The following is a 69,600-nucleotide window of genomic DNA, read 5'->3' as shown; positions in this document are numbered from 1 at the left end:
ACGCACGCACGCACGCACGCAGGCAGGCACGCACGCACACGCACACACACGCACGCACACGCACGCGCACGCACGCACGCACGCACGCACACACACACACACACACACACACACACACACACACACACACACACACACACACACACTTACACGCACACACACACTTACACGCACACACACACTTTTACCCTGCGTGAATAGCGCTCTCTCAATTGTGGGCGTGAAGTTGTAGGCGCCCGTATGTCTCTATTGGGCAGCAGCGTGGGTGAGTCATCTAAAGGGGCGGGTATGTGGGTGTGTCTTAGGTTGACAGACAGGAACACAGAGGGAGGGGGGGGGCGTTCGGATGGGTTCGGATATAACTAACAGTACGTTTTAACAGCGGGCGACTCTCGGGCGATCACCGGCGACATCGTCCAAAAGATAAAGAAAATCCATCTTTTCATCGCCCATCGCCCTATCGCCAGTAGTCGCCGGCTCTCATAGACTTTCTTTATCTTTTGGACGATGTCGCCGGTGATCGCCCGAGAGTCGCCCGCTGTTAAAAACGTACCGTGAGGAGGAGCCCACTGGTCCAATACGTGAGTCAACCCTATCCGAACGCACCTTCAGTTGGGGCAGAGAGAGAGACAGAGAGAGAACGAAGTATCGAATAATGTAAGTGTTGCCTTTATAAAAATGTATAAAAATGTGAAACGCATTTGAAGCAGTGGTGGAAAGTAACTAAGTACATTTACTCAAGTACTGCACTTAAGTCCAATTTTTAGATATGTTTTACTTTGCTGGAGTATTTCCAATTTTCTGTACTTTTACTTCTACTCCACTACGTCTCAATATTGTAGCCTACTTTTACTCCACTACAATTATTTGAAAACTTTAATTACTAGTTACATTGTAGATTTTTATTATTATTACAAAACATACATTAACCACGCAGATCTACAAGTCGCAATGCCTGCTTGTAGATCTGCTATTTTCAAAAGATTTTTTATATACAGTTTGAAAACTTGAAATGGGACATTTCTGCATAATGAGTACTTACTTTTGGTACTTAAGTACTTTAAGTATATTTTGTAAGTATAAGTATATTTACATCGTGGTATTGATACTTTCATTTAAGTAAAAAAATGTGTGTACTTTTTCCACCACTGATTTGAAGAATGAAATGCCACATTGAATGATGAATGCGTTGTAATGGCATTACAGGAGCTTTTTTATTGTCAATTTGTGTGCAGTTGCTGGCTTGTGTCATTTGATTAAACTTCGTTGCCATGTTATGCCATTATTTTTGCATTTGTGCACAATATCATGTTTTCATAGTTTGTGAAACATTAATAACTGATCCACAAAACAGAAAACAGAAATAAGTTTAATAAGGGAAAATTGACTCTCTCTCTCTCTCTCTCTCTCTCTCTCTCTCTCTCTCTCTCTCTCTCTCTCTCTCTCTCTCTCGCTCCCTGGAACTAAATATCTTCAGATGGGGGTCCGCAGATATAGAAGACATTTTTAGAATCGGCCTCAGGTCTTAATGGGTTAAATGAATAGAATGGTGCAGTATAGAGTGATGTTTCTCATCTGAAGAAGAGGTATAGTCTCTGTGGAGGATGAAGCTGTCACTTACAAAATTTGAGTACAGGACTTTTGTATCTTGTAACAGAGTATATTTCTACATTGCTACTTTTACTCAAGTAAAAACAAATATGAGTACTTTTCCATTGCTGGCTACTGATGTCTCTTTCAGTGAGTGCATGTGCATCTTTGTGGTCTTAGACTGCCATCTACTGGATACAATTGGTCTGTTGTCTGTAGATGACGTTCTTTCAATATTACATTTGATTACATTACAATGTGGATATATCTTATATAAGTTGAAAGAAACCCACGACCCAGTCGACAGATGATGTACGTGTTATTATTGCTGTCCGAGCAGCATGTAGTTTGGAATATATTTCATTTTCTGGATGATTGTTTTCCCTTGATTTATTTTTGCCAGGGTTTCTTTGGTAATATGGGATTTGATCTTGATCTTTGTTTCTAGAAACCACTCATAACTCATCTCACCTGTTAAATAGATGGTTGGATGAAATGGAAACCTTTGTCTGGACATTGTACTTTCATTCAGCAACAAAAGCCAGCAAGCTCTAGCTCAGATTGCTCTTATTTCCCTCTACACCTATACCTCTCTAAACATACATTACCCACTTCAGCCCTATATACATTTCGGCCATTTGAAAATAGCCGATCTACAAGCTCACAATGTCTCATCTGCTATTTTCAAAAGATCTGTATACATTTGAACTTGTGAAATGGGACATTCTGCATAATGAGTACTTTCTACCTTTGTTACTTTAAGTAGTACATTTTGTACTTTTTACTTACTTGTAATAGAGTATTTCTACATTGCAGTATTGATACTTTTACTTAAAGGGATATTTCACTTTCAAAACTTTGGGTCATTTTATCGTCTACTCAGGCTTTTGTGAGCCCCCCATACCGTTTTTAAGTTTAAGAGAGAGAGAGAGAGAGAGAGTACAGAATATACTGTATCATGGTAATGTAGGTAATGTACTCCACTCCACACACTCTCTAGTGCTGTGGTCCTCAAACTTTTCTACTTTCAACGATGCCCAATATTCTTTCTTCTCCCAAAAGGACCCTTTACGGTTTGGCATATCTGACTTTTGGTGGGCATTCTGGGCAAACAATGTATTTGTTTAGTTTGTTACCTGGCTGGTTGTTTTTTGTATTGATTGATTGAATTATTTATTAAATTTTGCAATTGCATTTTTTGCAAAAAAAGCACAGAGATACAGTTTTATACAAAGGATGCTAAAATGATAAACCTAAGAAAGCACTATGGCTTATTGCTGTCAGTGTATAATAATCAAAGTGTTCATGTAATTTCAGATGGCTCTTCACCTCATCCTCGTTATGATGCTTGGCTTGTCTATTACTACGTGCAGTCCACGCAACGTGAAACATCCGACTGTTGTCAGTTGTTTGAACCAATGCCTCAAGTAAGTTTATTCATATTATTACACCAGATTCTCCTGTGGGCTTTAAGCCCCAAGACATTAGGCCAACCAACAGGGGGGGCACAGAGAGAGAGAGAGAGAGAGGAGAGAGAGATGAGAGAGAGAGAGAGAGGAGAGAGAGAGAGAGAGAGAGAGAGAGAGAGAGAGAGAGAGAGATGAGAGAGAGAGAGAGAGAGAGAGAGAGAGAGAGAGAGAGCGAGAGCGAGAGAGAGAGAGACCACAGAGAGACAGAGAGAGAGAGAGACCACAGAGAGACAGAGAGACAGAGAGAGAGAGAGAGAGAGAGAGAGAGAGAGAGAGAGAGAGAGAGAGAGAGAGAGAGAGGGGGGAGGGATAGACGAGGGGGGAGAGAGAGAGAGAGAGAGAGAGAGAGAGAGAGAGAGAGAGAGGAGAGAGAGAGAGAGAGAGAGAGGAGGGGCAGAGAGAGAGAGAGGGAGAGAGAGAGAGAGAGAGAGAGAGAGAGAGAGAGAGAGAGAGGGGGGGGGAGAGAGAGTTTGTGTAGGTGTCCCCATTTGGAATCACCAGGTCTACGTAGATACTTTGGAGCTGTAATCTGAGATCCAATGGACCCATCAGATCCTTCTGATCACATTGCTCACGTTGTAGGGTGGTGCATACATTAAGACAAGGAATATTACATATCACTAAATGGAATATTTATATTTCTCTCTTCCAGAAACATCGTTGGATGTTTGTCCCTGGATGAGGAGGGCGATGTGGAGGGCTTTGTGGAGGGCCGTGAAGAGGGCGATGTGGAGGGCGGTGTGAAGGGCGGTGAGACAATGAAATATATATGTGTAAGGGGTTAAATAATGTAACAGAACTTTTTCATACAACTGTAAAACTGTTTCTCTCCCCCATGTCTTGTTCTCAATGATTGACATTCCGACCCCAGAACCCACTGTCGAGATCACTGCAGACCACGTCAGCCGTCAGAGAGATGGTAAATAATTCAGTTCACTGGGTTCTGGGGGCTTGAGTTAAACCCATCAAAACCGGAAAAAAACGGTCATTTTATATTTTAGCGTTGGCTATTGAAAAATAGCAGATCTACAAGCTCACAGCGTGTGACTTCGTGCCGAGCTGCGAGCTTGTACATCTGCTATTTTTTTTTTACATTTTTGATCAATCTTGAAAGTTATAGATATATAGACATTTATAGATTTATAGATGGAAAAAGGGAAAAGGGAAGGGGCCATGTACAGACTCCTGGGGGACCCTGGTCAATGAGATATATAGTGTGTAAGGGGTTAAATAATGTAACAAAACTTTTTCACACAACCGTAAAACTGTTTCTCTCCCCATGTCTTGTTCTTAGTGATTGACCCCGGCTGGATTGACTACGACTATCCGACCCTGGAACCATGGGAGGAGGAGGTAACATTTTGCTGTTTGGCTCCATTTGTACACTCTGATTTACAGTGCACATTCCATCCCAGCACGCACGCGCACACACGCGCACACACACACACACACACACACACACACACACACACACACACACACACACACACACACACACACGCGCGCGCGCTGCGCGCGCACACACACACACACACACACACACACACACACCACACACACACACACACACACACACACACACACACACACACACACACACACACACACACACACACATACCACATCACACACACACACACACACACACACACACACACACACACACACACACACACACACACACACACACACACACACACACACAGCAGGGTCCATGACCTAATAGCTAATACATATACATTTGGGGGTCCTTGACATGAAAATGTTTGAGAAACCACTGTTATACAGTGCAGGTAGTGCCCGGCAGCAAAATGTTTTGGAACTCTGCTAATGCCAGGTCATTATTTACTTATAGCTTAACTCGAAAACCATGTTGTGTTTGTGTCAGATCTCTCTTCAGGCTCTTCTAAATGATTACGGACTAATAAACTATGATCTATTGGATTATTACATATTGCCTTTCTCTTGTTCATCTGTTTTCAGACCACATACTAAGGAGGAGAAGAATCAGATCACAAAAACCAGCTCGACTTCTGCAACTCCATTATTTTCAGAACTCAGATATCACATCAAAACAGTCATTCAAGACCTTAAATTGGCTTCAAATAATCAAAGTCACAATACTACACCTATAAAGCCCTCAATAACCTACAGTAGCTCCCCGTACCTATCCCACCTACTCCTCAAGCATGTCCCTCTCTGCCCACTCACTCAGGTGCGGTGAATGCCAGCCAACCAACTGGAAATTCCAAGGACCGAGATGATGAGACATTTTCAGTTGCTGTTTGTACACTCCCTAACCACAAAAGAGGCCCCCACCTCAAAACTGCCCCCAAAAGCCAACTATATTACACATTCTAGCTGTTGCAAGAGTTAAATGCTTGTACATCTGCTACTTTTGAACATTTTTGAAAAATCTTGAAAGTGTTTGAAAACATTTTTTAATAATTTTGATTTTTTTTTACACAAACCTTCTCTTCTGGGGGGTCCCTGGCACAAACCATTTTGAGATGGGGGGTCCGCAGCCGAACACATATAATTTTAGGGGTCCTTGGCACGAAAAAGTTTGAGAACTACTGATTTAGAAGGCATTTTTAGAATGGGCCTCAGGTCTTAAGGGGTTAAACCCTGGTCTACCTGTTTTCATTTAATTAACCACTTAAACCCTGGTCTTATTTTGGTCATAATTACAGAAGTGTAAAGCTGATGAGACACAGAATGGGAGTTAATAGTAGTAAACAGTAGTGGAAGCTGGTGAAATCTTTTTCTTTTTTCAACCATACCTTTATCATTGTGTGAATAATACACTACACACAGAAAAATAATAGTGCTTAAATGGTTCTTCTTCTTTATTTGGTGAATGGTCCCTCATGTTCCTCATATGGTTCTAGAGAACCTTTTCTTCTCTAATTATTTGAGGGACCTTAAGGGTTCTTTATAGAACCCTTCATTTAAATGGTTCTTTAAATAACCTTGATCTGAAAGGTCCTTCATGGTACCAGTTTTGGTTCTAGTTGACACCTTTATTTTTCTGTGTGTGTATAAACTAAACAAGTGTGATTTACATAGCTGTAGTAATTACACAGGTGTAAAGCTGATAAGACACAGTCATGTAACAAGACAGCTGTGCTGATTGTATACCTGTGTGATTGTGTGCAAATACTAAACTAAACTAAAGTGAGGGAGAGGAAGGGTAACTGGAACACTGGGCCCCTGACAACACTGGGCACCATTTTATTTTTAATATTTGTTTACAAATGTGGGGCAAAATATACATTTAATATACATTTAAGGCCCAATATTTCTACAAATGCTAGAAAACCTGTGATAGCCACTAGCCAGTCATAAACAAGAAGTTGAAGAGTAAATCTAGGTCTGATAATGATGTACCGTGCACGTTAAAATTATTTGTGACCATTTTACATTACATTTATTCTTTATTTTATAAATTTAAGGAAAAAAACTGCCAATTTAATAACCAGTGTATCAGTATCTGTCCTGAGTTTGAACTGAATTTCAATAAATCTCTCTCTCTTTATGTACTTTGTACGTGTGTATTTTGAAGATTTTACCATGACATAAAAAACTAAGACTTTTTAAGTGTAACATCTTAATTATGGGTTGGTACGCTATCTATGGAAGTGATTCCTGTCAGAGAGTCCTTTATACCAGAGGCTTATTTCATAAATGAAATGAGTCCAGCATACAGGAGTTAAAGGGGGTGATAATAGGTGTTTGTGTATGTACTGTATGTGGTCTGAAATAAATAACACAAATAAAAGGACTTTGAGTTTAAGATAAATCAAACATGTATGTGGCAGTTGTAGTTATATCTGTGGGCACAGATCAAAGAACAAATTGTCGACATGGGGAATAAAACTTGATTGATTGATTGATTGAAAACTTTATTTATAAGTTTGCAGAAAAAAGAATCTAGTTGTATAAAAATATCCTGTTATATTTTTATACAACTAGATTCTGCCAAGTCCCAGAAAAGACGCTCTGTGATCGGCTAGTAGTCAGGAAGCTTGCCTTCTCCAAAATGGCGCCCGATACAGACGCCTCAGAGCCGGAGGAGGCGTATGGGAGACACCCCCCCCCCCCCCCGCCCCTTCTAATATGAAATGTAGTTGCCTCTCATCGTTCATATACACCAACCCATGTGTCTGTCCAGAAGTTCCTTTACAATTTCCACTTTCCTTCCTGTCTTTGCTGCCCCACAATGGGGCATCAATAGCATGAAAAAAAACCCTCCTTCATAATGTACTACATAGGCTCCAGTCACTCAACAGAAAACAAACCAACATACAGTTTAAGTGTATATTACAGGGTATCTGCACATTTCTAAAGTTACAACTTAATGACCTTTTTAACACCAAATTGGCCAAATTGTCGAATAGTGCGTAAGAAAGAGGCAAACATTGTGAAAATAGCCGATCTACAAGCTGTTGTGAGCTTGTAGATCTGCTATACTAGCGTGCAACTAAGTATAAATCAGGTCCCCCCTCTCCATTCCTAATGGGGACTTATGGGACTTATGTCAACCGAAAATGGGTTATATACTTCACCATATGATGGTGATGATGATGCACACTGAAAATAGCACATTTAAAAGCTTCAATCTGCCATTTTCAGTATGCATGAGAAATGAGAATAAATTAAGCACTAAGTAACAAGTCAAATACATCATGGGCCCATAATATAAAATGTTATTATAGAGGTGTTAAATCATGGCTAAAACAGAAAACCAGTCCTTCTACTCAACACACACATACACACACACACACACACACACACACACACACACACACACACACATGCACGCACGCACGCAGGCGCACGCACAGGCGTGCATGCACACACACGCGCACACACACACACACACACACACACACACACACACACACACACACACACACACACACACACACAAAGCATAATTTCAACCTGTCGCATCGGTATTCTGAATATTTTAATATAGTGCTTAAGCACCCCTCCAGGGCGTTAAGTTAAGAGACAGGCCGCGCAGCTGCAGCCCGTTAAGACTAAATTATGCTCCGTCCCGCGAAGGTGTCGCGCGCAGAGAACGGCCGAGAATAGCAGATCTCCAAGCTCACAGCGGTCGCCTCCGTGACGCGGTTGTGAGCTTGTAGGTCAGCTGTTCTCGGTGCGCAATACCGTTGCGTGATGAAGTATATGTGTCGCCAGGGCGCACCCCACTAGCCTACACACAGAGGAGGTTGAATGAACTGAAACAAGCTCACCCCAAAACAGCAGGTTTGGGGATCTGTTGGGAATTGTTTACATGAAACAGTCACCTGTGCGTCCAGTCTCAATGTTTGTAAACAAATAATTGGTCAATTACCCTCTCTATTATTTTTTACTCGACATTACTGATTCCCCTACTGGTCAAATGTTGAATTGCATCTTCTAATGCATAATATTATGGAACCGGCTGAGGAGAGAAGCTATTTAAAGGGGTAGTTCACCCCCAAAATATTTTTTTTTCTATTGATTACTGACCATCTGGAGCCTTGAATTCATAGATATTTTTTTGTTTTTGTCACATTCCTAAGCCAATAATTTGATTATAATAAATGTGTCCCCATTGATTCCGGTAGGAGACACAAATGCATTTGTGTCTCCTACCGGAATCAATGGGGCTAAATTTATTATAATCAAATAATAAAGGAAGGAATGCGACAAAAACAAATAAATATCCATGAATTCAAGGCTCCATGGGGTTAGTAATCAATAGAAAAAAAGTTATTTGGGGGGTGAACTACCCCTTTAAACGTTTTTTTCAACTCGTTGGATATATTTTATTTCGCGCTAGAAGTTAAAACATATGAGAGCATTTCAGAAAACCTTTACTTTTTGGATACGATGTGCAGAAAGGGGTAAGAAACATGTAAAGTGGAAAATATTCGAAAATGACCTGCTCAAACGTCACAGCAGGGCCACGTTTGATTGATTGATGTACTTTATTTAGTAAGACATGAGAACATCAGTACATGGAAGTACAAATTCACAATACAAGGTCTACTAAACTGGGAGACTCATTAAGCACTGAGCTTGTTTAAGATGAGATCCCCATGCACACAAATCATGATGACATATAAGAGACAGACAGATATACACACTACTATACAGAATGTCATAGAATCAGCTTAAATGGGGCTAAATCTAAATGCCTTGCATGACAGGCATCACATGAGTTACAGTGTCATCACAGTGTTACCAGTAAGTGAAGTATAATAAAGTTTTGGTTTGTTTTTTGACAAATTGAATCTCAAATGTACAACGACGTCACTGACCAATCCTTCCATCTTCACAGTCACCGTCATTTTTGGGACACCAGGAAGTGAATCAGTGACGTCAGCGGCCACACCTTGATATGTTTACTGTAGTTTCCACACCAGGAAGTTGTGAAACACAACGAACGGATCGATCAGTTCATTTCTGAATGATTCCACAGTCAGACAGAGAGAGAGAGAGAGAGAGAGAGAAGAGGAAGAAAACAAGAAAACAAGAAGGAGAGAGTCTTCTCTTAGTGTTAAAGCGGTAAAACACGGTATAGAGATGTCGCTGGGAGACTGTTGGAAGCAGCTCTCGTGGTTTTATTACCAGTACCTGTTGGTCACAGCTCTGTACATGTTGGAGCCCTGGGAGAGGACGGTGTTCAGTATCCTTTCATTAATAACATGCTAACACTTAGCCTGGCATGCTAATCCTAATGAAGAACAGGACAAATGTATTAGAGAGGACCAAACTATGTTGTTATAACCTTAGCCTAGGATGCTAACGTGTAGCCTAGCCTCAAGGTGCTTAGGTTAGCAGGCTAACATTTTGATGTGTGTGGAAAACAGAATGATTGAAGGTGCTTTTGTTTAAAACAAAGTGTTTTGTTAAAAAGTTAAAGCTCTATCTACTGTATATTCTCATAGTAATCATTGCTATGAGAGTGTTTGTTCAGTAACAGTCTGATCTCTCTGGCTCTTTAGTAACTAAACAGAAAGTACATTTTCAGTTGGGTCACTAATTTCATCCAATCAGGAGTGAGTAGTACATGAGCTTCAATATTTTCTGCTCATTTGTATTTTATTTAAATTTCCGTATGCTGTACTATGAGTTCTCTCTCTTTGGTTTAAATTGGTATCCTTGCCTGAAAATGCACATGGAGAGATTGGGAGATCACTGATACTGAACAAACACTCTAGCAATGATTACTATAGAGAGCTATTTAACACTTATTTTTACATTTTAAACCTCATTTAATGTGTGTACACTTAATTTAAGATGTAATCTTATAGAATTGGTGATATCATGGGCTGTACTACTGACTGTAGTTGAAGACAAACAGTTAAATGGTTTAATAATTCACTTTAGATATCGTTGCTGTCGGGCAGAATCTCAGATCTCCATATTTCAACTTTTTGTTTGCTGAAACCTTGCCCAAATTTGGAGTCCTATCATAGATATGTCATAAATGACTGTTGTCATAGATGACTGATGTAACAGGCTGGTCACAAGACAGTCTGAGATCCACACATTGGAGCCACGCCGTTCAAAATACAATATTGTTGTTGTCAGGCAGAAACCTCTAAACCATATTTTAACTATATAATATTTTAATATATTCATTCATACTAACTACAGCGTCACACAAAAGCATCAACAGATCAGCAAGCTCGAAACACGTTTTTTGAGCTTGCAGATCTGCTACTTTTGAATTTGAATCCTGAAAGTAGCAGTTTTGGAAATAGGAGTTTTCCACCGACAGCAACGATATGTAAAAGCTTACTTTGAATATGATCAATCTCAAATTTAGCCTTGGCGTTGTGTGTAAATGTAACCACACACTTTTGAAGTCACACTTATCCCAGTGACATCAAATCCTGTTTCATGCACATCTGCTTTCCTGCTGAATGAGATTTAACAGTTGAAATCAAATATCAGTGTTAAGTAGTTTGTTTGTATACTCTCATACTCTGTGTTAAAAGTAGGGATGCACCGAATGGGAAATTCTTGGCCGAAACCGAATGCCGAAAATAGAAAACAGTTGGCCGAATACCGAAAGGCCGAATATGATAAATATATATACATATATATAATGAATTTATTTGTTTACCAATGTTGATCAGCTACCTGATTATGGCAAAAGACATGATTATTGCAAAACTTAAATAATAATCACTATTATGGGTCCATAAAACATTTATTCAGCACTTTTGAATCCATACATTAATTCCAGACTGACTGCTGAAAGATTGTAAAATGTAAACATTTATATAATTATATAATAATAATATTCCACATTTTATTCCAAGATTTTTTGAAAATAGCATTGTTTCGGTGTCTTTCGGTGATATCGGCCGATATGTTTCGGTGTCTTTCGGCCGATATGTTTCGGTGTCTTTCGGTGATATTTTTTCGGCGTTAAAACCCTTTCGGCCGAAAATGCATTTTTCAACCATTTTCGGCCGATATGTTTCGGTGGCCGAATATTCGGTGCATCCCTAGTTAAAAGTGTTTTATATGCGGTCAGGTGGATGTTGTTGACGGATTATAATAACTCTTGTGTATGACTCTTAATCACTTAAACCCCAGCATCCATATTGTGGGGAAAGCTTTAACATATAATAGCAGATCGATAAGCTCCCCACAATAACAGAAAACAGAAACGACAGTAGTATAGAGCCCTGGTCCTGCAGCATAAACTACAACCTAAGGCTCGGCATTTCACTGGAAATATACCAAAACCTATATTCTATCAATGAATTGACGCAATTTTTTTTTTTACTAAATTAATTAGTCTGAATACATTAATTCAATATTTGTTTTGATAATGATTCATTAATCGGGACCACTGCTGGAGCCTAAAAAAAGAGTTTGTCGCAGCCTTAATTATTAAGACAAATCTATACATGACTGAACACATTTAGCTCTTTAGGGGAAGTGTTGCTCTTCCTGTCTGCCTCTTCTCTCTCTGTGTAAATATTGTTCTTTAACAGTGTTCTTCAGACTCTCTGCTGGTGTCGGTAGCGGGTATGGCTGTTTACACAGGCTATGTGTTCATGCCTCAACACATCATGGCTATCCTGCGGTACTTCCAACTGGCCCAGTGACCCCGCCCCCCCACACCTCCTGGACCAATGACTCCGCCCACACATCCCCCCCCCGCCTCCTGGACCGATGACCCCACCCACACTACTGTACCTGACCTCCTCCTGGACAGACACCACCACCTGACCCCCCCCCCCCCCCCGTCTGCCTGGCTAGACCAGCGGTTCTCCTCTTAATGGGGTCTTTTGAGAGGGTTCCAGGACGTCCCCAGCTAAAATGAGTTATTATAACATCATAAATCACTTCAACCACTTTAACACCCTACCTTGTAGATTGGCTATTTTTCAACAAATCTTGGAAGACAAAAACTGTTGAATATTTTTTTAAACGACACACATCTTGTATAGGCCTACCCCCATACAAGATTTGTGTTTGCGTGTTCAACATTTTCTGGCACAAAATATTTTCAGATGTGGGTCCGTGGCCAAATACATGTTAATTTGGGGGTCCTTGAAAACATGAAAACATTTGGGAACCACTGGGCTAGACCGCTAGGTGTCTGTTATGAATATGGTTGGGGTGGTGGAGGTTTCCCCTCAAAGCTACTCCCTCTATAACTACTGTACTGTCTGGACCTCTTCCAACGTTATGCTGCTTTTGTGAGGATATGGAGGTGTGGAGTGGACCAGGTCACATCACTTGACTTCCTTAAGGGTTATTTGCTGGATTCGGGTGGCACGCAGCATCTTTTATTTTGTGTTTCCTCCCGCTGTGCACACAAAAATGTCTCCAAATGACATGAAACATTCAAGCGTTGATGTTGGCGTATGTGACGAGTGAATGGAATGGATCCAATATCGGCTGAAGTTGTTTCGCTGATTGATGGCTCATTTGAACTTCTCCACGATTATGAAAATATATTTTTATGATATGTAATTCCACTGCTTCTGAAATATCTTTTTATGATATGTAATGCCACTGCTTAACACCAGGAAATCTCCCCTTCAAAATGGCATATCTCTCTCACGAGGTGTGTTTATAATCGTGCCTACATATTTGTAAAGTTTTGTAGTTGGACTCATGACTTAATATACTGTATATATTATATTATTACTATCTGGCAATAACTGTAATGATTAAATATTTTCTCATTACCTTTTAAAAAAAAGAGTTCACTATCTCAGAACAGTATAAGAAGTTATCAACAATGTTAAGTAGATAGGGGCTATCACTGATGAGTTAACATGAATGTATAGCATCAGAATGATTTTTGTATTGCCAGGTATGATTTGCACATAATGAGGACTTTGTTTCTGTGAGGTTGGTGCATTAACACTGAAAGACTATATTAAACAAGACAGACTCTAATGATGGCCTGGCCTCACTGTCCCATCTTTTTCTGTCAATGCGTTACCTTGCTTTTTAAAACGTTTTCAGAAAACAAAACAAAAATGAACCAAAAGAAACAATCATTTCATCCAAAAGGTTAATAACAATATATGACTATTGTTATACAATGGGTGCGTTCGAAAATACAGCACTGAGCGCACTGGCCAATACAAACTAATGGGTGAGTACAATTTTGAGGTATCTTAACTTTACTGGAGTATTTCCAATTTTCTGTACTTTTACTTCTACTCTACTACATCTCAGAGGATAATACTTTTACTCCACTACAATTATATGAAAACTTAAGTTACTAGTTAGTTTTTGATTATTATTACAAAACACACTAACCACTTCAGCCCTATATATATTCAGCCATTTGAAAATAGCAAATCTACAAGCTCACAATGCGAGCTTGTAGATCGGCAAATCTACAAGCTCACAATGCGAGCTTGTAGATCGGCTATTTTCAATTTGAAATTGAAAATAGCAAATCTACAAGCTCACAATGCGTCGCGAATCTCACAATGCGACGCATTGTGATCTTGTGATCTTCTACATTGCAGTATTGATACTTTTACTTAAGTAAAGAATGTGAGTACTTCTACCACCACTGATTATACTGGGGTGGGAACAGCGTGATCTTTTCAATAAGGATGCAGGCGATTTTAGGTGGCCAGTGTCATGAAAATATCATTGTCCTCAGAAAATGACTAGGCCGTTATTTTAGGAAGGTGAGATAACTTATTACGTGTGAACTTTATGAATCACCGCGTGGTGAAGCTTATAGGATAGGATGAACCCTGATTGATCCCTCGAGGGAAATTCAATTCAGCTGCCTTGGAGTTACAGCATTCATCATAGGGAAAGAAAAAACACAAAACAACTAAAATAACAGGTTAGGAAATGGAAAGATAGCCAGCATCGCCAAAAGAAGAAAAATAAAAGGATGCCATGTACTTGTGCTTATATACTGATCTAGACAATATATGGAGATTAATACAAAGACATTCATGTAATCCATATGATACAGAACAGTAGTGCAATTAAAGACAGCATTGATCTAGTAGTCTATAGAGAACAGTAGATTAAAAACAACATCGATCTATAGTCTAGTATATAGAGACAACAGTAGATCAGATTAATTAAAGACGCCATTGATCTAGTCTATATAGAGACAACAGTAGATTAAAGATAATATTGATCTAGTCTATAGAGACAACCGTAGATTAAAAACATTGATCTAGTCTATATAGAGACAACAGTAGATTAAAGATAATATTGATCTAGTCTAGAGACAACTGCAGATTAAAGACAACATTGATCTAGACAACAGTAGATTAATTAAAGACACCATTGATCTAGTCTAAATAGAGACAACAGTAGATTAATTAAAGACACCATTGATCTAGTCTAAATAGAGACAACAGTAGATTAATTAAAGACAACATTGATCTAGTCTAAATAGAGACAACAGTAGATTAATTAAAGACAACATTGATCTAGTCTAAATGGAGACAACAGTAGATTCATTAAAGACACCATTGATCTAGTCTATATAGAGACAACAGTAGATTAATTAAAGACACCATTGATCTAGTCTAAATAGAGACAACAGTAGATTAATTAAAGACACCATTGATTTAGTCTAAATAGAGACAACAGTAGATTCATTAAAGACAACATTGATCTAGTCTAAATAGAGACAACAGTAGATTAATTAAAGACACCATTGATCTAGTCTAAATAGAGACAACAGTAGATTCATTAAAGACAACATTGATCTAGTCTAAATAGAGACAACAGTATATTAATTAAAGACACCATTGATCTAGTCTAAATAGAGACAACAGTATATTAATTAAAGACACCATTGATCTAGTCTAAATAGAGACAACAGTAGATTCATTGAAGACAACATTGAGTTTTTTTTAAAAACACTTTTTAAAACTGGAAGTCGAGAGGCAAATATGAGGCTGTGTGGACCTTCATATTTGGACGTCACAGCGAGGTCTAGAGTAGACTAGACCAATGTAGATCGCAGGGGTCCCAGGGATATAACTTCATTTCTGTTGGGCAGAAATCTCCCATCTCCATATTCTTTAAGTTGATTCCCTGTCCTCCATCAAGAGTGTATTGAATAGCAGTTGGACCTAATTATAACCATCAGTTGAGTTGCAATAGGTTACATTTACAGTACCATGTTGTTCTTTGCTATTTTTGTTGTCTAGTGTGTTAGGGAATGTATAATAAATGTATTTATTGTTGATTATATTTTTCTGTATGTTTCAGTTTTTATTATAATACTGACTTACAGTATGTGCATTAGGACATACCATCTGATCTGACTTTAAATGTACTACCTGGTTGATTTAAAGAATGTAACTTTCCTCTTCTACCGCGGATTGAAATGTTTACCATGGAGCTAATAGAGCCTGTCTGCTTGTTCAGCTCAGGGGATACATTGAATCTTGACCTTCAGGTGTCAAACCAGAAACAGGATGGTGTCATGTCTCACCTAGATACATGGATCTAAATGTCTCAATAGAAGAGCAGGGAAACAAAATTACAATATTAACATACAGATTGGACAAAATTACATTTTATTTATACCAAAAAAAAGTAACATAGACAGTGCTGCTGCTGCTTTGAATATGACTTGAACTGTGAATAGAAATGTGCCTGAGCCTTTATTTGTTTCTCAATACCGCCATCTTGTGGGTGATGGATGGCTGTGCTTCTTGTTCATGCTTTGTAAGCATATTTGGCCGATTTAGATACATAAATAAAGATAACATTAAATGATAGAAAACTGAGTTATTGGTTTCAGCTCTCTCACATTCACATCACATAGCGTCACATCAGTTTATTATATTAACCTCGCGTCACCAGTCTTTCCACCGCGGAGGAAAGCCTGGTATTCGTTCTATAACTAGCCGTGTGATCCGGTTTAGAAAAAAGGAAAAAAAGAATCATGGTTCCGGTGGTGGGTTCCAGTTGGCGTCACATTGTTTTTGTTCAACACATAATGCGAATCAATTAGTTTAGTCTCGCTAGTCACGCTACGAGTTAGAATAAAAGATGGACGTACCAAACAATTATTGTTATTATACCAAAAGAAACGAGACGATTATACCAAACTAAACAAGTTTTAAACTAGGGGAATCATTTTGGAGGTGCACGGCACCAGTGGTTCCGGTTATTGTTTGATGACGTAAAGTTATTTCCGCTCCCAAGCTAAGTTTACACACAACCCGATGACGTCACGTCACGTCACATCGGAGAGTTTCCCGTCCCGTCGTGCAACGCGTCGCATCATGAAAAGTGTTGCCACGTCCGCTTATTATAAGCGACTTTGGGCTTGTTTTTCTGTAAAGTCGCTTGTGAAATATTGTTAGTTGCGGGCTGCGTTTTTTTGGGCTTGTTTCTAAAGTGTTGTTGGTTATTTGTGCTTGTTTCCTAATCCTAATGTTGATTAAACCAGTCGTTCTCAAACATTTGCATGTCAAGGAAAGGACCTAGCTGTACTCTCGTAGACGTATTTATGATTCTGACGTTTTCAATCTACGAGAGTTGTGGGGTTCACCCCCCATGGACACAGGGACTTTCTGCACTTTGCCCAGTAGACACTCCAAACATGTACAAATAAAATAATACAATACAAATAAGGGTGCTTACCCCCACGCCCCAAATGTTAACTGTCTCTACGTTGGTAGTAGTTTAAAGTAATAATCCATATCTTTCAATAAAGAAGTGTTTTAATGCCGTCTGTGGCCGATTCTGTCGGAAGTTCCCAATGGGCGGTAGTGACGGGGCGCATCCGGTGAAACCCGGAATTACACTAAATGTAAACAGGAAGTAAACGAGGGTGAAAAAATGGCGTTCGGCCACAGATGGCATTAAAACACTTCTTTATTGAAAGATATGTATCATTACATTAAACTACTACCACGTAGAGACAGTTAACATTTGGGGGTTGGGGGTAAGCACCTTTATTTTCAATTTGTACATGTTTGGAGTGTCTACGGGGCATAGTGCAGAAAGTCCCTGTCTCCATGGGGCGTGAACCCTACAACTCTCGTATATTGAAAACGTCAGAATCATAAATACGTCTACGAGAGTTGTATTCTACAGCTAGAAAGGACCACCAAATTAATATGTATTTGTGCCTGGGAGTCAGGGATCCCCGGCCCATACAAGATTTGTGTTGTTAAAATGTTTCGAAAATATTCCACATTTTAGCAGATGATGCGACGCGTTGTTGTGAGCTTGTAGATCTGCTATTTTCAATTAAATCCTCTTAGCTGACCTTGTATGGAACTGTACTTTCATGTGCTTTTTTTCTGCAAACTGCTAATAAAGTATTCAATCAATAAAAAAAAAGCCTAGTTGCTTCTATTCGGCTTGTTTTCATAGACCTGGTTGCTTGTTTCTCTCACAGAATCTGGCAACGATGAACATGAAGATGATGTCCCGTCATGCACCGCGGTAGCAGCAGCAGCAGCAGCAGAGCCAAAATGGCGACGGGCTGAATCCACTAAACTCTTCTTGTAACAGACAGTAAAAAAAAACAACAACCAAGCACAGCCTTCCCTCAAACACCTCCCCAGCTAGGGGGAAAAAGAAAAGAAAACACCGCTTAGGGAGGGGGAGAAAAAAAACAACACACAGAAAAGGGAAAGAAACTCAGAAAGAAGAATAAAGAAGAGGAAAATAGGAGGAATAAATACAAATTTTTCCCCAACTACTTCTCCTGAAAGAAAAATGGAAGAACACCCCGGCGACGGAGGAGGAGGAGGAGGAGGAGGAGGGATGGCCGGGAAGCAGCAGCAGGCAGGCCGGGAGCAGCACACCGCCACCCCGGCGCCCAGCCCGGTGCCTCCGGGTCCGGGGGGGAGCTCCGGCTTCGGCTCCGGCGGAGGGAGCGGACACGGGCAGCAGCAGCAGCAGCAGCCGGAGGAGATGCACCCTCCTCGGCCGCAGCAGTACACCATCCCCGGCATCCTGCACTACATCCAGCACGAGTGGGCCCGCTTCGAGATGGAGAGAGCCCACTGGGAGGTGGAGCGGGCCGAGCTGCAGGTCAGTTAGAACCCCCTCAGAGAGAGAACTGATAGAATAGATCAGAACCCTCCAGAGAGAGAACTACCATACTGATAGAATAGAACAGATCAGAATCCCCAAGACGGAGAACTACCATACTGACAGAAGAGATCAGAATCTCCCAGAGAGAGAACTGCCATACTGACTGACAGGATCGAACAGAACCTCCAGAGAGAGAACTACCATACTGACAGGATAGAACAGAACCTCCAGAGAGAGAACTACCATACTGACAGGATAGAACAGAACCTCCAGAGAGAGAACTACCATACTGACAGGATAGAAGTTCTATCCTGTCTCTCTGGGGGGGTTCTGATCTGTTCTATTCTATCATAGAACAGATCAGAACCTCCCAGAGAGAGAATTACCATACCGACAGAATAGATCAGAATCTCCCAGAGAACTACCATACTGTCAGGATAGAATGGAACAGAACATAACATAACAGTGATTCTTAAACTTTTTTTTTATTTCAAGGAACCCCCATGTTTTATTATGCTAGTCTGACGGCCATGGACACCATAACTCTTGAGAGTGTACAAATGGAACCAAATGGACCCTTTAAGGGTCCATTTGGATCCATTTGTACACTCTCAGAGTTAGAGATCTGTAAGAACAGAACAGAATAAAAACTTAACGAGAACAAAGGCTTAAGTTATTCTGACTGCCAGCTGCTAACCATCTTTCTCTGAGAGTACAAATGGAACCAAATGGACTCTTTCGGGGTACATTTGGTTCCATGTGTACACACTGTCAGAGTAACGGATCTGTAAAAAAATAGAATAGAAAAACACAAGAATAGTTAAACTAACAACAATAGCAAACCCTCAAGTTCTTCTGACCATCAGGCGCTAACTAAACAGCAAAATCCTCAGTGTTATTTTAACCCTGTTTAACCAAATAGACCCTTTTTTTGTTGTTGTTTGTTTGATATTGAAGTGTCATAACTTACTAATAACAGATGTGTTGACTAAATTCCACGTACAAGCCATTAATGGATACAATCATAACACTGACTATGGTAGTAGTGCTAGGTTTGAGAGGATTATTACATACTTAACTACATTGTATTGTGTTTGTTATCTCAATCATAGAAGTGATTTGTTATAAATAACAGAGTAGCCATATTGGATTGGTCCACAGACACTCACTACTACTGTCATGCTAGCTTTAGCCATAGTGTTAGCTAAGGCATTGGTTCTCAAACATTTTCAGGTCAAGGACCCCCAAAATGACATCTATTTGGCTGCGGATCCCCTAAAAAACATGTTTTGTGCCAGGGATTTTTCCACAAATAGCAGATCTACAAGCGCGGCACTCTGTGGGGACCCCTGGGGGTCCCCGGGGTCCACTTTGAGAACCATTGAGCTAAGGTGTTGATTTGTTGTTGTTGTCATTGTGTGGACAGACACACAGCAGTAAAGAGACGCTAATAAGAAGAACCATGAATGGTTGTTACGCTAGCAGCTAACTGAAGCCACGCTGTTGTAGTTGAGAACGATCCTCTGATCAACCGATCAACAGCATTGATCACCTCTCTGTCAACCGTCCAGCCTGGGTGCACATCAATTTATAGTATCATGACGTGTGTGTGAGAGAGAGAAGATAGAATGAGAGAGTGACAGAGAGAGAGAGGGAGAGAAAAGGCAGAATGAGAGAGAGATATAGTGGGTCAGAGAGAGGGAAGACAGAATGAGAGAGAGACAGTGGGTCAGAGAGAGAGAGAGCGAGAAGACAGAATGAGAGAGAGAGAGGTGAAGTGACAGTCCATGTATTTGTCCTAACACACCCTCAAGTAGGTTAACTGAACTGGAGGCGCGAGCGTGAGTGTTTGTTTGTGTGTGTGTGCACGCGCGCGCCTGAATAGTAGAAACGGGTCGATTTGGTACCATTTACACTCCTGGGAGTTACATTAACACGGAGGATTTTACTCTGTGTGCGTTCATGGCCCTGTACAGACTTGTTGGTGTGTGTGTGTGACTGTGTGTGTGTGACTGTGTGTGTGTGTGTGTGTGTGACTGTGTGAGTGCTGCATGCCTTTACCGTGACTGCATCTGACGTCAGAAATAAGAGCTGCTCGCTGTCACCACCGCTGTGGCTCACAAACATGATTCAACCTAATATGGAATTATATACAGTACAGTATGAACACCTACTGTACAATATACACAGTACTGTATACATTAAATACCTGCTGTACAATATACACAGTACTGTATACATTAAATACTTACTGTACAATATACAGTACAGTTATAAACATAAAGAATGTGTCCTCATGTACAATGAGATCCTCTGCCTGTGGTTCATGGGATCTGGTAACCAGGCTATTTAATACACACGATATTACTCTACAACTATTGCTTTATTATTATTATTACACTATTATTATTAATTTGCTACACTTAAGTTACTATACTAGATTTTCTCTATTACGCTAACAATACTATTACTCTTACTCCATTACTCTTACGATATTATTGATATACTCTGTTACACTTACCAAACGAATACTCTATTCTTATGTTGTAATACTATTACTCAATACTATAATAATATGGTAATGTGACAGTGTATTAAAATTATGTAGTTGTGTGTATATGTGACAGTGTGTATTAGAATGATGTAGTTGTGTGTATATGTGACAGTGTGTATTAGAATGATGTAGTTGTGTGTATATGTGACGGTGTGTATTAGAATGATGTAGTTGTGTGTATATGTGACAGTGTGTATGCAACAGTGTGTATTAGAGGTAGACAGAGAGCAGACCCGTGTCCTATGATGACCTCAGAGATGGTTCATGATATCGGCACAAGATCAGACATTTATTTCGGCCCTAAAGCTTTCACTGCTTTATAAATCAACAGTAGTCATTTGAAAATAAATCCGTTGACAGACAAGTGAGCCAGTGTAAAGCTCTGAACTGCAGTGAGATGATCCACTTTCTTGGTATTAATCCATTAGGACCGGTGTCATTTTTTAGATTTCTTAAGGCTATTCAAAAATAGCAGATCTACAAGCTCATAGCTATGTGCTTGTAGACCTGCTATTTTTGAAATATCGTGAAAATGTGTGCACATTTGTAACTCAAATCTTTGCTTCTCGGGGGGGTCCCTGGAACAAAATGTTTTCAGATGGGGGTCCGCTGCAAAATGCATATCATTTTGGGAGGTCCTTGACATGAAAAAGTTTGAGCACCACTGATATATAGAAACATTTTTTTAGGATTTAGAAGACATTTGTAGAATCTCCAGAAGCAATAAGATTTGAGTTACAAATGTTCGATTTTTCCAAAATAGCAGATCTACAAGCTTGTATATCTGCTAATCTTTTAATAGCCAAAGAAATCTACTGAATCAACTGTAGTCGTGTGATTGTTGTCGTTTCGTAGGGAGATCTGTAGACGCTGATACAGTAACAAGTCTACTTGAAGATGAATGCACTGACACGTTTTTCTGCTGAAACATAAGTCCTTCAATATCTGGTTAAGCTGATAGAAGGCTGACTACTGTATGTGGTACCATTCTTGTGCCTTTGTATATCTTCATCCTTTGTTACTCTTATTTAACTATGTATAATAACTGCAATATGTAGGAAGCTTGCACAATTATTTCACCCAATCAAACGTTTATACCTGGTTTAAACTTGTGATGTAACAAGACTTCAATAACTTGAAGTTAACGTTGTTATTGGCCAACCTTAATGGCCGTGTTATTATTGGTGCAACAACCCTACTGATTGTAGAGCCCCACCGATATATTGGCCAGTCGTTGGCCATATGTCGGTGTGTATTATTGATGTATAATGACCTTTAAGCTGGTCATTATCAACCGTAAAAGCAGGGGGGTCCCAATCGTTTCCATGCAAACGACCCCTAAACAGGCATACATGGTCTCAATAGGCCCCCTATTGCAGAAAGAGCTTTAAAAAAAGATACGAAAAAGAAACATCTACAAGGTCACAGCGCATCACGTCGCATCATTTTTTAAAGAGTCCGCTAATGTTATATTATAATAGAGTCCAAGGTGAAGCATGCACATCCAAAAATAAAGCTGCACAGGTGCTGGACGACAATACATTACACTGGAGAGAAGAAGCACACTGTACAACAGCTCCAAGGAGATAGTTTTATTGAGGACAACGTTTTCGACCCCGCACAGGTCTTCATCAGGTCTACATCTAACAAGCAATAGGCATTATTATCGTTGCTGTCGGGCAGAAAACTCCTTAATAAAAAAAAAAATCCCGTAATGAATGCTCTACTATAGGATCATTACTACAGCGTCACACAAAAGTGTCAAAAGTAGCTCTAAACGCGGCGCGTTTAGGGATGCCAGGTTGATGTAAGTGCAAACTGGCATAATAATCTTATGAATTGAATTTGAATTGAAATAAAAATGATTATTATAATAATTATTATTATTCTCCCCCATTTTTCTTTCCTTCTGCCCCGGTTTGATAAAAAAAGTTTGAAAACCTTTGAGCTAACTGTGTGTGTGTGTGTGTGTGTGTGTGTGTGTGTGTGTGTGTGTGTGTGTGTGTGTGTGTGTGTGTGTGTGTGTGTGTGTGTGTGTGTGTGTGTGTGTGTGTGTGTGTGTGTGTGTGTGTGTGTGTGTGTGGTGTCCAGGCGAGGATAGCGTTCCTCCAGGGAGAGAGGAAAGGACAAGAGAACCTGAAGAATGATTTGGTCCGACGAATAAAAATGTTGGAATACGCTTTGAAACAAGAGAGGCAAGTTACAGTAACATGCATTCATCTTTATAACAATATATTGTTGTGACAGCATCAAATATATTTCTGTAAATGTATTGTATTGTTGAATGTGTCAGTCAGTGCTGCAATGTTATATATAAGATTTGTATGGATGTCCAGATGCTATATATTAAATATTAATATGATTAATAACATGATGATTAAAGATGCTATAATGTTATTTACGGTATATGAATGTTTTGTGTTTTCCCCACAGAGCAAAATATCACAAATTAAAATATGGAACAGAGTTGAACCAGGGAGTCAAAACGTCCAGCTACCAGACAGGTAGGACATCAGATCTACATAACTGTACAGAAAGTCTATGATGCTGACCTTGCTGGCAGCATGTACATTTTGCACTGCTCAGTCCAGTGGTTTGTGAGATTAGCCCCCGGTCAGACCCTCTTCTAGATGGCTCAGGTTGTCTGTTTGTCTGTTTCACGTTGTATACTTTTTGAAATGTTTAACTTTACACTTTTATAATGGAGTCAAAGTAGCTCTGATCAGGCTGAAACCTTGTCCAAATTTGGAGTCATACGCCATAGATTATGTCATAGATCATAGGTTCTCAAAGTGGGGTCTGGGGACCACCAGGGGTTCTTGGTAGGGTACCAGGGGGTCCCAGCTAAATAAGTTAATGCACGTCACAATCATTTTAACCACTTTAACCATTATTGTATACTTTGGCTATCCAAAAATAGCAGATCTACAAGCTCATAGCGTGGCTTGTAGATCTGCTATTTTTGAAAAATCGTGAACATTTGTGCAAATCTTTGAATATATAATATATATATTTTTAAAGACAACATTTTTAACTCACATCTTTGCTTCTGGGGGGTCCCTGGAACAAAATATTTTGAGATGGTTGTCCGTGGCCAAGTACATAAAAGTTTGGGGGTCCTTGAAATGAAAGAGTTAGTTTGAGGACAACTGTCATAGATGACTGACGTCATAGTGCTGATGTCATAGAATAGATGACTGATGTCACAGATGACTGACGTCATAGACTAGCCAATGAAGTCTCAGATCCACATTGAAGCCATGCCATTTATTTTGGGGTAAACAACATTGTCTTTAAATAATAAAAACCAGAGGTCGGTTTATAGACTGTGTTTACATTACAAACAGTACAACACCATACATCCACATAAAATGTGCCCTCTCCTCTCCTCTCCTCTCCTCTCCTCTCCTCTCCAGAGGAATATAAAGACACAGAGGTGTCAGCAGTTCCTGCCAACAGTCAGCTGACTTGGAAACAGGGAAGACAGCTTCTACGACAGTAAGACACACACACACACACACACACACACACACACACACACACACACACACACACACACACACACACACACACACACACACACACACACTCACACTCTGTACACACGAAACCACTCTGGCGAATGGATAAGGTAAAACATGAATGACGCTAAGTGCAAAAGCTTGTTTTGTGCGTGTGTGTGTGTAAATAAATATGAATCATGTACCAATGTTCTACTGCAGCATGTAGAGGTATTGTTTAACATGGAACAAGACACATTAGCACTAGAGCCTGAGCAATATATCAGTATATTACATTTTAGGACGATATCGATATCAGCAACTATGTAGCTGATGTGTCACGATTTTTTGGCCATGTCATTATAGGTTGTTGTTTAAAACCAGGGGTCTTCAAAGTTTTTCAAGCCAAGGACCCCTTAGCTGAGAGAGAGATGAAGCAGGGACTGCTTGGTCTGCTCTTTTTCCCTCTCTACATCAACTTTCTGAAAATATCCGATTTACAATCTCTCCTCGCAAGGCGTTGAGATTGTAGATCTGCTATTTTCGGCAAATGATTCCCATTACACGAACGTTTTTTAACTCCGATCTGTGCTTCTGGGGGGGTCCCTGGAACAACACATTTTGAGATGGGGGTCCGCGGCCAAGCAACATACTGTTAGGATTTAGAAAACATTTTTAGATATGTATTTGGCCGTGGACCCCAATCTCAAAATGTTTTGTTCCAGGGACCTCCCTGGAACAAAACAAAGATTTGAGTTACAAATATTTGCTTTAAAAATATATATACATTTTCAAGATTTTTCAAAAATAGCAAATCTACAAGCTCATAGAGTGCCGCGCTATGAGCTTGTATATCTGCTATTCTTGAAGAGCCAAATAAATGTAAAAATGACACAGATGTGTTCCCGGATTGAATGGGTTAAAGCTGGAGTCCAAAACCTTGTGTGTGTTTGAAACATTACTATAATGTACGTTGTTATACCACTCATGAAACATTACTATACTGTACGTTGTTATACCACTCATGAAACATTACTATACTGTACGTTGTTATACCACTCATGAAACATTACTATACTGTACGTTGTTATACCACTCATGAAACATTACTATACTGTACGTTTTTATACCACTCATGAAACATTACTATACTGTACGTTGTTATACCACTCATGAAACATTACTATACTGTACGTTTTTATACCACTCATGAAACATTACTATACTGTACGTTTTTATACCACTCATGAAACATTACTATACTGTACGTTTTTATACCACTCATGAAACATTACTATACTGTACGTTTTTATACCACTCATGAAACATTACTATACTGTACGTTTTTATACCACTCATGAAACATTACTATACTGTACGTTGTTATACCACTCATGAAACATTACTATACTGTACGTTGTTATACCACTCATGAAACATTACTATACTGTACGTTGTTATAACACTCATGCTGGGAACACGTCTGGGTCATTTGTTGCTATATATATTTATTTATCATCCTCTGTAGCAGATATATACAAACAAACTAGAAGAAACATTTGAGAGCTTAAACCTTTGGCTATCACTGAAAATTACTTTTCATTTGCCCTTATGTTCATTAAAAATACATTGATCAAAGGAAATAAAACCAAATCATTGTGAATTCCATTAATGACTCTTTATTTATTTTTTTAATTGATTTTGTATTTATTTTTTAATGAACATTAGGGCAAATGAAAGTAATTTTCAGTAAAAGCCAAAGATGTTTTACATTTCATGTCTGCTTTTTCAGCCTCTGCTGCAGAGGCTGAAAAAAAATAATATTTTTAGTGAAAGTTGACAATTATGTATGTTTTTCAGAAACTCTTATGATTTATAAAGTGTTATTAGAATCGGCTTCTGGTCTAAATTGTTTAACACAATATAACTGGTTCATGTGCAGTGTGGTCTCCCTACTCTTCCACTGACACGTTTAGATCCTATGGTCTGGTAGGACACCTACTGGTTGACAAGAGGTACTGCATGTTATACTGAGAGTCCAAAAAGAGTCTCAGTCACAGCTCAACAGTAGACATACATTTTGGCACTAATGCAGGGGATGTGGGTTTGAATCCCTAGCAGAACACTAATCTTACAGATTTAAGCTCTATTTTATACTTCATCATAAGATGGTGTCTTCTTTTCAAATGTTGGAACATTTTTGCCTACAATGACATGCCCCCAAAATCTCTCTCTCTCTGTCTCTCTGTGTCTCTGTGTCTCTGTCTCTCTGTACCTGTCTGTCTCTATGTAACCTCGCATTCCACCTCGGAGGAAAGCCTGGTATTCGTTATTAAATGGCCCGTGTGATCCGGTCTAGGCAACGCCTTAAAAAAAAAAGAAGAAAAGAAATAGCTTCCGGCTTCCGCTTTTTGCTGCTTCCGGTTTTGCGGAGCCGCTTTGTTTTGGTTCCCCAATTTAAATGCTGAATGGATTACAAAGGTAGACTAGTCTACATAGTCTCCGGAAATTACACTCACATTTATATTTATTTAGTATTTTGTCCTAAAATGACAATGCCCTTGATCGTGGCCGGAGTTATTTGGGGGTGAGGCATATAGGGTTGCTTCCGCTCCCGACCGGATCACACACCCGAAAAAGGTATTGATCCCAGGCTAGTCTCTATGTCTCTCTCTCTGCAGGTATCTTCAGGAGATAGGCTACACAGACACTATCCTATACGTTAATGTCTCTCTCACTCTGTCCCTGTCTGTCTGTCTCTATGTCTCTCTCTCTGCAGGTATCTTCAGGAGATAGGCTACACAGACACTATTCTAGACGTTAATGTCTCTCTCACTCTGTCCCTGTCTGTCTGTCTCTGTCTCTCTCTCTGCAGGTATCTTCAGGAGGTAGGCTACACAGACACTATCCTAGACGTTCGTTGTCAGAGAGTTCGTTCTCTGTTGGGTTTGTCGTCCTCTCAGCACAACGGCGCCCTGCTCATCAACGGAAACGACGCCAAGAGGAAAGAGCAGGAGCTGAAGAGGTACACACACACACACACACACACACACACACTGCGCCCCCTACAGATCTGGTCAATGGAATTTTTCTATTGACCAGATTTTTCCATCCGGTGAAATATTTTCTTTTCTGTCCAAAAAGTGTATTTTAGACGTGAGGTGGGGGGCTCAAAGTGTTCCCACTAAGTAGAGTAGGCTTTCAACTTTTTATTATTTTTACTAAAGACTGCTGTGGTGCAAAGGCTCGAAAGCGCCATAGCGTTAAGGAGAACTCCTTCTCGCGATGGATCTTTTTTGGCGCAACACCTCTGCATGATAGAGTAGATAGATATTATTTAGTTAACTATAAAAACAGGAAGATTGCATCTGTGATAAAGTGGAAAGAAGCTCATCGCTAACGTAACAAGGTGTAATGATCAGTTGGTTGGTGCATGTATCTGCAAACACGCACGTGATGTTACCTATAAATATGGCCGATACATTTATTCTTTGGCCGATAAAATATAATCCTGTCGGCCATGGTGGCTGGCTCCAAAATTGTCTAGTGGAAACCCTGAGTGGTTAATGTGAAAAAATTAAAAATATAGTCCCTATCGCACAAAGATTTGGCGGTCTCCCCTGCAGTATCTTTGAGGACCTGTTGATGACCCCTGCTTTTAACACATCGACCGCCAGAGGTTAATCTCATAATGTACTCACCAGTGCCAAGGTGTTTTTGTTGTTTTTTTGTTTTTTTCATGTCGCCATAGATCTTGTTAAAATCCTTAAGATTGAGCTCTACACGGTCTGTTTACATCCGCGAGATCTCCCTGTATCTCCCAGTGAAGATCGCGTGTCAAACGGGGCATCCATGTTTGAGTTAGAGCGGATTACGTTAAACAGTGAAATGCGAGGAGAAAAAACTACAGGAAGAGAATTGAGTTTCAGTTTCGTCTGTAGAATGGGAGCGGGCGTGATCGTCAAAACCGGATCCCAAATAATTCTCTTTCCGGTCATCAAACCGGAAACGGAAGTGGATCAAAAAAAATCCGAAAGTGCACCCGGACCGCGCATGCGCGAAAAGACCGCAGCCCGTAGGGCTACGGTCTCGGCGCTTAACAGTTGGATTTAACGGACCGTAGGACTACGTTCTTGGCGGTTAATGTGTTAACAGTTTGATAACGGATCATGTACCATTTATACATTACTAGACCATACCCGTGGGGGGATATGCGCACATGGAAAGTGAAAAACGGGCTTCGCTGTTCTGTGCGCATGGTAATGGTGAATGGCTGTGTGCAAATTCAGATCAATTGCTCCAGCCACTGAGGACAACCGGCAGAACAGATTTTTTCACACCACTGCAGAGCTTTGATTAATTATAGGAGGATATCCTGGCCGTGATTACTGTAATATCTGTGAATATGTATTTATACACTGTGTGTGTGTGTGTGTGTCTGTGTGTCTGTGTGTCTGTGTCTGTGTGTGTGTGTAGGAGTCCTGACGTGTTGGAGACGTTTAACTTCCTAGAGAACGCCGACGACAGCGATGAAGACGAGGATGATGAGGGAGACATTATCGATGACATCACAGATAAACACAGACCAAAAAAACACAAAACAAAGGTACACACACACACACACACACACACACACACACACACACACACACACACACACACACACACACACACACACACACACACACACACACACACACACACACACACACACAATATGAATAGTCATGTGATGGGAAATTATTCGTATTGTTTATTCATTTTGCAGCCGGTGTGTAAAGACCTTAAGTATAAAAAAAGCATTAGGTATAATGTGTATATAATATCGTTGTTCTCCATTTGAATCCTGAAATGTAACAGTTTTGGACATATGAGGTTGCCATCCTACAGAGACAATACGAAATGTGTAATACTGTGTGTGTGTGTGTGTGCGTGTGTGTAGATGTGTAATGAGGGTCTGGCTACGGAGCAGGGTGATGATGAGGAGGAGGAGGAGGAAGTGATGAAGGAGTTTGATTTTCTGGAGGGGGAGGGGGAGGGGGCTGGAGAGGCCCGCAGCTCTGGAGACGGAACGGAATGGGGTGAGACACACACGCACACACACACACACACACACAAAACTGTATACTATAACAGTACACAGGGGTACGGAATCGGTAGGTTCCCTGTTTAATCCCCGGCTTCAAAGGGGTTTGTGTCAAAGTGTCCTTGAGCAAGACACTGGACCCAGGGCTCAAAATGTAAGAAACACCTACAATATTATGTACAACATTTCTGTATGTACGTGATTTCCTTTATTGATAAAAATGACAGTATACCAGTACGGTTTACAAGTGACATATTAACCCATTCAATCCGGGAACGCATCTGTGTCATTTTAGATTTTTAACAACAGCCTATAACCATTATTTTACACTTTGGCTATTAAAAAATAGCAGATATACAAGCTCATAGCTCATATATTTGGGTTACTATGTTACTATGTCAGTGGTTCTCAAACTTTTCCATGTCAAGGACCCCAAAATGTATATGTATTTGGCCAAGGACCCCCATCTCATCATCTTGTTCCAGGGACCCCCCAGAAGCAAAGATTTGAGTTACAAATGTTCGCTTGAAAAAATATATATTCAAAGATTTGCACACATTTTTACGATTTCTCAAAAATAGCAGATCTACAAGCTCATAGCGCGGCACTCGGTGCCACGCTATGAGCTTGTATATCTACTATTTTTGAGACAACGCCGACAACGCCGACACTTTTTCATGTCAAGGACCCCCAACATTATATGTATTAACACATTGACCGCCGGGCCCGTAGTTCTACGGGCCGTTAAATCCAACGGTTAAGCGCCGATCCCGTAGCCTACGGGCTGTGGTGCTTTTTCCTTTTTTTCGATATTTTTTTTTTTTCAATTTTCCAGGGGGACCATTTTCAGTGTAACACCACCCGATGTCGACCGGAAGTGCGATCACGTTTTTTGTTTCCCGTCTGCCTTCATTCTAAGTCGTACACAAAAAGCCCTGTAAAACCTGTACAGGACATGTAGTTTTTCATCCTCGCATTTCCCATGTTAACATAAACGATCAGAACTCAAACATGGCGGCTCCGTTTGACACGCGGTCTCGACGAGTAGACACCAGGACATGTGCCCGTTGTTTACAAACAGTGGATCGGGCAATCTAAAGGATTTTAACGGGGCCTATGGCGACCTGAAAAAAACAAAAAACAACAATAAAACCTTGGCACTGGTGAGTACATTATGAGATTAGCCCTTGGCGGTGGATGTGTTAAGGCCGCCCTTGACATGAAAAAGTTTGAGAACCACTGTTTGACGGAAGGGTTTGAAACTTGTGGGAGGCAACAGTCTGGCTCGAGAGACTAAAACCAGTGGTGTAGTGGAGAGTATATACATTGTTAGCCAACTGTTATACAGTCACTCAACTATCACAGTGACATCTCTGCTCTGTCATCTCAATGAGAACTCTCTCTCTCTCTCTCTCTCTCTCTCTCTCTCTCTCTCTCTCTCAGTGGAGCCGTTGTCCTTCCCAACAGGAAGTGGGAAGTCTTTCATGTTGGGGGCGGGGCCAGACGATGTCCTAGAGAGTGTCCTTGGATTGGGTGAACTCGCTGACCTCACCGTTACCAACGACGAAACGGACTACAGTTACGACGTAAGACACGCACACACACACACACACACACACGCACACGCACTCGCAAACTGTTCACTTACACACACAACGTGTGACATCCTGCTCCTCTACAGCTGTTGTCCAATAAGGAGTCTTCGTTCCGTAAGACGTGGAGTCCTCAGTTCGTCCTGCGGAGTCACTTTGACGGAGTCCGGTGTCTGGCCTTCCATCCTGTAGAACCCTGCTTGATCACCGTCTCTGAAGACCACACGGTTAAACTGTGGAACCTCACCAAAACGCTACCTACTAAAAAGTACGTAGGTACTAATGCTGTTACTACCACTATTTTCTACTACTACTACTACTACGACATCTATTCAGACAGTAGACTATACAATAGACACTACATTCATTCACATAGGGGTGTCTGGGTGGCGCAGGGATAGAGTTTCTGCCCTCCTCTGTGGAAACTGGGATTCGATTCCTCTACAGTTGCTTCCGCTTCCAGCGAACAGAATTGAAGCCAGCAGGGGAGGGTGATCTCTGTCACTGCACCTGTCCTGCGGGGAACAGAGCAGGGAGGGATGGCGTGTTCCTCCACATGCGTTACGCAGTCCTAGTGAGACTGGAGGCTGGAGACTTCTAATGTGTTACCAGGGGACACGTGTGGTTGTCTGTGCCTTCCCCAACACCAACACTAGGGGTCAGCAGTGACAGCGACTTCACTATACACATGAGGAGGGTTGGCATAACGACTAAATTGGAGAGAAAATTAAAACATTTAATTGTGATCTGATGATTATAAGGATGATGACATTTATGCTAATGATGATGATGATATTCATGAAGGTGTTTGTGCTTCTATAGAAGTGCCTCATTCGATGTGGAACCCATATATACGTTCAGAGCTCACAGGTATGTATCAACACACTCATAGTTTTTATTTGGCCACACACACACACACACACACACACACACACACACACACGCACACAGAGCGACAATACACATGCAAAATCCTCCTAATGTGATAAGTGAGAACTGAATTGTAACCTTTGTGTTTTGCTAGCGGAGCGGTGTTGTCGTTAGCGGTTAGCTCCAGTGGAGCTCAGTGTTTCACTGGAGGAGTGGACTCTACCATCTGCTGCTGGAACGTACCAAGTTCTACTGTTGACCCATACCAGAACTACGGTACACACACACACACACACACACACACACACACACACACACACACACACACACACACACACACACACACACACACACACACACACACACCACGCATGCACCTTAGTGGATCCAAGCACTCCATTTCAGCAGAAGATTGAACCCATTGGTTAATAATAAATCATATAAATGGGTGTGTTGTGGACTATTATTCTGGGGACGTATATTGGATCAAGCCTTTCCCAACATTCCAGACTACAAAATAAGTAATACAAAAGTAAAGATATAAAAGTATGCTGCCTGCCTGATATCAGTCAGAATAGAGAGACAGAAATACATGCTGGTATCGGATTGATATCGGTATCGACCGATATAAAAAAACTACTAGGATCTGATCAGTATCAGACGTAAATCAAGGCTGCAGTTTCGGTATTGGAAGTGAAAAAGCTGAATCGGGACAACCCTACACAAGACACACACACACACACACACACACACACACACACACACACACACACACTCTCACTCTCTCTCTCCAATTTACGATTTAGGTATTTAGTAGATGCTCTTAACCAGAGCGACTTACAATAAGCAAGATAAACACATACATCAAATGCAGAGAGACACTGGCCCTCATTTATCAACGCGTGCAGACCAAATAATGGGCGTGCGGCGAGATCACCGCAACTTTCGGCATTTATCAATATATCCTGACGTTGGCTTCATCCTACCGTACGCTGAGATCTCACAAAATGTATTTCTACACTAATAAATAATCCCTGAGAGAAATATAATATTTTATAAACTAATTTAAACAAACTGCTTTAACAGTCATTCAGTTAAGCTTGCAGATCTGGCTGCATTGGCTATTTGAAGATCGCATCGCGTTGTGAGCTTGTAGATCTGCTATTTTCAAAATATACGAGCGCTTCTGCGAGCGCATTTTCGGGAGTTTAGACCGGCGCAGCAGCGCTGCTGTTATATTTTCATGGCCACCGGGAGATCAGACATTTAACACACGGTCCAACACACACCAGCCTTCATCCATTAATGTTCTCTCCAGGCTATCTCTCATTAATGTGGCACAGCATGTGGACTCGCCCGCCCGACGGTCCGAGTCTCACTGGGAAATGGGAATAGCCTTGACTGCTTTATTTTAGTAACTCGAACGTGCACTGCTCGCCTCGGTATGGGTTAAATACATTAATATACAAACGTATTCGGATCCATTCATGGCGATGTGGTATCATAATCTGTCATTCATGTAAGCTACTAGCCTACTTCATTGACAAAGATTGTACCGTTACGCAGGTGGGCTTCAAGTAGGTGCGTCTGTGTGCGTGTGTGTGCCTTGACAGGCGGCGAGGCGAGCCGGCGAAACTCTTTCTTATTGGCTTTCCATGCTTTCTTTGGTCGTATTCTGGTTCTTCATGTCGTAAAATCTGGGCGTTTCGAGAATATTTAAGGGCGTGTTATTTAAATGACGCTCGGTTTCAGCCGTGACATTTATCAAGGCTCCGACCCAATGTACGCTAGGATTGCCTGTGTAGGATTCGTTGATAAATGTGACTTTGACGTTGGTGTACGGCCGCATTTATGGAAAAATATAAGCCGGTTTATACGCTCCGTTGATAAATGAGGGCCAGTCATTGTAGTGCCTCAGTAAACTAGGATCACAGGTAAGCCAGGAACCTAGCATCAGTCTGAACATTATACTATCAAACTAATAATCTATACATTGAAACTATTGGATACCGGGTAAACAATGAAGCTAGCATCTCTCTCAGTACAAACAGTGAAATGTTATAGGGACTGTACTAACATAACAATACAATGTAACAACTTTGAAATATATGACAAAACATATGGCAAATGTAACCATTAAGTTATAAACTCCTCCCCTTTCTCTGTGGTCCAATCAGACCCCACGGTGCTGGCGGGCTCTTGGGCGGGCCACACAGACGCTGTGTGGGGATTGGCTTACAGCGGCATTAAGAACCGCCTCCTGTCGTGTTCTGCGGACGGAACGGTCAAGCTGTGGAACCCGGAGGAGAAGGACCCATGTATCAACACCTTCTCTGCTAACACAGGTTGGAACTTTGATTGATTGATTGAATATTTGATTGATTCTTTTTTTAAATGACAAAAAAGCCAAAGCGTTGTGGTCCAATAAACATTCAGCAGTCAAACAACTGCAGCAAACGACACAAAATATCAAATGTATATCAAATGTATATCAAAATATACAGTCATGATCACATATTTAATATGTTGGTCATCACTAAGAACTGAAATACAGAATTTCATACTTCAAAATAAAAATAAAAGGTTTTGTTGATATGGTTGAACATTTTTAAAAGTGTAAATATACTCAGGGGTGCACATAACTGGTGCGCAGGTGCGCATGCGCACCCAAAATAAATAATGCGTGGCACATCAGACGACGCGAGGCGCTTTTGCATACCAACAGCTGGGACAGGAATTTCCAAGCTTTTATTTTTTAGCAAAACTAAAAAATAAAAGCCTGGAGATCGAGGCTAGGAATTTACTTCCTGAAGCCACTCGCATCTCAGCCACTCGTGTCTCGCATCGCCTCGCATTAGAGGCACTCGTCACCGATGATGAACGCACCGTAATGGTGCAAAAATATGCCGTGAACGTCCCAATCTGACGGATAAAAACAGCGCAGCACAGGGCACCAACCTTGGGGGCTTCACCAAACGGCGTGAGAGAAAAAGAAACGGCGAAAATCGGCGGAATTTGGAAGCAGAGCGTCGTTTTCTCTCGTGCAGCACCCCCACCCCCCCGTTGACAAAACTGTCCGGTGGGCACCGTGCTGAATTCCCCCCCCCCCCCGACAAAATGGCACGGGACCATTTATTTTGTGCGCACCAAGTCACATCTCCAGGTGCTCTTCTGAGTACTAGACCTAAAAAGTTATGTGCACCCCTGAATATACTGTATGTTTATGTGCATTGCATTTATATTTATAGGGTTTATGTGACTCCATATGTGTTGAATCTGATATAATCGCATCATACGCTGTATTTTTGATGACAAAGAAGTTTGTGAACAGCCAAAAAAAGTAAAAAGAAACGTTTCATGATAAATCTGCACAACATGTAGAACATCTGTAGAACGTGACACTAAACACTAGAGAAGTGGTTCTCAAACTTTTTCATGTCAAGGACCCTAAATTAATATTTAATGTATTTGTCCCCAAGCTACAAGCTTGTAGATGTGAGCTTGTAGAGAAATGTTGAAACTGTTCCTCATTTTGCTGCGGACCCCCTGGTCCCAGAACGAATGTCCTAACCATTGATTACCAATGTATTGAACCGATATTTTGTCAAAAAGTGCAGTTTTCGAATCAATTTGAAAAATGTAGATTTGATTGTCGATCTATAAGATCACAAAACTTCAGGCTTGTAGATCAATTTTTTTAATGTTTTGAATATTTAAAAAATGGCTCTGTGTGTGTGTGTGTGTGTGCGTCTGTGTGTGCGTTTGTAGAACACGGCATCCCGACATCAGTAGATTTCATCGGCTGTGACCCCGCCCACATGGTGACGTCATTCAGCAGTGGAGATATCGTGACCTTTGACCTGGAGACCTCTCAGCCAACCCTGATCCTCCACGGACAAGGAGACACAAGTACGCACGCACGCACACACACACACACACACACACACACACACACACACACACACACACACACACACACACACACACACACACACACACACACACACACACACACACACACACACACTTTAGTGTTACTAAACTTTGAGGACACATCCTGAATCTTTTCCTAATTGTAAGTCTAACTTTAAAAATCATTTTGAACTATTGGGGGCGTTGTCCACATAGAACGCCTTTTGAGCTGGCAGCGCCAGTCTGCCATGTATTTCTATATTAAAGACGGTCTGCCATGTATTTCTATGGTGAAGACAGTCTGCCATGCATTTCTATGGTAAAGACAGTCTGCCATGTATTTCTATGGTAAAGACTCTGCCATGTATTTCTATTTTAAAGACAGTCTTCCATGTATTTGTATGGTGAAGACAGTCTGCCATGCATTTCTATGGTAAAGACAGTGTTCCATGTATTTCTATGGTAAAGATATTGTGTCAGGTATAAACCATGTTGTGTGTGTCATGTTGTGTCAGGTATAAACCATGTTGTGTGTGTCATGTTGTGTCAGGTATAAACCATGTTGTGTGTGTCATGTTGTATCGGGTATAAACCATGTTGTGTTTGTCATGTTGTGTCAGGTATAAACCATGTTGTGTGTGTCATGTTGTGTCAGGTATAAACCATGTTGTGTGTGTCATGTTGTGTCAGGTATCAACCACATCAACAGGGTGGTGAGTCACCCTACACTACCCATCACCATCACAGCTCACGAGGACAGACACATCAAGTTCTTTGATAACAAATCAGGTGAGACTTTGACTGCATTACTCTCATACTATCTCGTTTCCACACAGCTGTGTGTGACAAAGGGTCAATTGACCCTTTTGTCAGCCTTCTGATTGGCCCCTGACCGACCAAAAAGCAGGCTCCATCCTCCTTGTTCTGCCCTCGTTCGGCCTCCTTCTGGTTGTTTATGCTGAGTTTGCTTAAAGGGCAAGACCACTTTGGTAGAGGTTTGGGTTGTGTGGTTACCTTGTCACGATGAAACTCCAAAGGTGGACAAGAAATCTAAAATAATTGTTCCATTGGTTAGAAATGGATAATTCAAAATATGCTCCTCATTGACTTACATTGTACGGTAAAACAGCCCTCAAAGTCACTCTTTTAGCAAGTAAACGAACACAAACAAAGTTGATTCAGTCAATATAGAACATCCCCAAACCCAGTACTGTTTGTGTTTTTTAATATAAATGTTAACTTCCTGTTGATTTTGCTATTTGTATTAAGAAGAAAACCTGGACTGGATCCGCAGATCCGGATCTTCAAATAGTAAAATCAGCAGGAAGTTAACACTTTTAAAACTGTTAAAACTAACAGTACTGGGTTTGGTGATGTTCTATATTGTCTGAATCAGCTTTGTTTGCGTTCGCACCCGAGATGTTCCTCTTTACGGAGGCCACGTTTAAAAAAAGAATGAAAAACACGTGGTAATGGATGGAAAGAGAATATTTCTGTCCAACCAAGCAACAGCAGCTAATAATGGCTGTGAGAGAGGGGCGAGAACACGGGCGGGTCTTGACAAATGTTCAATTGGCGTAACAGAAAGGAACAGAAAGAAATGTGAAATTTTACGAAAATGAATATGGTTAATAAGTGTGTGTGTGTGTGTGTGCGCGCAGGGAAAGTGATCCATGCCATGGTGGCGCACTTGGACGCAGTGACCAGTCTGGCTGTGGACCCAAACGGCATCTATCTGATGTCAGGCAGTAAGTAATCTCTCAAGAACGTTTTTCCTTTTCATTTGGCGATGGGTTCCCAGATTGGGCAGTAAGTGACCAATCAGCACTGAGATATATTCATTAATCTATTAATTCATTAATCCGGAAACGCATCTGTTACGATCCTTAGTCTAGGGAATGAAAGGACCGTGACATAAGGTTGAAAAGTGAATTGTTGTTTTATTGCATGACCTTCCTTTGGTTTCTTTTTAGGTTTGAAATGAATTTGTACATACAATGAATTTACAAATAGACAATTTTCAAGACAAGAATTTAACTTTAGACATACACAGAAAATGAGCCCCGGCGCAAAGCAATAACCAAATAAACCAAGCTAAACCTATCCTTACTTTTAAACCTCTTACTAACCTTATCTACACCAAATGAAAATTACAAGAGAACTCTACTCTAATCTAACTACTCTAAACTACATCAAAAGTTGGCTTTGTACATGAAACTGGCGCCGGTAGCTCTATAGGCAAAAATCACAAACAGAGTTGTATTATGGAGGAATCAAATCAAACTGCTTAACAAGTAATCTAACAATCGGTCAGCCGAAGGTTGCCCCGAAAGTCTTCATTTTAACATGTCTTCTTAGCAAGTTCAACATTTTCACAAACAGGATGTACAGAACGTGGTGTTACCAAACTTTTGGACACCACATTTAGACCAAACTTTCCCTGAGCACCATCTCCATGGACAGTGTGTAACACCATGGCCAGCATGTTACACACTGCCAATGCACACGGCTGCTGACAGCTCTTAGGTCAGGGTGCATACCAAACACTGTGCAATAATTATAATAAATAGAACCCTTCTTAAATACACAGATATGTAACAGCATCTGTGTCATTTTAGATTCTTTAGCTATAACCATTATTTTATACTTTGGGCTATTCAAAAATAGCAGATATACAAGATCATAACGACATCATAACGACCAAATACATATAATGTTGGGGGTCCTTGACATGAAAAGGTTTTATCAATCTCACTGATCAAACTCACTGATATTATAACAACAAGGTTTTCAGAAAACTGTTAGGATTTAGAAGACATTTTGTAGATGCGTTCCCAGATTGAATGGGTTAAAGCAGTGGTTCTCAAAGTGGGGTCCTTGAGGGGGTTCCAGGGGGTCCTCAGCTAAATGATTGATAGTTAAGGAACCAAATGGTTCCATTTGTACACTTTCAGAGTTATGAGGGCTTCCCCCCCCCCTTTGTTTATAAATTATCTTTGTTAATAATAAGTTGGATTCAGGTTAAAGGTGCAATCTGTAACTTTTGTCCCTCCTGAGATCTCAGTGGTGACATTTCTACCACAGAGCTAATAAGAATAAACCTTCTTTAAATCAGGGGAGATGTTGAATTTGGCCTTCCAGGCAGTACCACTTGTCAGCCAGTAGGTGTCCTACCAGACCACAGGATCTCAATAGAACAGCAGAGAGCAGTAGTGTACTGTTCAAGTGTGCATTTACTTTACTAGAGTATTTCCAATTTTCAATACTTTTACTTCTACTCCACTACATATCAGAGGCAAATATTGTACTTTTTACTCCACTACAATTATTTGAAAACTTAAGTTACTTTGTAGATTTTGATTATCATTACAAAACATATATTAACCACTTCAGCCCTATGCATACATAGGCTATTTGAAAATAGCTGATCTACAAGCTCACAACGCGTCGCTTTGTGGCGCGTTGTGAGCTTGTAGATCTGCTATTTTCAAAGCATTTTCATACATCTGGAAACTTCTGAAATGGGACATTTTGCAAAATGAGTACTTTTACTTTCAGCACTTATATATATTTTAATGCAAATACTTTTGTACTTTTACTCAAGTGCATTTTGAATACCGGATATTTTTTTAAAAACTTGTAACAGAGTATATTTCTACATTGCAGTATTGATACTTTTACTTAAGTACAAAATGTGAGTACTTTTTCCACCACTGTGTGGACCAATGGATGCTAAGTTCATTGTTTACCTGGTATGTTATAGTTTCAAATGGTCATTTCAATAGTACATTGTTTAGACATGGGGTTTTCAACTGATTTTGACCCAGGGACCACCATCCTGACTAAAAGCAACCTGGGGACCACCACTATTGTGTCGGGTGGGTCCATCATAGACCGACCCCACACAATAGTGGTGGGGGTTCATGCACCATTCCATGGGTTAAGATTCAGGTTTTTTTTCTTACTTGTTACTCACTAATCACACTATCACAGTCATGAGCTGGACACAAAAAAATGGTTTTCAAAGCATTTTTATTATCAGTAAAGATCAGGGATATCATTGGCAAGCACAACATTTTTGTTGGATATACTGACACATTTGAATGCATAAACTATTTACAAAAGTGTCTTCTCCCTGGACCAAGCAGGACAGCCCAAGTCCTCTCTCAAAATAAGTCTCTTTCAGTCAATCACACAATTGTGTGATGTGAGACAAATGTGCAACACTGAAGACACATTTCACAGCAGGCTTGACAAGTTTCTATTTTTGTTCTTTTTTCCATTTATTTTTTTCTATCCACAAGTTTCCTAGGGCATTGTGGGCATCACTTCCTGTCAATTTGATCCAATCAAATTGACAGGAAGTGATGCTCACAACCCCTAGGAAACTTGTGGATATATATTTTTTTATAAATGAGTACAAGGTACAACATGCTTCCTGACTTCTTGACAAAACCATAAAAATGCAGCATTTTCATTCAAGGCTATTCCAATCACTGAAGCAAAAGGTGAAATAATTGAGCATCAATAACCTTTATAAGTTACACTTACAGTTAGTGTGATTTCTGGGCATGGTGAGTTGCACACAGTCTGTCTACAGTCTCATGTCATTCTCTGGCTCCAGCCTAGCCCTTGTACTTACTCTTCAGATAAGTCAGTGTGGAAAACCCACTCTCACAGAGGTAGGTTGTTGCAAAAGGTAACAACAGACACTTCATTGCTTTTGCTGTAAGCTCTGGGAATTCTGCCTTACAACTCATCCAGAACTTTGCAAGGGTCTGTGTTTCATACGTGTGCCTCCTAACAGAGTCTGTGGACATGTCAATGAGCTGATCCTCTTCTGTGGGAGTTAAGCTTGAACCCTCTGCTGCTGCATCACTGAATGGGAGCAGGATCCACTTGCTGTCACAGCGCCACTGGTCAGACTCAGCAAAGTACTTTTCAAATTGAGACACAAGCCTCCTCAAATGGCCACTGATAATGTCTTTAATGTCAGTACTGTCAGTATAATCCTCAAGTGATGGAAATGTGTACGGGTAGCTCAGTCGGTAGAGCTCTCGCCTTTAGACCACAAGGTCATGGGTTCGATCCCCGGCACCGCCAACTCAGCGTATGAGTAGCACGGCTCGGCTTGGAGCTGATGGTAGGTGTGGCGCTCCGCCTCAGCAATCCATCTCCCAGGGGTCTAGCGCATTGTACCGGGGACAGACTCCCGCGTGTTATGGGCTGTTACCGACAATAAGCCACTCCCGACCTACTTATATTACCACTCTCCACTCGCTGTGTCCACCTTTTCATCTTTTTAATAAATCCCTCAAATTTTTCGTACAGCTGTAAAACGTTTGAATCTTCCTTGCATGGAGCTGTTCAGCTTGTTGAGCTCAGCAAAAATATCTGTGAGATAAGTGTCAATAAGAGGTTGTAACTCCTTTGTTCTGTGTCGCCCCCCTCAGGCCACGACTGCTCGGTGCGCCTGTGGAACCTGGACAGCAAGACGTGCGTTCAGGAAATAACGGCGCACAGGAAGAAGAGCGAGGAGGCCATCTACGACGTGACCTTTCACCCCTCCAAAGCCTACATCGCCTCCGCGGGGGCCGACGCCCTCGCCAGGGTGTACGTGTAAAAGAGCGCTGGTTTCTCAACGTCCGGTCCGGGGGACCACCAGGGGGTCCTTAATGGACTCTTTAACACGGGGTCTGTAACTCTGGGAGCGTACAAAAGGAATGGGTTTCTACGCTCCCAGAGTTAGATTAACACTGAGGATTTCTTACAGTGTAGATTGGAGGTCCCAGAGATTAAAAAAGTGTGGCGTGGGGGTCTAATGCAGTGGTTCTCAACCTGTGGCTCGGGACCCCCGGGGTGGGGGGTCGCCAGATGACGGTAAAGTGACAATGTTAGGACGTTTAAGACCTTTTTAACTCCTCGAAAAGTAACGAAAAAGACCATTACTGCATCAAAAGTAATCAACAAACTATACTATAGAAACTGATCAAACATTGGGCCAAATTGTCAAATAATACAAGAAAGAGGAGGAGAAACTATTTGGAATTACATATCTACTGTGAGGCGTTGTGAGCTTGTAGATCTGCTATTTTCACTATTTATCTGTGGAACCGAGTCAAACTAAATGTAATGCCTCAACTCCTACAATTCCAACTGCTTGTCAGGGTGGGGGGGGGGGGTCACATCCTGAAAACGTTGAGAACCACTGGTCTAATGCATATCGAGCTGGGGGTCCTTGAAGTTTAAAAAAGTTGAGAATCACTGAACTAAACTATATTGGTATCCTAATCTATTCTGTAAACTTCATTTAACTCTGAGAGTGTGCAAATGGAACCAAATGGACCCGTCTTACGGGTCCATTTGGTTCCATTTGTACACTCTCAGAGTTACAGACCCGCAAGGGTCCATTTGGACCGCTGGTGGACCCCCGGGCCGGACGTTGAGACCCACTGGCGTAGAGGACAACACGAGGACCCTTCACAAAAACACTGCTGCTCCTGAAACGCTACAGCCTATGGGACGGGGAGGAGGACGCGGTTACCACGGCCACGGTTCCATCCTCCGGGTGGGTGGGTGGGTGGTTGGGTGGCCCTGCGTTTTAAAGTCCCGCCCCCTACTCGTCGTCAATGTAGCGGAAAATTAACTGTTTTGGCCAATCATTGTCATCCTTTTCAAGCATTATTTGCATATTTAACATATTAGTGTAAAATAAAGTGTTTTTTAAGAATCCTCTCTGCTATAGCCCCGCCCCTGCACATCTGCCTACACCTGTCTCACTGCAGGACTGCGACCTGTCTCACACACTGCAGGACTGCAACCTGTCTCACTGCAGAATCACAAACTGTCTCGCTCCAGGACTGACTGTCTCACTGCGGGACTAAAACCTGTCTCACTGCAGAACTAAAACCTGTCTCACTACATAAAAAACTGTCTCACTATAGAACTGTTTCACTGCAGAACTAAAACCTGTCTCACTTTAGGACTAAATCCTGTCTCACTACAGGGCCAACTGTCTCACTACAGGACTAAAACCTGTCTCACTGCAGGACTAAATCCTGTCTCACTACAGGGCCAACTGTCTCACTACAGGACTAAAACCTGTCTCACTGCAGGACTAAAACCGGTCTCACTGCAGAATTAAAACCTGTCTCATCAGTCACAACCAAATAGTTACCGTGGCAACAGTTGCCAGGTAACGGGCCAGTGTGTGTTGCTAGGGGACGTATTTTAAGGCTCGTACGGATTCATAAAACCTTTGTTTTATTCTGTAAAACCATTTTATTTTCAAACATGCTAAAATGTGTGGTGTACCAAACTACATTTTTGTTTGTCTAATTGCATGATTAATACCACGATCAAGAACCACCATTAGTACCATCAAAGTATTTTTTCTAGTCTTCCAAAACGAGGAGAAAAAAACAACAACATTCTGATCAGTTTGGTGTTTTGTACTTTTATTTGTTTTACAAACGACAGGTTTGAAAGATTGTGTCTCAAAGAAGCAAAACAAAAAACGGCTGAAAAGAAATGTATATAAAATGTCTATAATATTAAATGTTGTAAACTGTACTCACAGCCTGTTCAGACTCTCGTTTGTTCTGGCTGATGAAGATGATGACATTTCCCTTTTAAAGGTTAATTATTAAACGGTTCTATTTTAACAGAATCATTCCAGAGTATTTTCAATACGTCAAGATCTCTCAATTCTTCAGTGTTTTGCTGTGTTACTGCTTTTTAAGTTGTTCTGCTGTGATGTGCTTCTGTACCGTTTCTGATGAGTGTGCTGGGAACAGATATTACTGAACCACTGTGTTTCATCCATCCAGGTTCTAGAGCCAGACCCATATGCAGTGGTGTAAAGTAACTAAGTACATTTACTCAAGTGCTGCACAATTTTTAGGTACTTTTACTTTACTGGAGTATTTCCAATTGTCTATACTTTTACTTCTACTCCACTACAATTATTTGAAAACTTTAGTTACTAGTTACTTTGCAGATTCAAATTATTATAAAAAATACATTAATCACTTTAGACCTATTTTATACGTAGGCTATTTGAAAATAGCAGATCTACAAGCTCACAGCGCGTCGCATTGCGACGCGTTGTGAGCTTGAAGATCTGCTATTTTCAAATATTTGAGTACTTTTACTTTTGGTACTTTAAGTACATTTGGATACCAATACTTTTGTACTTTTACTCAAGTAAATTTAGAATTCCAGACTTTTACTTGTAACAGAGTACTTCTACATTGCAGTATTGATACTTTTACTTAAGTAAAACATTTGAGTACTTTTTCCACCACTGCCCATATGTGGGTTTGTCCGGTATCTCATAGCCTGGCATGGCCAGACTAATATCACTGTGTAGATATTAGTCTGGAATCTCTGTGTGGAACCTGCATTTCCAAGGGGCAAATTCAACAGGTCCCACTGGTGATAAACCCGGCCCATATGATTGGTCCCTCACTACTTCGGCGGGAGTGAAATCCAATCACAACAGCCGTGCCAGACCAAATCTGACGAGGGCAACTTATCTTTTTTGCAATGGCAGATTCGTCTGGTTTCCAGGCTAGGTAGATCAGCCATACCATTATTTGACTTTTGTTTTACAACAGCGGTATCTAGGCATGTCATCATAGGAGAAATGTTTTTAAAAATTGCTAATCTGTTGCATCTGTGAGTTAGTAGATCGGCTATTTGTTTTTAGTTTATTTTTTCATTTAATGTTTTGCTTTTTACCCCTTTTTCTCCCCACTTTTAGTCCTTATTGATTCCTCCCCAACATGGGGCGGCCATAGCTGAGTGGTTAGTGAGCCCATAGATATAGAAACCTAGATACCTCATTGGCCTCTGCAGTTCGTTGGAGCGACATGTTTGGTATGGTGGCCGCCATATTTCCGGGGGAAACGGGCACTGGCCAATCACAGCGTGTTGACTACTGGCCAACCACAGCGCGTCTTTTCCAGGACTTGTCAGAATATAGTTGTCCCGCCCCCACCTTCTCTGATTGGCCTACTGAACGCCCCCTTCTGTGACGCACATGGAAATTTCCAGCTGCCCCCCCAGAAGCGGAAGCGCGTCCGCCATACAGACGCTTCAGAGCCAGAGGAGGCGTCTACCTTTATATGTTTATGAGTGAGCCCGCATAGGGAGCCAGAGGCCCTGGTTTCCCCAGGTACGATTCTAGGCCAGACCAGCAAATGTGTCGATGAAATTTGTCCCTGAGCAAGACTCTTAACCCCTAATTGCTCACAGGCCCTCATTGGAAACAAGACCGCAAGGACTTTCATGAACGGACCTGTTAAAGGAATTATCCTTATCCTTATATATCCCACACCTTACTGTGTGTTGTCACTGCTGTTGTATCCTACGGACTCACCTGCCAGTGAGGAGGAGCCCCCACCGAGAGGACGTAGAGCCTTCGTCCTACTCCTCCCGCCCAACATTCCCTGCTGACAGGCCACGCCCCCAGCCCGTAGGTGTACGTGCGGTGACAAATATCCCCCTCCCTGCCCCGGCTTCCCTCCCCCGAACACGGGCCAATTCACCATATTCACACGGCGGCCATTTTGCTATTAAATAATATCATTTGATGACCAGCGGACCGGTAGGCAGCGGTTCCAGTAGGAGACACAAAGGAGACTCTTTGTGTCTCCTACCGGAACCGCTGCTGGTCATCCAATTATTGTCTTAGGAATGAGACAAAGACTAAAAAATATCCATGAATTCAAGTCTCCATGGGGTGAGTTGTAAGTAAGGGATGATCAGTGTCATTTTCTATTGAAAGTGCTAAACTTGTGATGGCCTTATTGTTCACATCAGAAAGTGTGGGTGTGGTAAGTCCACTAATCTTGGAGGCAATACGGGTCATACTGTAATAATATGTCTAACTCTGTTAGACATGGACAATATAGTGAAAAAGAATCATGGGGAACAATACAACAGATCAGGTTGAATAATGCTTTTGTACAGTAATAACAGAAGGTGAGGGGCAACAGGCAATGATCTTAACTTAGGGATAACATGAAGACTATACGTTCCCTTTAACCCATTCACTCCGGGAAAGTATCTTTCGTCATTTTAGATGTCTTTTGGCTATTGAAAAAAGGTGCTATGAGCTTGTAGATCTGCTATTTTTGAAAAATCGTGAAAATGTGTGCAAATGAATGTATATTTTTGGAAGCGAACATTTGTGAAATATTTTGTTCCAGGGACCTCCAGAAGCAAATATTTGAGTTACAAATGTTCACTTTTAAAATATAAATATTCAAAGATTTGCACACATTTTCACGATTAAAATTTTTTTTGCAGATCTACAAGTTCATAGCGCGGCACTCGGTGCCACGCTAGGAGATTGTATATCTGCTATTTTTGAATAGCCAAAGTATAGAATAATGGATAGCTCAAATCTAAAATGACACAGATGCGTTCCCGTATTGAATGGGTTCAGATGAGTGTTACTAGAGAAGTACAAACGTGTAGTTTGCAGTGAGCAGTGACAAAAACCTATGTGAACATCAGTGAAGAGAGGACACAACCAGAGCATCTGATTTCAAGTGTTTTAACCCTATATTAAAACCAGGAACGCATCTGTGTACCACATAAACCATCATTTTATACTTTGGCTATTCAAAAATAGCAGATATACAAGCTCATAGCGCGGCACCGAGTGCACCGAGTGCCTCGAAATATATATATACATATATTCAATGATTTGCGCAATGTTCACGATTTTTTTAATAGTCAAAATAATGGTTAAAGTGGTCCCACAGATGCGTTCCCGGTTTTAATGGGTTAATGTATGTTTCAACGCTACAGTAAATACTTCAGAGCTTCACATTAGTGTCCTGATGTAGAACACCTGGCATGTGAAAGTGTCGTCTCCTCTAGGTCACGATTACACATTTATGTTGACGATTAATTGTCACACAAATAATTGTGATTAAAGATTGAATTGTGTTTTTGGCTTTGGAACATATGAGTAAAACATTTTTCTGTTTGGTTTTTAGGCTTCATAATCACACATTGCACAGGACAGAGTGTTTAGTTTAAATTCTTCTTTCAATCACCATGATATGCGTTTTGGTAAATATGGCCCCATTTGTTTTTAAATTGATTATAAAGTACAGTATGCTGTAGGAGGGGCGTGGCTACCTTGTGATAATTGGATTGACAAGCTACACAACCAATAGCATCCCCCCCCCCCCGCTCTGGTCCCAACCAATGGCATTAATTTCTGAGTGCATAGGATATAGAAAGATGGTGGATTAAATAGGCTTCATTTAGGGTCTGTAGAGTCTATGGGCGTAACGTTGTCCATACCTTCTATGGTCTCCTCATGAGGGAGGATCATGTCTCCTCTTGGTCTTGTGAGACGGTTAGTCCTTTCATTGTTATCTTCTCATGGTCTTGTCTGCACTGACGTCTCATCAGCTTGTATGTTGAAACACTTAAACCCCATGTAACGTACTTAGTTGACCGGAGTCCCCCAGGGCTCTATGCTGGGTCTGCTCCTTTTTCCCTCTACACCAAATGTCTTTAATGAAAAAAATGCTGATCACATGTCACGTTGCAACATGTTATGAGCTTGTAGATCTGCCATTTGTTGTTGAATGTCCACAACAGAATAACAATGTTTATGTGTTGAAAAATCATGTTCAGGTTCTTAAGAACTTCCTCCTCTTCCTGAACACTTCAAGAGGGCTTGTCACAGCCCGTCAGTAGGTGAGGAACACACACACACACACACACACACACACACACACACACACACACACACACACACACACACACACACACACACACACACACACACACACACACACACACACACACACACGTATATAGCAAGTATTGCTGTATTACTATAAGACATCAACATTTTATGGCTGTGATTTTATGAATGCAATTTCTATTTTTTTTAAAGTGCGGATGTGGCTGTTGGTGAGCCGAAAGACAAAAAGAGCAGATCTAGGCCCTCATCCTGCCCACACTATCCCTCACCACTCTGCAAGAATACAAGAACGCTCGCCCCAAAACACGCTCGCCCCGGGGTCAAATCCGCTGACCACGAAACGGTCGCCACCAGGTATTCCTCAACGTAACCTCAGTTCTGTCAGATAACTCACGAATAGATTGAACCAATATTATAGAATGAGAATACAAGTGTGGATGTAATATTTTATCTTGGCGTTCAGGCTCTGCTATATTTTTTCTCCCTGCTCAGCACAATTCAGACAACCATCATTAAACCATTAAGAGCAGGGAGATAGATATATAATAACAACCCCCCCCCCATGGGGAACAGACCAATAGCAGAGCCTACTGGTGGTGCTGGGGTGGTGGTGGGAGCAAACGCCGCATGACAACAAACCAGAACACACAAGCGGAACCTTATCGCTAAACTTAACTTAACTTAACTAAACTTAACCGCTGGGGGGGCGAGAGTGTTTTGGGGCGAGCGTTCCGTTTACCCTCTGCACCAGTCCATAGCAGAATGGTATATTGAGAGTGGCGATTCAGGGAAGGCCATGTTGTGACTGGAAAGTCACAACATGGCTTCATCTTTTTCAAAATCTCTCAAATGGTCCTGTAAGGGTCCATTTGGTCCATTTGCACACTCTCAGAGTTACAGACCTGCAAGGGTCCATTTGGTTTCATTTGCACACTCTCAGAGTTACAGACCTGTAAGGGTCCATTTGGTTCCATTTGCACACTCTCAGAGTTACAGACCTGCAAGGGTCCATTTGGATCATCCACCCCAAAGAACCCTGAGGGGTCTCTAAACCCCACTATGAGAACCACTGGTCTAGGGGCAGTGGTTCTCAAAGTGAGGTCTGGGGACCCCCACAGGAACAATTAAATATTGGTTCCCCCTTGTTGTTGCAACCCGAGCAGAAGTGAAGTGGTCCTCACTTGGTCCCTGGTAGGCTGTTCCACACCCTGGACAGCAGTGTGGAGAAAGGTTCTGTCCAAGGTGTTTTGGAGCCTGTTCTGGTGTGGCTGTGCATAGGCGGGCGGTTTGCTGTCTGGCATATGGTAGAGGGAGCAAAACGTGTCGCTTCGTGCCGCGTTTCGATCTTGTAGATCTGCTACTATTGATGCTTTTGTGTGACGCTATAGTGTGATCAAGTAGGACGTTAATTTACGAAAAAACACAAAGTTAGAATATGGAGATAACAACAAAAAAGAAAACAGAAACAAACAAAAAAAAAGTAGATTAATAATAATAATAGTGTGTGCACAAACACTAGGCCTACATTAGGTGCTGATCTGTCCAGCAGTTTGCACGATTAGGTTCCCCCCACACACACTGTAGCAGACGACTGCCCTTTAAGTTATTATTTTTGTGGTGATAGCCGGCCTTTCATCCGACAATGTAGTTGTTAATTATCAATCCTCCACATGGACACATGTATTTAAGTGAAATGACAGTTCTCATGCACTCACGGCATGAACCCATACATTTACAAATACACCAGACTGATTAAATTCACAACAACACCCTCTTCTAGAAACCTGAGACCCCTTCTGTGCCGTGGTGTAAAGGGGGGGGGGGTATAATAACAGCGTTGCTTCCATGTGGATCTACATGTGGCTAGTCTATGACATCAGTCATCTATGACATATCGTCGCTGTCGGGCATAAACCTCTTATCTCCTTGTTCTAACTTTTTGTGTTTTCCCTTAAATGAGTGCCCTACTTGATCAGGATGGTTCACTCATGCTCAGCCCAGAATCAGAGTCACTGGACTCATTTGAAGATGTGAATGGTGTAAGAATTCAAAAGACACTGGTGTTTAAAAACATATTGACAGGAATGAGGCACAGGAGAAATGGTACAATCAGTTGGGCAGTGTGGGCCACTGTGGACTCAGGGGCAGATTTATTTATTTTTTTCACCCCCTGAAACTCCTGTATGCTGGACTCATTTAATGTACAAAATAACCCTCTGGTATAAAGGACTCTCTTGACAGGAATAATTTCCATAGATAGCATACCAACCCATAATTAAGAGGTTACACTTAAAAAGTTGCATTTTATTTTCTTAGTTTTTTATGTCATGGTAAAATCTTCATCCCATCAAGTACATTAAAAGTAAAAGACACAAGTACAAAGTACATACACAGAGAGAGAGTTTTATTGACATATAGTTCAAACTCAGGACAGATACTGGTACACTGGTCAACGTTAAATTTGTCCCCCCCCCCCCCCCCCCCCCCAAAAAAAAGGAAATCCAATGGCATTTGGAAATACATCCCCCCCTTTTTTTATTGCTCCCTTCTGTAAAGTTATTTATTTTTTCTATACTTTTTTTGGGTGTTTTTTATTTTTTCCCCTTCTCACCCTTCCCAAGGTCTGTCCACCCGTAGGCACAGAATAGTAAAAGTATTGATAATTTTAGCAATAATATCCACAGTACCCTTAAGTCAGAGACATTGAAAAATGACATTTGAAAAGAAAACAACATACTGACAGACATTTTAGAACAAATAGAAAACATAACAAAAACAAACCCTGGCTACATTTTACATGAATAAAAAGAAACAAAAGAAATTAAGATAGACATAGACATGGTCAGGCTTTCTGAGAGGCTTTTTATGTGTTTCTCTTTGGATTTTTTTTTTCCTTTTTGTCCTCCTCTACCCCTTTTCTAACAACTATTGGCACCTGTTGCTAGGCAGGAAAAAAAAAACGGGTCTCCCTCCGCCAGGAGCCCGGTCCCCGCCGGCCGGTGCACGGAGATCACCCATACAGCGCGCAGGGAGGGCCCCTCCCCTTTCATTAAATAAAAACAGGTAGACCAGGGTTTTCTACAAATGTCTTCTAAATCAGTAGTTCTCAAACTGTTTCGTGGCAAGGACCCACCAAAATGATATGTATTTGGCTCTGGACCCCCCATCTCAATTTGTTTGTGCCAGGGACCCCCCCCCCCCCCAGAAGAGAGGGTTTGTGTTTAAAAAAAAAAGACTTTTCACTTTTTTTTCTAAAATAGCAGATGTACAAGCTGCAGCGCGGCACGAAGTGACGCGCTGTGAGCTTGTAGAGCTGCTATTTCTGTACATCTGTAGATCTCCTTTTTTTGTAAATTTTTGTCACGGATGCTTTCCCGGTTTTAATGGGTTGAAGTGGTTAATTGAATGAAAACAGGTGCACCAGGGTTGAAGAGGTTAACTCATCTGCGTGTGTGAGATGTTTCTCAGAGGTGCACCTGTCCTGCAAACTGAATTATTAACCATCAAATCTCTTAAAGCAGACTTGACGGCTGGCTTCGTCTGCTCTGAGTATCTGGTTCATCCACGGAGCCATCGAGGTTACGTTGAAGTACAGAGAAGGATATCTGCTCCAACCTTCAAAGAGGATACCATACAGCGTCCAGGAGGCTTCGTCGTTCTCACACATCAGAGGTCCTCCATCGTCATACTGAAACAAAAAGAAGTTGTGTTTTTCAATGTGTGTTTCTATGTGTAAATATCATGTTGATGTTTTCATCTCTGTGTTACTCACATAGGAGGGAGAGGACTCAGAGGCTGCAGTACAGAACGTAGTGTTGGTGATGTATTCGTCACCAGGATGGTCACGTCTGCACTGATCATTGGTGATGATAGTGGCAGAAGTCTCATGGAGCAGGTCAGTGTAGTGTGGTGGTACTGGAGGGAAAAACACACAGGATTCAAAGTTGAGGACTTTGTACACACTCATCTATAAAGACAGAGGAAATTTCAATTCCATTACAAAATACATATTTTAACCACTTTTTAACCCCTATTTTTGGAATGTCATTATAGGAAAAAAAACGTACGTATGTATTTATTTATTGTTCACACATTTTCAAAAATAGTGAAAATAGCGATCTTCAAGCTCACAACATGCTGTGATGTGATATGAGCTTGTAGATCATCTATTTTCACTCTGAATATAATATTGAGATTATGAATTGCCAGTGAAGTCTCTAAGCAGAAGTACAGGAAGTCCCGCCCTAAAGCCCTCAAGGAAGTTACGTTAATGCTGTGCAGATCTGTTTACATCCCAGGACATGAATGTGTGTTTATGTTGTTTCCTTACCTGGTCTGTCCCGCCCCCATCCAGTGATCATGCAGGTCTTGCCAGCAGGGGGGAAGTCACCAGCCTCAGGGACACACACAGGTTTAACATTCTTGTTAAACTTCACAGGGCTGGACAGTTTGGCCAACACCATGCCATACTGAGGCCAGTTGGAGCCGGTGGAGTTGGGGTGCCTGAACATCTATCAGAGAAATGACAGACACATGTTTAGATTAACCACATAAGATAAAATATTGATAAAACCATCTGATTCCATCCAGAGAGGCCAAACATCAGATTTGGTGTGTCAGTGTGTACATAGTGTTAGTTATGTAATATGTTCTGACACATGTTTGATGTTCATATACCTGTTCAACCTTGATCCTCTGAGTGTCCTCAGTGGTAGAGGAACGGTCATGAGCTCCCAACACCATAACACCACCAGGACTGGAGAAGACAACAGAAACAAATGATTATTTCACTTTAATTCCATTATCAATAAGTAACTATATTAACATTTGTCCATAAGTAGCAGAGCTACTGGTTGGTTGTTAAATTTGACATAATTATTTAACCACTTTAGCCCTACATACTTCGTTGTACAATGAATAGCTTTTCTTTTGAATGTTTTTGTCCATTTTGTGACATCTTGCACCTATAATGACTAATGACCAGAATATTGAGGCCAGGTTGAAAGAGATGAAGAGACAGACAGAGTGATAATAAACTGTGTTTACTTATATGTCATGAATATGTATGTTTGTATTACCTGGCCCAGTAGGTCGCTACAAAATACTGGTTAATCAGTGCTGCACCCCCAAGAAAGCGTCCATCGGGTCTCTGAAAGATAAAAGGTAATGTGTGAATCAAAGGCAGACATATTGTGAGCTTGTAAATCGTCTCTTTTTGCCGTGTGACACCGTCGTACAATGGAGCATAAATGAAGCACTTCTCCAAGATATGACCTTGTTCTATTAGCTCAGTGGTTCTCAAAGAGGGGTCCGGGGTCCCCCAGGGGTCTCTGAGGGGGGTTCCAGGGGGTCCCCAGCCAAATGTGTTACTATAGTATGAAAATTAGCTCCAACACTTTCTATACATTCTGAAAATAGCCGATGTACAAGCTCTCAACGCGTTGTATAAAGTATATTTATATGTATAATGTATATTTACCTCGGTGTACACCATCCAGGGCCAGGAATGTGGAGCAGCCACTTGACCGTTCTCGATACGGACAACTGCAGCCTCGTCTCGAGCCTCGTCCTCGTCCTTGCCTTGTCCAACTGCAGGCGGCCGAGTCCCGCACTCGGGAAGTGGATCTCTCATCTCTACACATGATAAAACACACCAGGACAGCTCTAAATACATACAATTAAATAGCTTACATTTAATGAGAGACACACACACACACACACACACACACGCACACGCACACGCACACGCACACACACGCACACGGCATTGCTTCAATGACTGTGTGCCAGGACGTTAAAACATGAACACACCTTCAATGGCAGAGGTGATGAACTTCTTGTTGGACGTCCAGTAAACGGTGGGCACGCCTGGAATGCCACAAGTTCGAGGTCCACGTATGACAAAACCTGCCATCACCGAATCATCTCCTTGTTTGAGTATGAGGGCACCTCCAGCGTCGCCCTGATAAAACACAAGTAAAGCATTGTTAACTCTCGTAGCGCTCAGTTACTGTTGAAGCACACTGTTACATTCTTACAATGTAAAGTCTTTACAATTTCTTACTTTCTTACTTTCTTTCTTATTTTTTTCTACATCTGATTTATTGATTCTATTTCAGCGTACTAACTTTCCAGGAAGAGAGAAAGGCTGTAGTAATTGTGAAAGTGCTCCATTAAGATTTGAATGGCATTCTTACGTCGCACGTGTCCTGGCCTCCTTCCAGGTTTCCTGCGCAGATCATGTCGTCATCTACCCTTCCGCCGTGGATTTGCTTACAATCTCTATGGTCAGTTACGGTAACGTTGACTCCTTGAAGAGCTCTAGGTGGTGGCAGTGGCCCTATAAATACAAACAAACAACTTTCAACCCTGCGACCCTGTTTTTGGCAAACACATTTTCAGAAAATAGCAGATCTGCAAGCTCACATTGTGTGACAATGGCTTAAGTGTTTACATACAGTGAACAGAGGAACCATTTAAAAATGGAAACCATTATTTATGCGATTATTGTAGATCTGCTGTTTTCACCTAAATGTTGGCCTATTATAACATGGTGCCATTTTGGGGGTCCCGTGCTTACCTGATGCGATGTCACCCCAGCCGTACACGATGCCTTTGGTGTGGGTAGGAAACAAACTGTCGTCGTCTGCCAGGCATACAGGTTGGATGTCTTCAGTGAAGGTGATAGGCGAGTCCATTTTCAGCAGAGCTTGGTCGTTGCTCCACCGCCCGCTATAGGGAGATCAGAATAATCCAATATTAGTTATTAATAGCACAATAACAACTTTGATTTTGTTTAGCCGTGCACATCCTTACGTTTCATCCCACTTTGGGTTGATCCTGAAATCATTAACGCGTCTGGTCTCACCGCCCTCGTCATCCAGGTTGGTCCTTCCAAACTGGACTATCAGTGCAGTCGTTGGGTTGATGTCCCTGGAAGAAAAAGAAATGCTATATTCTTGTCTTTTTTTAATTTAGACGGCTTTAATCCATGCCATGCATCTATTATATTAAAGATAGCTGAATAAACTTACTTGAGGCATTGTGCAGGAAGGTAAACGTGTTGGTTGTCCACGACAGTCCCACTGCAAATGTGATTTCTGGACGCTCCACGGACTATTTGAACGCTGACAGCAGACGAAAGCTTTGCTGGTTGTCCGCCAACAATAAATACGTCATGTTCCTGATTCGTAGTTACACCTGCAGCCGCCGCACACACTGGAACAGAGATCAGACATATAATTAACCACTACCTACGTATAGGCTATTCTTTGTTAAGCGTTAAATATATCTATATTCTGATAGTAATCATTTTGCTATATAGGAAATATGAAGTGATGCAGACAAATAGAACTGGAATATTAGATTTGCCTTACCGCTGAGTGCAAATGACAAACCAACGATGGTGATGATCAGAATGGCAGCAGCCACGATGTGAGGACGGCTCCACCATTTGGACTGGGCTTCTGACACACACACACACACACACACACACACACACACACACACACACACACACACACACACACACACACACACACACACACACACACACACAGGGAGAACGAAAGTAAGTGGGTTTCACAAGCTCACAATGCTCTCCAAATTAATTACGGACACAACGGTAACAGACCCAGGCAATGGACAAACGACTATGAGCAAGCAGTGTACATGCGGTAAAGTCTGCAAGAACATCCATGGCTTAAAGATCCACCAAGCGAGGATGAATTGCCTGTTGAGAGCAGAAGCAACACAACGCACAGGTGTTACACCTGGTGAGACGCAGGAGGTGCCAGGCCCGGAGTCACCCCATAGTGCCCAGAACCTCCAAGTGTTGCAGACAACTCCCTCGAGCATCAAGTCTGACAGGCAGTTGGATCAAATGGCCTGCAGCTAGCATGACCTCACTCTGGGAGCAGTTCGATGACGATGTCGACCAAATTCTGGAGGCAATGGCGAAGGGAGAGGCCGACAGGAAGCTACAAGCTATGACAACAATCATTGTCAGCATCGCAGCTGAACGGTTCGGCGAGGAGGAGAAGAAAAGCTCCGGAACATCTTACTCAAAGAATCAAAGAGCTGTAAGGATCCACAACATCAGAAAGGAGATGAAAGTGCTGAAGTCCCAGTACAAGGCGGCAGGAGAAGAGGAACGCACTGGCCTGGCCCAGCTAATGTGCATCCTTCGGAAAAACATCAGAGTTCTCCGCCGGGCCGAGTGGCATCGGAGGCGGCGGCGCGAGAGAGCACGTAAACAAGCCGCTTTCATCGCTAACCCCTTCAAGTTCACTAAGGATTTGCTGGGGCAGAAGCGCAGTGGCAAACTGGCCTCCTCGCAGGATGACATAGACCAACATCTGAATCAGACGTACAGCGACCCCGCAAGAGAGCAGGAGTTGGGAGAGTGTAACAACCTCATAGACCCCCGTGAACCAGGACTGGCAGGAAATGGAGGGCAGAGGAAGCAGTTCAAGAGGCAGAGGCAAGGCTGCGTCACAAGAGCCTGGTGGGAGTGGTCACACGAGGTCGAGCTGGGCTAGGATCCTTTCCAACTCCCCAAATGAACACCAGTGGGAAGGAAGGGCGCCGTCTTGTTCAGGAGGAGGTGAGAGCGGCAGTGGAGGAGACAAGAACCTGCAAGGCAGTGGGAATGAAGCAACAGGGAGCTTGGACAAGATGGGAGAATGCGGTTGAGAGGAAAGTGACCTGGGCTGAGCTTTGGAAAGCCGAGCCTCACCGCATCAAATTCCTAATCCAGGCAGTGTATGATGTGCTTCCAAGCCCATCAAATCTGCACACATGGGGCACAGCAGAGACACCAGCATGCCCCCATTGTGTTCCAAGCGAGGAACCCTGGACCACATCCTCAGTTGCTGTACAAAGGCACTTGGAGATGGACGGTACAGGTGGAGGCATGACCAAGTCCTGAAGACCATTGCTGAAGCCATCAGCACAGGACTGGCGTGGTCAAAGAAGTTCCGACACTCCAAGAACACCATCGCCTTTGTCAGAGCTGGGGACAAGCCAACTTCTGCCAGAAAAACATCTGCAGGCATCCTGAAGTCTGCAAGAGACTGGCAGTTGTTGGTGGACCTTGAACATCAGCTGAAGTTCCCCAGCCATATTGCAGCCCGTTCCTTGGTCAGAGCCTTCAGCAGTTTAGGCATCGAGGGAGAGAGAAAGAGGAGAGCAATCCGCAGTACCACCGATGCGGCAGAGAGGGCCTCAAAATCGCTGTGGCTCAAAAGAGGGGAGCCATGGAGTCATGGTAGCTAGCTAGCCATCTGGACACAAGCTGGGGTCTGATCAGCCCTGGCTGGGTCACCTGTAGGAGGGCGTATGATGTTGCGAGACCCGAAACGTCCTATGATTCCAGGAACATCACTGAAGATGTGTCCAGATTAGGCATCAGTAGATGTATGTACACAGTATATATATATATATATATATATATATATATATATATATATATATATATATATATATATATATATATATATATATATATATGTATATCTCCGAATAACAAAGATGCACCTTCTTGGGCCGCTCTACACGTGGCAGTTTCTGCACCTGTTGGGCAATGACCCTCTGAAGGCGAGAGGGTGGTGAGAGGACTGCACGACCGCTCAACACCTAAAACAATCTTTGTGCTGGTAAGACATGCAGGTATCCTGCCCACATATATATATATATATATATATATATATATATATATATAATTAAATTAATACATAATTATACAAGGGCTTACTTACCTCCGTCAGTTGTCAGCTTGTCAGCTTCCTGTTGGTCTCTATTGAATGGCTGGTCAGCCATCTTGGCACAGAGGACAGCAGATATCTGAAATAACAAGGACACTTTGCTTCTCTCTTAGAGGTAGTTGATGTCTTCAGGGTTCAGAGATGACGGAGAATGAACAATTGGATTTCATTTCATTTATGCTCTTGGCTGTGGTGCTACTGTCATTTGGGTGATGTCAGTCATATCCATATATGGAGCCCCGATGTCAGTAATGCCCAAACATAGGGTCTATGAGGTCAGGCTGACACTTGTGTGCTTTCGGTTAGCTCCATATATGGGGCTCTAGGAGGGGGTCTCTGATGGCAGAGCTTGGTATGTCAGTTATCTCCATATATAGAGTTCCAGGAGAGATTCTATGATTTCAGACTTGGGTAGGTCAGTTATCCATATATGGGGATATCGGGATTGAATACGCCATTTATGTCCCTATTAGGGGTGCCGGACCACCATCGACCCCTAGGAGCCAGCTTCACACGATACACCACCTCCCCCACTCTCTTGACCACATAGCAGGGCCCAATATGTACGCTGTCCAACTTGGGGCAGCGGCCCTTCACTCTCTTGGGCCCATTCACCCAGACCAAGTCCCCAGCCTGGAAGTCCTGACCTTTGACGAATGCGTCATCATGGCCGCGCTTCTGACGGGCTCCCGCCTGTTCTGCCTGCTGCCTGGCAAAGCCGTGGGCCAGTTCCGTCTGGTCCTGTAACTTTCTGGCATATTCCGGCCCAGCCAAATGGCTGCCTATGGCTGCCGTCCATAGGCCAGGTCAGGTGGCGTCCTCAGCTCCCTGCCCAACATCAACAAGGCAGGAGTACAACCAGTGGACTCTTGGACAGCACTTCGACACGCCATGAGGATAAGCGGTATCTGCAAGTACCAATCACTCTGATCAGGGGCAGTGGTGAGAGTCAACTGGGCATTTAGGGTCCGCATGAAACGCTTCAAGAGGCCATCGACCTGTGGATGAAGTGGAGTGGTCCTAGTCAGATCTCCCCACCCTCTCTCTCTCTCTCACTGGTAACAAGGCCTGACAGACAACCTCGCCAGCTTGTAGGTTTTCCGCCTCACGTTGTTCAGCTTGATCACAGTGGCCACAGCCTGGGGCACACGGTCGGCGTGAGAGACGTGTCTGCATTCGCGTGGCTCACACCCGCTCTGTGCTGTATGGTGAACTGAAAGGCCTGTAGCTGCTCGATCCATCTGGCAGCTTGTCCCTCTGTGTCCTTGAATGATATGAGCCACTTCAACGCAGCATGGTCAGTCTGCCTGTGATCTATATATTTATATACAATTATAATATCAGTAGTTGAGAAGGGGTAAATAAGTTTGTACCTTTTATCAATTTTTCCATTTCTTTTGTTTTGTCTTATTTTGTTTATAGTTTATGACAAATGCACATTATATTATTATATTTATCTGCTTGACGACCTATGCATGTTGGATTGATATGAAACTTGTTTGTGACTATGAAGTGACTTTAAGTCAATATGAACATTTCCTATTTGCGTGAGGGGTAATGGGTCTGATTACGCGGGAGTCATTAAGACATTAAGTTTAAACATAATAAGCTGCAGCCAAGACGCAAGAACTAGCGAGCCCAGCGGAAGAGGAGCTTGTCGTTGTTGCCGTGGGGTTACGAGCGCTGGATTTATGGATGAGACGCTGGTCGGTGTGTGGAATCTGACAGAGCCGCTGCCGGTGAGATAAACCCGTGCGTACTGTTTATTGGATTACAATTTAAGGGGTACCCCGAACTTTAGTTATTATTTGGACCGTCGTTGCGGAAGACATTTACATTTCGTTTGGATATAAGGACATAATAGACGGATCTCGGAACCGCGGATACAAGAGGCCGTTCGGATCTTAAAGAGGGGCTGTTTATTATTGTTTGTAAAGCGAGTAAGCGACCGTCCGTGATAGCGCCCTGAATATGTAACTGATGTTGTGTCTTTGTTTATCGTTTACGGGTGGATCTGTGATTTGAGGGGGTAAAGGACAATGGGAATTGTTTGGGTGGGAAGGGGCTTGTGAAAGAAATTTTGATTTGTTGAGCTGTTTGTTTATTTCTTTTGTTTGTTACCTGTTTATATAATGTCTTTTGAAATGTATTTGACCCCTAATTTATAAGATATAAAAGTAAAATCAAATATGAAATAATAAAACAGGAATGTAATAAAGTATGTGTCCCTTTTATGCCCATATATGGAGATCTCTGTATCTGTCAGTCCATGTACCTTTTAAGCCTATATATGGAGATTGGAGATGCCTGATGTCATCAGTATATACCCATAAATTGTCATGCCCATATACGGGCATATAAGTTAGATCGGACGTTCTGGACAACTGGATATCCATAATGCCTATATATGGACATTTCGGGGGGCGTGGCAGATAAAATGAATATCAAATATCTAAATACGAAATACAAGCAACTTAAAGGGATATTTCACTTTACCCAAAACATTTGGTCATTTTATTGTCTACTCAGGCTTTTGGGAGCACCCTGGACAGTTTTTAAGTTGCTTGATTCAGTATTTAGATATTTGATATTAATTTTTATCAGACACGCCCCCTTCCTATACAAACCCATTGTAACTTCAAACTCCATTTTAACCATGTTAGTTGCATTTACTGTAAATTCAACAACCAAACAATTCATAATGTATAGCACCCTATTATGCCAAATTAAAGTAAACACAATTAGAATGATGTATAGTGAAACTATCTAAGCTAAACTAAACTTAAAAGGGGCATTTCACTTTAAAAGACTTCTGTCTGACATTCACTTCCTCATTTTTAGCTGCTGGTCTAAAAATCAGTATTCTGAATATGGGCTCAATGTGAACATAGTCAAACAGAAAGTACAATTGTAGATTGGCTATTTTTGCTACTTCTGCCTGGCTGACACTATTGTACGACGAAGTAAGGGATTCATTTACAGGGGGAAAAACATACAATGTTGAAAAATAGAGATGCAAGGTTTCTGCCAAAGGGCGAAATGATGAGCCTTGCAATTGTTCCAATACAGAGTGGACTGTAGTGTATTGGCATATCCACCAAGTGGCAGTGTAACCTTGGGTATAAATGCTGGGTGTCCTGCGTTGTACACTATCTTTAAAAACATAAACATAAACAAACAGTATTCGTTGCTGTAGGTCAATATGCCAGCAAATCAAACTTGACAGAAACGGGTAAAAATCAGTTCTTAAAGAATTGCATTGTGATGACCATTGCTGTCATTATATCCACTATTTTCAGATGTGGTGGGAACTCAGATTTGACCCCTGAGGACCGTGAGAGGTCAAATTCAAGATGGCCCATAAATCAATTGATAAAATGTGTTTAGATCAAGGTCAATGAACACATTTGCCAAAAAATAAGCAATCATTGGAAATGTGCAAATGGCAGGTGGTGTCCCTGTGTTGAATTGAGTTATTTAGCTTGTCTTTGAGCCTGTGACAGATGTGGTGCATTTGATAGACATCACTCAGCTTGATTTGACTGTAGAGAAACGGATTGACACCACCAGACTGAAAAACCATGTAGAGGTAGAGGTTTTGGTGCTGTGTGGGATTTTCGGCACTGAGAGAATGCTTTCTCTCTGGTGGGTGAAGAGACATAGAAGAGAGGGATTGACATTTCCACAGAGAGTTTATATAAATGAGACAAGATCTCACAAGGGTTCCAGATCGTATAAACCTGATAGGAGAGATATACTGTATTTGAATTAAGGGATCTGAACCCGGGACCTCTCGCACGCGAAGTGAGGATCAAACCCCTAGACCATACATGGGCAACTGGCGGCCCCGGCGCCACATGCGGCCCCCACCTTCACTTAATGCGGCCCGCAGGTTAATATCGGAATACTGATATATCATTGATTTCAGCTGTTCCAATTCCAAACATGCAAACATGACCCGCTTTACTTACTTCAGTATATATTAGTAGCTTAATCACTGGTATTACATTTCTATTGTCTTATTTATGTCCAATGTATTTGTATTTAAGTTCATAAAGTTAACATAAGTATAACTAAATGCATTTGAAATTAAATAAAAATTTTACTTTTCAGGATTCCAATTAAAAAATAGCTAAAATAGCAGATTTACAAGCTCTCTCTCTCTCCACACATTGTCTCTCAGACACACTAAAGCCGTCAGAGTGATGGTGGTTTATTGGATCCTAAATGTGGTCGCTCAATGAGGCTGTGATTATCGTGATTATACTCTGGTATACACACACACACACACACACACACACACACACACACACACACACACACACACACACACACACACACACACACACACACACACAGTTTAATGCTTCGCTACTTAATTTGTCAGGCCATCAAGCAGAGACTGTTATCTGTACACCACAGCTCTCTCTCTCTCTCTCTCTCTCTCTCTCTCTCTCTCTCTCTTGCTCTCTCTCTCTCTCTCTCTCTCTCTCTCTCTCTCTCTCTCTTGCTCTCTATCCCTCTCTCTCTCTCGCTCTCTCTTGCTCTCTCTCTCTCTCTTGATCTCTCTTTGCTCTCTCTCTCGCTCTCCACGCACGCACGCACGCACGCACGCACGCACGCGCACACACACACACACACACACACACACACACACACACACACACACACACACACACACACACACACACTGTACCCAGTAACAGTGTGGAATATAGGATTCGGCTTTGGTTGTAACTTGGCAGAAGGAACACTTCCCCGGGCATCAAATACATTACCAGCCACCCACCGGTACACTTGAATAATAATATACAAATGGAACTCCTCAACCATTTGCACAGTCTATAGACCCCCCCCCCCCCTTTATTAATACCACAAGTAAGACGCGCGAACGCTGGAGGCGAACGCAGATTCGCCTCGATCTCCAGGCTTTTATTGCTTAGTTTTGCTAAAAAATAAAAGCCTGGCCCAGCGGGTCGGTGTACTCGGAGGTGGAAAGACTGGTGATGCGAGGTTACTCGCTATGAGGAAGTGTTTCATTTCGCAACCAACCAGAGTGCAGTGGGCGTCGCTCGTAATGTTGTGTTAACGGGGCGGGGGTTGACGGACAGATCGGTGAAGCAATGGGATCAGGCGCAATCTCTCGCCGGCGAGCCAATGAGAGAATGAGAGCGTGAACACAGACGGAAAGAGACCATAAATATGGGACAGACAGACACACAGACACACACCGCAATAGCCCTAGAATGACTGTGATCTTACATACATTTCAAGTATTCCAAATACACAGTCATAGATCTCTCTCGGTCCGCCACTGTGTAGTGCCCATCTGCGCGGCCATAAAAGTGCTCTAAACTCCGTCTGTACTCACCCAATAATTAATTCCTAAGACGTCTAGTCATATTTTGTCCTCTACTTTCATATCCATGTGAAAGTTCTGCCAGAAAACGTGTGTTTAGTCAAATATCTCCACTTATTCACGAGCTGCACACGGACGAGTTCTGTGCGACGCGAGGGGCCAGGAATGATTGCAGCACTGAATATACGTAACTTCCATAAGGACGCACAAATGTTTGGGACACACAATTGGCAGGTGATGATTCATTACCCCGCACCAATCACAAGCACCTGTCAATTGTGTGTCCCAAACATTTGTGCGTCCTTATGGAAGTTACGTATATTCAGTGCTGCAATCATTCCTGGCCCCTCGCGTCGCACAGAACTCGTCCGTGTGCAGCTCGTGAATAAGTGGAGATATTTGACTAAACACACGTTTTCTGGCAGAACTTTCACATGGATATGAAAGTAGAGGACAAAATATGACTAGACGTCTTAGGAATTAATTATTGGGTGAGTACAGACGGAGTTTAGAGCACTTTTATGGCCGCGCAGATGGGCACTACACAGTGGCGGACCGAGAGAGATCTATGACTGTGTATTTGGAATACTTGAAATGTATGTAAGATCACAGTCATTCTAGGGCTAACACCGCAAGCACGATGATATAGTAAGCTCCACTTGGTCGGAGGTCCTCCCGCGTTCGCAAAAATGTAGAAATACTCCTCCTCCTACAAGTAAAAGTCTGGTATTAAAAATATACTTAAAGTACCAAAAGTAAAAGTACACATTATGTAGAATGTCCCATATGTATAAAAACATTTTTTGAAAATAGCAGATCTACAAGCTCACATCCTGTCGATTTGCAACGTGTTGTGAGCTTGTAGATTGTCTATTTTCAAATAGCCAAAGTACAGTATTATATACAGTAGGGTTGAAGTGGTTAATGTACGTTTTGTTATAATATTCAAAATCTCTCAAAAAAAAGTAACTAGTAACTAAAGTTTTCAAATAATTGTAGTGTAGTAAAAGTACAATATTTGCCTCTGAGATGTAGTGGCGTAGAAGTAAAAGCATTGAAAAATGGAAATACTTAAGTAAAGTAAAAATTCCTCTAACTTTTGCTATAGTACAGTATTTGAGTAAATGTACTTCATTACTTTACAACACTGGTCACAGAGAAGCCTCCTGTAGACACATTTTCCCCATATGTTTAAGTTCAGCAGCACGCATTCATATTTCAATGTATTTTATGCTGCTTGTTACTTGTAGATTCCCAGTCACACAGAAGGTGCACATTCTGTTGTGACTGGAATCTCTTTAATATCTTTTTGGTTAATCTGCACAGGAAGACGCTGTAATGGGGGAGCGGCCTGTTGAAGCCTAGCTGTGTAGTTGGGTGATTGGTGCCTGAAGATCTGATTGAGGAGGTGCCTGTTAATCCTGTTAGCTGATTGATTAAAACATATTGGCTGGATGGTTCGAATACTGTGGTTGGTTGATTGGTAATGGAAGGGTGGAGTCTGCAGAGTATATATGTTACAGGGTGAATGGAGAACCAGGGTGATTGAAGAAGGCTCGCTTGTTTTTACCACCCACCCAGCAATTGTGTAGAAGGAACACTAGAGGGAGCCACACGCCAGGCTTGTGCACAAGCATATATGGCCGCGACCACACACACACACACACACAGTCACACACACACGCGCGCGCGCACGCACACGCGCACGCGCTCATGCTTTCAATGGACTGTTAAGATACTTTTATTGTGTTCTGCTGGCTTTTGTTTTAGTTTCTCCCTGACACACACACACACACACACACACACACACACACACACACACACACACACACACACACACACACACACACAGTGATCCATGAAAAGAACTATTCTGTCCCTATCGGTTTACAACTCAAACGGCGCTGAGTCGACAAGTGGAGCATCGGCCGGGTCAGCGCGGGCACTCGCGCCTGGAGGCACGAGGGCGCGCTTCCTCGGCCTCAAGCTCCACTTGTCGGCGCGCCTCCGTCGTGGACAAGCGTGTGCGTGTGCACGCGTGTTCAGCGTTCCCCTAGCGTAGCTTCCTGGTTGCTATGTGGGGGGGAACAACAAAAGACAGGTCCCCGTCGGCACATCAAAGCCCCGCCTCTCCGCGTTCTCCTTCTCCTCCTCCTCCTCGGAGGACGGTTTATTTCGCGAGGAGGAACTCCTCCTCGCGAAATAAACCGTCCTCCTTCTCAGAAGGAGGACGGTTTATTTCGCGAGGAGGAGCTCCTCCTCGCCTCACGTAATAAACCCCCGCCTCGCAGTGCCGCGTCCTCCTTCTCCTCCTCCTCCTCGCGAGCCCCGAAGCCCCGTGCCTAAAAACAAGCGCTCTGTCTTCAATCACCCTGGCTCTCCAAACACCCTGTGACATATACAGGAAACAGCTCAGTAGGAGTGTGGGCTGCCATGAGGAGAGGTTGACACTTTGTTTTTCCACTAATTTGCAGTGTTTTTTGATTGATTGAATACTTATTAACATTTTCACTGACTTTGTGCTGATCTACACTCCCCGCGTTGTGACTGACACAGCAAAGAGGCAGAGGAGAAAACAGTGATGTAAGCTGCATGGAGCAGTGAGGTCAGGACATTAACCCATTAAGACTGGGAACACATCCGTGTAACCACTTAAACCATTATTTTATACTTTGGCTATTAAAAAATAGCAGCTATACAAGCTCATAGCGCGGCACCGAGTGCCACGCTATATGCTTGTAGATCTGCTATTTTTTTTTAATTTAAATTTGTCCATCTTTGAATATATCTTACAATAAATGCACCGAATCTCTGTATGTATGTATGTAGGTCTGTAAAACCCATATCTCGAGAACCACTTGACCGCACAACTTCAAATTCGGCACACACGTCACAGATGACCCGAGTGAGTGCAGTTCCCGACTCAGTCGGATAGGCGGTTGTCCAGAACCACCAGAAAAGGCTCTGGCTGTGGCCCAAATGAGCCAATTGATTGCCATGTCAACCTCAGCCCAAGCATCATTTGCCAAATTCCCCACACCTGCCCAATTCCCCACACCTGCCATTTGATTAGTTAGTCAGTCCATTTCTCAGTCAGTTTGCACTCTTCAGACATTCTCCACAGGCGTTTTTACCACTCACTGCACAAGGACTTTCCACAACTGCTGGTCCCCCCCATATACCCATATATGCCCATAATAGATAACATCAGGGATCTCTTTATATGGCCATAAAAGGGATACAGGCGGACAGGCAGATACAGAGATCTCCATATAAGGGCACAAAAGGGAGACGGACTGTTAAAACGGGTGCTATGACAACGGGTATAACGGGTATTGCATAACAGGGTGGGGCATGCATTCCCTATTTTCATTGTTCCCAACTTGCATCGTTCCAAAGGAGGCCGTATCCTAACCGTATGTTGCCATGTCAGTGGTGCTCAAACTTTGTCATGTCAAGGACCCCCAAAATTATGACCAAGGCTGAGTGACATGGCAGACAGGAGAACGAGGCTGGTCGGTCACTGCCATTGACACCTGGAAGCTCCAAGCAGGGGAGGAAAGCACTGGAGAGCTAGCTAGATGTATGGAGGATGGAGATGACTGGAGACGCCGCTGGAGGGCTCATCTGAGGATGAATTAGAGATTGCAGGGCTCTATCTCTCTATCCAAAGTTTGACCCTGGCCATCACTTACACAACTGAAGAAGTCAAGTAGAAGACGGCTCAAGGTAGGAACCTTTTTTTCTTTCTTTCTTTGCTGCTGCTGCTTGTGTTGTCTGCTGTTTGTATACTAATGTGATTCAAGCTGTTGCACCATTGCTGTCATTTTGAGACATTTTGGGACCCAATGACCGGGTGGCAATGAAACATGTTCAGTGACTGCCGTTGTCAAGGCAGTGAGTTGTAACAGGAAACAGTGCGTGTGTGTGTGTGTGGCTCTTTGTCATTTCAATTATTCTATGAGTGAGTTTGCAATTTCCTTTTAAGTTCAAGCTAGAGGTTTTGACATACAGTAACAGCCATCATTTCAAAATGTTCATTTGGAATAGACTCTTTGCACATCAGCCATATTGAAAACAATTTGGGCCTCTTTCTTTCTTTCTTTCTTTCTTAACTGTTAAAAAACACAACCTTTGCATCTACTGTCTGTGTATTTGCAGCTTGTATGGTCATGGTGCCCTATAGGCCAGTGGTTCTCACACCTTCTCACGTAAAGCACCCCCAAATGAATGTTGGACAATGCTGTGGAACCCCTTCAAGGACCCGTGGGGGTCCCCAGAGAACCACTGCCCCTAGACCAGTGGTTCTCAAAGTGGGGTTTAGAGACCCCTCAGGGTTCCTTGGGGTGGATGATCCAAATGGACCCTTGCAGGTCTGTAACTCTGAGAGTGTGCAAATGGAACAAAGTGGACCCTTACAGTGTACCATTTGTACTCTCTCAGAGCTATGGGAAATAACTTAAAATTTAAATCTTTGGGAACTATTGCCTTTCAAAATAACCACACACATGAACCAATTGATCAAACACAAGACACTTTAGGTGCTTAAATCTATATCATTTAGTCGCTGTCGGACACAAACCTCCGTATTTCCGTCTGTCTGTGGGTTTTACAAATATTGAACCAATGAAAAGTATTACAAAGCGCTTCTGACTAAACCTCCTAACTCCATTGGATCCTCAAACTGTCGGCCAAACCACCTAACTCCAACTCAGGTCATTCATTCATTCTAATCAATGATGAACATGACTATCTCCACATTAATGTTCAAAAACCTCCTAACTCCACTTGAGATGGATCTGGGAAAAGTGGTGATAATATAATGACACAGTCAGAATACCAACTTTGATGAGACGGTATTGTGTTGTTTTAAAAACATGTTCTTTTCTTTTTCATTTCCTGAAAAGTTAATATTTTGGACATAGTTGGTTTCTGCCCGACAGCAGAGATATAATACGTAATACCCTAGATTCAAAAACGGGTTCCCTGTGCTGTGCGGGGGAAATGTTCAGAAGGGAAAGGTTTCAGCTCTTGCGTTTTCTTTTCCCTCATCTAACAGGGTACACATTATTATTATTATTATTATTATGACAGTCAGTACCACTTGTCAACCAGTAGGTGTCCCACCAGACCACACAATCGACATTTCTCAATAGAAGAGCAGCTTCAAGCTTTATTGAAGACTAATTTTTTTCACTACAGTCTTTGACACTGTTTGATTGTGTACATTTTATAACTCTGTAATGCTGTTTTTAGACCTTTTTATTTCTGCTTGTAATTTATTATTGGTTATCCTTTTTTTTGTTGTCATTTTCTCTTATTCTGTTTTTCTTTGACATTGTCAGTCAGAATTCTTTATTCTGACCTTTGGTCGGTGTAAATTTGCTTTATAAAGTTTGAGTTGAGAGGGAGACCAAATACAACCAACAGTTTTGTATTGTATTAACATACTCCTAACATGTTATTTACAACAAACAAAACTAAAACATAGTGGAACTTTAATTTAACTCAATCATGCTTAAGCACAATACAAGAGGCAACAGGTGCATCTGTCCTCCACATGTCATACCAACATACAGTAGGTCCATATAATAGACAGAGAGACAGACAGACAGACAGAGTCATACCAACATACGTAGGTCCATATAATAGACAGACAGACAACCAGACAGACAGAGTCATACCAACATACAGAGGTCCATATAACAGACAGACAGACAGACAGACAGACAGACAGAGTCATACCAACATACGTAGGTTCATATAATAGACAGACAGACAGACAGACAGACTGTCATACCAACATACAGTAGGTTCTCCGTGAAATTCCTGCCCTGGTCCCAAGGGAGAGCGGTCCTCGGTGTAAAGTTGGTCAGATCCAACCAATATGCCCATATATAGGCGTCATATATTTATGACATCAGGGATCTCCACATATGGGCATTAAAAAAATGGACACAGACAGGCATTTACATCAGATACTCTGACACTGGGTATGTTGTATTTTCTGTCTACACCAAATCTCTGCGCCACCAAATATGGCCAGAAGGAGTTCATCTGACCTTGTTCCCCCAAAATTGGGCTCAAACATGGGACAAAATGCATTCTACTATGCTGCCCCTGAATTGAATACTTTATTAGACATAAACGTAAACAGCACGAGGTAAAGTCAGACATTTGAGCTAAAAAGGATAACACAAAAAAGTCCATTGTGGTCCTATGTATTCAATTAATCAAGATAGCATAAAAATAACACCAACATACAATATCATCAACAAATATGAAACACTATGTACAGAGTAGAAAAGAGGGAAGAAAACAACTGTAGGAATGAATGCCAACACCTTTCTATGGGGGAAGTGAGTTTAGCTCCTCCTTTGGCCTCCTGAGAGATGGATTTTTAGGCCTGATTTGAAGGGAGCAAGAGATGCATATTTTTTTGGTGGCAGTGCAGTAACAACAAAAAAAGCCTGGGTTTCCGAGGCTAGTAGAAAGAGAATTTACCCATGTTATCCGTTATCATCCCATATCTATGGTCCAGTAGCTCTACCAGGCTTTTATCAGCCATTCTATGGGTGATTCAATGTTAACGCATGTGCTGTCAAGAGGCAGAGTCACATTGAAATACAA

The 69,600-nt window shown here is 41.9% G+C and overlaps 2 protein-coding genes across 2 annotated transcripts; both read left to right on the top strand.

Annotated features, from left to right (window-relative positions):
* The first annotated feature begins 9,485 nt into the window (after positions 1-9,485).
* Positions 9,486-13,538, top strand: sptssa (serine palmitoyltransferase, small subunit A). Its single transcript, XM_080414073.1, has 2 exons — positions 9,486-9,744; positions 12,084-13,538. Exons 1-2 carry the CDS (start codon positions 9,642-9,644, stop codon positions 12,185-12,187), a joined length of 207 nt encoding a protein of 68 aa, XP_080270199.1. The 5' UTR covers positions 9,486-9,641; the 3' UTR covers positions 12,188-13,538.
* Positions 13,539-18,010: 4,472 nt separating this feature from the next.
* On the top strand, positions 18,011-42,414 carry LOC308075119 (striatin-3-like). The gene is made up of 16 exons (XM_080414757.1): positions 18,011-18,593; positions 23,242-23,345; positions 23,584-23,654; positions 24,567-24,648; positions 27,526-27,675; positions 29,127-29,256; positions 29,593-29,731; positions 31,180-31,322; positions 31,418-31,596; positions 32,151-32,198; positions 32,353-32,474; positions 34,376-34,543; positions 35,967-36,107; positions 36,801-36,899; positions 37,772-37,858; positions 41,564-42,414. The coding sequence occupies exons 1-16, from the start codon at positions 18,276-18,278 to the stop codon at positions 41,731-41,733; spliced, it is 2,151 nt and encodes a 716-aa protein (XP_080270883.1). The 5' UTR covers positions 18,011-18,275; the 3' UTR covers positions 41,734-42,414.
* The last annotated feature ends 27,186 nt before the right edge of the window (positions 42,415-69,600 follow it).

The sequence above is a fragment of the Gymnoscopelus braueri genome, assembly GCF_963280865.1.
Source record: "Gymnoscopelus braueri genome assembly, chromosome: 19".
Lineage (NCBI taxonomy): Eukaryota > Metazoa > Chordata > Actinopteri > Myctophiformes > Myctophidae > Gymnoscopelus > Gymnoscopelus braueri.
The sequence above is the reverse complement of the archived record's forward strand: the minus strand, read 5'-3'. Positions and strand labels throughout refer to the sequence as shown.

Coding starts and splice junctions, on each gene's coding strand:
- sptssa (XM_080414073.1), top strand. CDS start 9,642: ATGTCGCTGGGAGACTGTTGGAAGCAGCTCTCGTGGTTTTATTACCAG. Junction 9,745..12,083: donor CTGGGAGAGGACGGTGTTCA/GTATCCTTTCAT, acceptor AGTGTTCTTCAG/ACTCTCTGCTGGTGTCGGTA.
- LOC308075119 (XM_080414757.1), top strand. CDS start 18,276: ATGGAAGAACACCCCGGCGACGGAGGAGGAGGAGGAGGAGGAGGAGGG. Junction 23,655..24,566: donor AACGTCCAGCTACCAGACAG/GTAGGACATCAG, acceptor TCTCCTCTCCAG/AGGAATATAAAGACACAGAG. Junction 37,859..41,563: donor CATCTATCTGATGTCAGGCA/GTAAGTAATCTC, acceptor CGCCCCCCTCAG/GCCACGACTGCTCGGTGCGC.